This window comes from Panthera leo, chromosome A2 (genome assembly GCF_018350215.1).
Source record: "Panthera leo isolate Ple1 chromosome A2, P.leo_Ple1_pat1.1, whole genome shotgun sequence".
NCBI lineage: Eukaryota > Metazoa > Chordata > Mammalia > Carnivora > Felidae > Panthera > Panthera leo.
This window is the reverse complement of record NC_056680.1, coordinates 96,398,750-96,470,838: the sequence shown is the minus strand read 5'-3', so window position 1 is coordinate 96,470,838 and position 72,089 is coordinate 96,398,750.

The following is a 72,089-nucleotide window of genomic DNA, read 5'->3' as shown; positions in this document are numbered from 1 at the left end:
CAGAATCCGAAGGAGGCTCCAGGCTCTGAGCTGTCACCACAGAGCCCAAGGTAGGGCTCGAACTCACAAACCACGAGATCATGACCTGAGCTGAAGTCGGATATTTAATCGACTGAGCCACCTGGCACTCCTGTTTATAGTAGTTTTATTTGTAATAGCCAAAAGAGGAGACAACTTAAATGTCCATCTACAGATGAATAAACAAACTATAGTATATCCATATGATAGAAAAGTACTCATATGATAGAAAAGTTACTCATATACCCATATGATAGAAAAGGGAAGGAAATATTGATGCAACTAATAACACAGATAAATCCCAAAAGTAGTGATGCTGAGTGAAAGAAGTGAGGTAAAAAAGAGTATATACACTGTATTATTTCATTTACCTAAAATTTGAGAAAATGCAAACTCACTGATAGTGACAGAAAGTTAAGATTACTGGTTACCTGGGAAGGGGTGTAGGATGTAGGGTGAGGAAGGTAGTAGTACAAAGAGGCACAAGAAAACTTTTGGGGTGATAAAGATGTTCACTATATTGATTGTGATGTTAGATTCATAGCAGTACACAAACATCAAAACTTCTTAAGTTGTAAACTTCAAGTGCAGTTTATTATATATAAAAATATTAAAGAACAAGGTGCCATTTACAAGAGCAATGTGGAGTATGATTACCAAGGGATAAACTTAGCAAGAAATATCAAGGACAATTATAAAGAAACTTTAAGACTCTACTGAAGATATGAAAAGAAGATTTAACTACAAAGGGACTCATCTTGCATTTTCATTATTGGATAAAAAGATCCATTATTATAACATTGTCAGTTTCTCTAACTCAGTCTATGCTTTTTAGTACAATGACAATATGAATCCCAATGAAACTTTGTTTTTTAACTATGACAAGTTTATTCCAATGTTCATATAGACAAAATATGTGAGAATAATCAGAAATTAAAAGAGAAAGTTCCAAGTTACTCTGATCTACTACATTTTAAAACATGTAATAAAGCCAGAGTAATTAAAAGTGTCAATCTGATGCATAAATTGTTAAATAGATCAATGAAGTAGACAAGCATCAGGAAATAGGACCAGGTGTATATGAGAAATAAGCATATGGTAAAAGTAGCATTAAAATGGGTAGGAAAAAAAGATGGATTATTAAATAAACAGTTTGGGGATAATTGAAAAAGAAAAAAATCAAGCTAGAACATTACTACAGTCCTTAAAAAGACAAATTCCATATTGAGAAAGATGAAACGTTAAAATTGTTGGGGGCACCTGGGTGACTCAGTTGGTTAAGCATCCAACTCTTGATCTCAGCTCAGGTCATGATCTCACAGTTCTTGAGTTTGAGCCCCACATCAGGCTCTGTGCTGATGGCATGGAGCCTGCTTGGGATTCTGTCTCTCTTCCTCTCTCTTGGCCCCTCCCCTATGCATGTGCTCTCTCTCTATGAAAATAAATAAACAACATTTTAAAAAAATGTTAAAATTATTAAAGAACCAGAAGAAAAAAAAAGTGATACTTTTATAATCTTGAAAGGTAAAGATTTTTCTTAGCCTAGAATAAAAGCCAGAAAGGTATGTAACTAAAGATTTAAGATGCTGAATACAGAAAACAAATAGAAAATTTTTACATTCCAAAAAACAGCATAAACAAGATTGATCAAAATAAAATTCCTGCAATTAAGGTGACAGGAAAAAAAGAGTATTTGTAGTATACAAAGCACTCTTTTTTTTTTTTTTTTTTTTTGAGAGAGACAGCACGAGTAAGCATACGTCAGGAAGGGGCAGGAGGAGAGGGAGAGAGAGAATCTTAAGCAGGCTCCATGCCCAGGCAGAGCTCTGATGCAGGGTATGATCTCATGACTGTGAGATCATGACCTGGGCTGAACTCAAGAGTGGGACACTTCACTGACTGAGCCACCTCACAGATCACTCTTAAAATTGAAAAGAGAACATATGACTCCTGAAAAGAAATACAGGCAAAAATATATATAAACAGGCCCTTCACCAAAGAATGAATATAAATGGTCAGTGGATATGTCTATATATGTCTATATATATATATATATATATATATATATATATATATATAGCCTTATTAGTAATCTTGTGAACACAAGCAAATACAATAATAAGATATTTCCACCTTTCTGACTAGCAAATATTAAAGGACTGATCAAACTCAGATTGTCAAGAGAAAGGAAATTGACTTTCTCATGTATTGTTGGAGGGAATATGTAAACTGATAATTTTTTTCAGAACATAAATTAGAAACATATGTCAAAACTTGAAATACGCAATTACACTTCTAAGCAATTATCCTAAGTGGATAAATATACACGAGCTCAGAATTTATGAACAACGAAGTTCGCTGTTGCTATATTTCTTCTTTTTAAAAAAAATAGGTTTCTTCACATAAAAATTTTAAACATGCAAGAGTAAGGAGAGAATGGTATAATGAACCAGTAACTAAATCACTTAGTTTCAACAATTACCAACATTTTTCTCATCTTGTTTCATTTGCTACCCCTGTACTATTATTTATATGCACTTTTATGTGGGTGTGAAGACTGAGAATATTAAAGTAAGCCCAAAGCAATATAATAAACTCCACAAATACTTTGGTATCTATGCTTAACAAATAAGGACTTTGTCATAAAACATACCTGGGTTAAGCTACTAACATCACCTAATACCCAGTGCTTGTTTAAGTTTGCTGAATTTTCTCAAAAATATCTGTTTAGGGTTGGTTTGTTTGAATTAAGATCTTAAGTTCCACATATTATATTTGGTTCACTATATCTTTCAGTTTCTTTTTTTAAATATATAACAGTGTTTCCTCTCTTTTTTTTAAATGCCATTTATTTATTGAAGAAACTCAGTCATTCGTACTGTAGAATTTCCCTCAAACAGAATTCAGCTGATTGGTTTCTGATATGCAGTTTATCTTGTTCTTCATTTCCTTATATTTATTGTAAAATGATAGATATATAGGCTTAATTAAAAATTTTTGACAAGAACGTTGCATAAGGGATGCCATGTACTTCCTGGTAAAATGCCTTGGTTGTTCTGTTTATGCGATATTAAGATCCAGATGGATCCAGATGATGTCAACATGATGCATCCATTATAAACTTCTCCAACAACTTCTCACTAATTGTTTTAGATCTATATATATAGATTCATTATTTCATTAGGGATTGCAAAACTGTGACATTCTAATTGTCATTCCCTTTGCATTTATTAACTGGAATTCTTTAAAGAACTCTCCCTTTTCAGACTAATTGATTACACTGAAATAGATTTTATACAGCAAAGTCTGGCTTGATGCTGTGCCTTTGTTATTTTTTAGAATAATGAGTTGGTTTCCAAGAAACCTCTAATGGTGACCATTGTGTGTGTGGTACTTATATCATTATGAACTTGTGGATTTTCATATTAATGTATTTCAGTCTATTGCAGGAACTCAATAGACTCTTTTGATGCACTCAAATAGACTCTTCTGTCCTTTTGAAGCAACTCCAGTCTTTTGAAAAGAAATTTCTTGCTTTGGGGGCACATCTAAATGTCCTAGGCTTGCTTTATACATTTCTAGCCCTTAACCTAGATTCACCCATTTTCCCAAGGAGCTTTGATATTTTGGGGGAGTATGGGTGGAAAATAGTATTTAAAGATCATAATCTGGCCACTGGGGATACTCAATCCTCAATTATGAGTGTTGTAAGGTTTTTCCTTGGACACACCTAGGAGTTAGGCATTTTTAGAAAAGATAAAGAGTACTGATATTTTCTTTTTTTAAAATATTTTAAATGTTGATTTTTTTTGAGTGAGAGCAGAGTGGGGGGGGGGGGCAAAAGAGAGGGAGACAGAGGATCCAAAGTGGGCTCTGTCCTGACAGCAGTAAGCCTGATGTGGGGCTTGAACTCACAAACCATGAGATCATGACTTGAGCCAAAGTTGGACACTTAACTGACTGAGCCACCCAGGCACCCCAAGAATACTGATATTTTCAATTTAAGTTAAACTTATGGGATATTACTTAACTTCCTTATTTCAGACTTGTGTTTCTTTTTCACTGATAGTCATGGTTCTTAATGATATTAATATACTTATTTGTTCAGTCCTATAATATGCCTATAATAGCTTCAAAATAACAAAAACATTATTACAACTAATTGGGTGCAGTTTCAGATCACTTTTGCAATTCATTTTGTCCTTAGGCTATAATGATTAAGAATTTACAGTAAAAAAAAAGGATTTATTGTCAAAATACTATGTTTTGGAGTCACTTGAAATAATTATCTATATGGTTATATAAACAAATTAGCAAAGAATTAGATGTATTCATTCTTTCTGATTTTTAATGTGTTAATTATTTAATATAAAATATATACATGGTTTGAAAGGCAAACTATAAAACCAGGCACATTTTAAGAAGTCTAGCTTCAATTCTGTCTTCTATATCCTGTTTTTTCCATACACTTACAGATAATCACTTTTGTTAGGTTTTAGTTTGTTGTTTTAATTGCTTTCTTTTGAAATGTAAACAATATGTGCGTAGATGTAGCCTTCCACTTTTTATACATAAACCAACATATAAATGCTTGGAGAAGAGGCACTGAATTAGGAGTTGGAAGAACTGTGCCCTGGTTTTGCCTGAACTAACAACTGTATATAAGATTTCGGAACAGTTAATTAATCATCCTGTGGTTTAGTTTCCTCATCAGTAAAATGAGAGAAATCGCCTAGATTACTTCATAATATTAGCAATCTGTACTTTGTGATATTAATACCTCTTTCTTGGCATATACAAATAGAGATATGTAAAGTTGACTGCACACACAAAAATACAACTTCACCTCTTGGTATAATTAACAATGTATGTGCTAATCTAAATACAGGGCCACAGTGGGAAAAATCTGACCCTAAATTGAAGTATTTGTGTGCTTAAATGAGATTTTAATCATGCAAATGGTTGCATTACTACTACATAGTCTTACTCATGCAAAAATGGCAAATCTTATAGTCCAGTTAATCATAATTGGCCTGTCCTCTCTCCCCTTCTTCCAGATGACTATTTTATACTTTTTTCTTTACCTTAACTTCATATCTCATTCCTCATCCTCATCTCAATGGACAATCTTGTTTTACATTACCCTCCCCCAAATTTGAAGCAAATTTCCAAAAACTCCCACCATCCCATCTACCTATTCATCTGCATCTATGCTTATTAACTTTATCTTCTGTCCAGATGCTATAGAGGGAACTGTCCCTATCTGTAGCTGTGGCTAGCCTCTACCGTCTATCCTCTTTCGCCAATTCACTGATCATGCTTTTCCTGAGGGACCATCAACTTTTCACTCTCTATTGGCTTATTCCTACCAGATTACAAATAAATGATTACTTATTTTTACTTACTTTACTTATTTTACTCTCTACAATCACCTTTCCTCTCTACATACTACCCCGTATTGTGCTCCCTTTTATAGAAGAACTCTTTGGAAAAGGAATCTATGCTTACTACCTACAATTTCTTTCCTTCCATACTTCCTTGAACATACTCGATTCTAATCTTTGCTCTCTATACAATTTCTTTTTGCATAAGCCGGAGGCAATCCTGTCATCTCTACCTTCAAAATGTTCTAAGATGCCCAGCAGTTCTTACCTTCCCAAATGCCATTAGCTTGGCTTAAGCCACTATTATTTCACACCTCTATGATGTTAATAGATTCCAAATTGGTCTTCCTGCTTCTGACTTTGGTTTACTGCTCTTGATTCTCAACATGGCAGCAAGATGTATATAGTTAAAACTATCCAGATTATCTCTCTCCTTTCTCTGATTAGTGCTAATGGTTTTCCATTTCAAAATAAAAACCAAAATAGCTACTATGAGCTACAAGGCCTTTCATGACTACTTTTCTAACTTCATATCCCACTGCCTTCTCTATTATTTCTCCAATTCATCCTCTTTCCCTTCAGGCCTTTGCACTTGCTGTTCCCTCTGCCTGAAATGCTATTTCTCCAATATCTGCATTGTTTACTTACTCACTTCCTTCACATCTTTACTTTCCTAGATACTCTATCTAAACCTTCAAATGTTGCCATTGTGTTAGTCAGCTCAGGCTGTCATAACAAGATACCATAGACTGGGTAACTTAAAAACCAGGAATTTATTCCTCACAGTACTGGAGATTGGAAGTTCAACATCAAGGTGCCATCAGTGTGAGGCTCTTCTTCCTGGCTTGTAGAAAACTTCCTTCTCGCTGAGTACTCACATGGCTCTTCCTTGGTATGTGCATGTGGAGAGAGAGTGAGCCCTCCTGTGTCTTCCTCTTTTTATAATGACACTAATGTCATCATGAAGGTACCATCCTTATGATCTCATCTAAACTTAATTACCTCCCAAAGACCCTACCTACTGTCACACTGGAGGTGAGGGATTCAACATTTGAATTTTGGGAGGACACAAATATTCATTTTACAATAGCTATCTCTACTTACATTCCATATTCCCCATCTTTATTTTTTCCTATACACTTGTCACTTTCTAAAATAGAATATATTTTACTTACTTTGTAGATTGTTTGTATTCCCCATTAGAATTATACCTCCATGAAAGCAAGGGCTTTCCGCCTTTTATTTATTGATTCTCTAGTACCTCAAAAAATGTCTGGGGGCGCCTGGGTGGCTCAGTCAGTTAAGCATCTGACTTTGGCTCAGGTCATGATCTCACAGTTCATGAGTTCGAGCCCTGTGATGGGCTCTGTGTTGACAGCTCAGAGACTGGAGCTGCTTCGGATTCTGTGTCTCCCTCTCTCTCTGCCCCTCCCCCACTCACACTCTGTCTCTCGCTCTCAAAAATAAATAAACATAAAAAAAGTTTTAGAAAAGAATGTCTGGCACATAGTAGATGCTCAGAAAATATGTGTTGAAAAAATAAGTGTCCAGAATGCCTCAGAAATTCAAGTAAGCCATAAATATAAAATACATGTAGCCCTTGTGAGAAAGAATCTGCTCAACTCTGAAATAAGCAATGTACTATGGGAAATCTTTGTATTATGTTCACATCCATCATTGTGAACATTTTAACAGTCACTCAGTGAATTTATGAATTAAATCATTCTTTGGAAAATATCTAATTGATAAAACTCCAATGAATAAATTAGGCTATCTGAAAAAGGAGTAGCAAAGTAATTGAAATTCCAATGCTGATATGGGCATCTGTTTATTATAAAACAAAGGCTTTTTTTTCTTTACTTTAGAATAAACAACTGTGACAAATTGGCTCAATATTTCCTTTAGTTATGCTCATAATATATTTTAAGCAACATAATAGGCTTACATTACCCATCTTGTTTTCAATACCCATATGGCAACCATTATGTAAATGTTCCTTAAAAACAAATGATGCTGTTTAGTATACAATGTATGTTGTTTGCTACTAACACCATGATTATGTGAAAGAAAAGAATCATTGAATTATCCTAAAGAAAGGATTAAATTCTAGGAGAACTATAAATAGGAAATAGCTGATACTATTAAACTAATGTCAGAAGCACTTTACTCCAATTTATCAAGATGGCGTAACTTAGAAGAGGTTTTAAGATGATAATAGGTTTTAAGATTAAACACATTTTCTAAATTTTTCAAGAAATACAGTTTCTGAAAAACACTGAAAATTAGCTGTACAAAACTGAAATCATATGGTGGGAAATTATGACTGAGGTAACTCAGTATGTTACTTTGTTTCTCAAAATCCCAAATGAATGTAATGAGGAGAGGAGCCCTTGTGATTATGAATGACTATTTTAGATATTTCAGAAATGCAACAACAAGGTGGAATTTAGTTAAGAATTGTACATTTCTCAGTGTTCTCAAAATTATGTTTTCTTTTATGGATTTCAAACTATAAGAATTTTGGATACTATTTGTAGCCCTATTGAATGGAAAGAGCTTTTTAAGAGACTGGAAGTACACAGCATCAAGTCAAGCAGTTAGGGACCGCATTATAGATATACCTGCATTTCAGGTAGACTCCTCTAAGGGACCCTTCAAATACTTTTTGAGTTAAAGGTGTTCTGCCATATTCAGTTATAGACACGTAGAACCTTAGCATGTAGTTTAATTCTTTTGTTATACATGTAAAATTGTAGATCCTACAGGAATAAGGAGTTTTCCCAGGGTCACATGAGCCAGGTTATGTGAGATCAGGACTGAAACCCATCATGTCAACCAGTTAGCCTCCTTGCTGTTAGGAAGAAATTCCAAATCTTTTTTGTTACTGAATGATATTGGCCAGGTAACACACACACACACACACACACACACACACACACACACACAGATTCACACATACATGTATGTGTAATTTTATTTATGCAGCTTAATTTCATTCATAATGGGGATTAGAACCAAGTTCGTAAGTACTTTAATGATATGTTCAATCACGTGAACATTTGGTTAGCATGCAATCTTGGTCTGTTTCGTAAGGCACCGAATTTTCTTAGCATCCAGAGCCTGGGAAGATAGTGAAACATGTTTTTTAAGGCTGATGAAAATGGCACAGGAGTCTTTTAATTTACTTTCTTTTTTGGTAGCTGGCATTTAGAAAAGATCAGAAGCAAATAGTGACTCTGGCTGGAAGCACACGTACTTAAAATTGCCCCATAAAGCTAGAAAACAAGAAATAAGCTATGGAAAAATAGCATATTTGCTGCCTCATTACCTTCCTGCGTACGAGCAGGAGATCGGGTATGAGGAGCATGAGAGGGTATTGCCATCAAATGACACAAGTTTTAAAAAAAACAGGAAAAAAATTAACAAAATAAGAAGTAAAGATGGTATTGCTGAAAAGTATATTGTTTATCACAAGTTTCAGGTTTTCTGCCTTTTAATGTAATAATCTTTCCAAATTTTCGAGACTATGTATAAGCATAGTCTTACGCTTATCTTATGCTTAATCACAGTCTATGATTAACACTTCCTACAGAATATATTTTGCTTTTTTTAATTTTTGAAGGCACTTCATTAAAAATTTGGAAGTCCAAAATAAATTGTAGTGCTTCATCAATATTTAATTGGATTTGGGGGACCCTTGTCTTATTTCACATGCACTATTGAGACATCAATTCAGGAACTCCAGAAAGACAAGCTTCCCTAGGTGGTGCATCTACCTTGTGTATGTTAGTACATTTTTTTTGCTTATCAGAGATGTGTGCTTGTGGTCTGTGTAAAACCACAGGAATAAAACACAGGAATATGGGTTGAGTAATGAAAGATCTTGATGATATCTAGAGGTTGGTGGGCACTGATAATGGGATCTGTAACCCCAATGAACACCAGGCATCGCAGTGAGGGTCCTGAGGATGGATTAGAAAGGTTAGTGTCAGTACTATGGGAATGTCCTTCTGTACAGAAAAGGAGCCTAAGAAACCTGAAACTTTCTCCTATCTGTTTTTCCCCAAACTTAGGACATCATAAAAATTCAGGCAACTTACTAGATTCAGATACGAATAACAGCTCTATGGACAAAATGACAGCTTGTGGGGAAAGAAAAAAAAAGAACATTAAAAAAATGCTTACTCTTTCAAAAAGAAAGTTGAATTTAGAGGATGAAACAACAAATAGATACTTTTATTTAAAATGTTTCTTGTTTGTTCACTTATATTTAGGAAAAGATAAAACAAAATAATTGGAGTTGTAACGAGACCACAAGTTTCAAAAGAAATGCATTTTGAAACCTGGGATGGTCTATCAAGAATGGTGGAGCAAACCACAAGGACTTTTAAAATATCAGAATGAAATACTAGTGAAGACTGTTGAGCTTGTCCAGGAATTCTTTCTGGGCTATTGTGGATATGCTAGATTGGCTGTTAAACATCCGTTTCAACCTCCTTCTAAGAGACAGAAGCTGGACAAAAATTCCAGATGCGTTTGAAGTAAGGATTCCATATGTGACTTTGCATCCTGCCAATCAGATGCTCTCAAATGACACTTGCATTCAGAACTGATTTAACCTATGAGCGAAGAGGTCTAGTGTGTGAGACACTCATTTTGTGGGTGCATATTTAGCAAGAGATGCATGACTCTGGAGCCATTAGTGGCAGCGGTAGGCTCTTGGACCCAGATCACAGCAAAGGCAAGAGTGATTCTGTAATTGGGAGTTGGCTCTTGAATTCCCTCCCAAAGGTCATAATTTTCTTGGCAGGCCAGCTCTCCTGTGTGGTTCTAGGAGTTATTCTTGGAGGCTCAGCCTAGAGCCAGCTTCTGCAACTCCTGTAACAATTTTATAAATACTTCATTCCCTCTATTAATTATTTTCTAATTTACTATATTAATTTTTTTGCTTCAAACAGCTAAGGTATTTTTTATTACCTCAGCTGAACTTTTACACAATAGTAGAATACATCCTTATCCTATACTTCCAGCATAGTGCTGCCAGAAGGGCTTAGGAAAAGAAAGAACTAAATAAACTGAAATTCTAAGCCCTCCCCAAATAGAATTGCTCTCTTCCTATCATGTTCCCTCTAGAATCAGAACAACCATTACCTCTTTGGTCTTTGACAACATACTTGACCTCTCTGTGCCTGAGAATAATAATAGTGTCTACCTCCCAGAGTTATGAGAATTAAATTATGAAAGTGTATAAACCACTTAGCACAATTCCTGGTACATAAGTTATCAGTAAATGAGATCTGTTAGCATTATTACCTCTGTATAACTTCTGTCATTTGTAATGATCTGTACGTGAGAAATGGTTTGCATACCTTTGAGGGAAAGAACTAGGCTTCATTCATTCATCTTTCTGTCTCAAGATCCTATCACAAAGCTTGACACTTCGTAGATATTTAATGCTTCCTGATTGACTGTTTCTAGTCTATGAGTTCACAAAGATTCTAAGTTCTCAAAGTATTTTATTCTCTTATTTTCTTCTGGGAAATTATGCCTAGCTCTTTATGGAGGGTTGACAGGAAGAGATAGAAGAGAATAAAAATTTTTTAAAAAGCTCTGTATATTATCCATTTCAGATCCAGCATTTCATGTATGACGAAAGTAAGACCCAACATTACTATTATGTGCTCAAGTTCACAAACCTACAAACCTGCAACCAGTTCTCAGTCGTCCCCTATTAGGCTTTTCTATGACATCACATTAAGTAGGATATGATCATTAAGTAGGATATATCCAGCCTTGAGAGTCTATGATTTTAAAAGGTGAATTTTCAAAAACTGCAGCATTTTGGATGTATCCTTCAAACTGTATTGAAAACTTCCACACTTTTCTTAATATGATTGTATCTTATTTTGATTACTGAAGAGTATACATTTAAGTATCAATAACTGCACTATGAAACAACACAGTGACATCTCAGAGTAATTAGAAGTATGCAGGGACTTATCCCCTGAAACTAGATAGTTCTCAGTCTTTAGAGGACTTATGCTTTCTTTTATGGCTTTGTGTTCAGTTTCTTTTCTCAATATGAGGCATTTGACTGTCTTTTCTTATTGCCATCAATAATCTGGTCTCCAGAAACTCTCACCAATTTTCTAATTTCCTTCTTCTAATCTTCGAGGGTTCAGAAAATCAGAAACTGTTATAGCACAAAGAGTAAATTGACTACTAGTGAGAGCTTATGGGGTTTTCCTAGAGATAGATAGGGATTTTAGTGGGTGGACCACTTGGTATTGGTTTTGACCCTTCGTGGCTTATTTTCCGCCTTATTCTTCTGATTTCATTGGCGTTTTGATAGTTGACATGACTAGAAAAATAGCCTTAGATGTGTTAGACTGAGTATCAATTCAGAACACTGAAGCAGCAACTACCTGCAAGGTCAGATTCCAATAAATTAATTCTCTATGTAATGTACAATGCTATAGTCACTTTGAAAAACATTCCAGCAATTCCTCAAAAAATTAAACAAAAATTCACATGATTCAGCAATTCCACTCCTAGTTATATATCCAGGAGAAATAAAAACATGTCCACAGAAAATAGTGTACAAGAATGTTCACAGCAGTCATTATTTTTAGTAGTCAAAAGGTGGAAACAAACCAAATGTCCATCAACTAACAAATGAGTAAACAAAATGTAGCACATCCATACAATGGAATTTTATTTGGCCATAAAAAGAAATGAAATATCAATCAATACATGCTACAACATGGATGAACTTTGAAAATATTATGATGAAAGAAGACAGTCACAAAAGACCAAATATTGTATTATTCCTTTCTATACAGTGTCCAAAACAGGAAAATTTATAGAGACTGATAGAAGGTTCTGGTTGGCAAGGACTCAGGACTGGGGTTGGGGATGTTGTGAGGCAATTGTGAGAGCGACAGCTATAGAAAATGCAAGTTTCTCTTTGGATGATGAAAATGTTCTAAAATTGACTGTGGTGATGGTTGCACAATTCTAAATATGCTAAAACCATTGAATCGTCTGCTTTAAATGAGTGAATTGTATGGTATGTGAATTATTGGTGAATTATGGTATGTGAATTAAGCTGTTACCAAAAAAGTCTCCATGTAGCAAAATGATGATCAGTCTCCAGATGAAATTCCATCAACTTCAAACAGTATTTTATTCAAAAAACTTAGACTTAGTTTTTTTTTAAGTTTATTGTAAAAAGATCCTGTATGTAATAGTATTTTGATGAAACAAATGCTTTTCTCAAATTGCCTATTATCAGTAGGGAATTTGGCAAAATATCATCACTCCAAATTTACACTGATAAAGAGTAAACTTTCACATGAGCGCCTTGGTCTCACCTCATTTTTTTTTTTTTTTTTTTTTTTTTTTTTTGTCTCATTGCAAAAGACGTCACTGTCTGAAATCTTGCTTACAGGGTAACGCAAACAGGATCTCTTAAATTAAAGGCAGGAAGGTTCAACAGCAGAAAGATGATTAATCAGCACAGAAGAATTTCTAACATCCTGGTTAACTATAGTGGAGTCAATTGGCTTTCTTTTCTTTTTCATTGTTACTATAGAGATTAGGGAACTACAGCCACATGTGGTTTGGACAGGAAGCCTCCTACATTTCACCAGAAACAAAAGGGCAGAGTGCAGCAGCACTGAGTGGGGGGCAGGTCTGGACAACAGAAACTGGAGTCACGTTCTTGGTCCAGTCAAGGGTTGCTAGCTGATGCTGGTGACTCATATGTGTCTCTCAGGCCTACTTTCCCTGTTCGTTACAAATTTTCAAATTAGGTCCTGGGAAAAGATATATCAGCTTATTGACCTGAGATGTTTTGCTGAAACTCTTCACAACAGGATTCTCACCTTCCTGTGTTATTATTAAAACTTTTAAAAAACAAGACAACAAAATGACATTCCATTATCAGGTAAGTTTAAATAGGGGAGAATAGGGGAAAAGATCGTTAATGATTCAATCTGAACTGTCTAGAAGCAAACAGTTATGTTAAAAATAAATGTATTTTAGCTGTAATCATTTAGACTGTTTGAAAAAAATTATGCCAGGAACTGGTAAGAAAATCTCAAAATAATTACCTATGCATCCTATTTTTATGTAAGATTGGATATTTTTCTCCATATGACAAACTTATGGCTGAGGGAAAAGCTATCACAAGAAACTGTATCTGTTTGCACATGCATGTGTGTGTATCCATGTGTCTACATGTGTTCATAACTTGGACACACAGTACTTGTAACAATTCAGTCATTGCAACAAGGCAGGAAATGAAATTATCAACATTATCTAGTAGTCTAAATGTCTCTTGGATGACAGGATATTCAGAATTTTAAAAATGAAGATAATTTTTAGGGTAAGCAGTATAGTTTGCTAACAAGCCTAATATTCATTTTGCAAAGGTTATTTTACGTGATTATTTAAATGCTTTACATCATAGGGTGCCTGGGTGGCTCAGTCAGCTAAGTGTCCGACTCTTGACTTCGGCTCAGGTCATGATCTCATGGTCTGGGAGTTCAAGGTGCACATGGGGCTCTGCGCTGACAGTATAAAGGCTGCTTGGGATTCTCTCTCTCCCTCTCTGTATATCCCTCCTCTGCTTGCACACTCTCTCTCAAAATAAAAATAAATGAATAAACATTAAAAAATAAATGCTTTACACTGTAATGAACACCATTTTCTAGCCTTCAACCTTGTAACACTGGGTGTGAAGCTATTAGACAGAAGCATTCTGAGACACTCCTTCCATGGAAGTGTCTAATGGCATTGCACCCATGTCCCATACAGTGGAGAGAATCGATTTTCAGTTTTAATCCTAAGCATAAAGTGAGCAATTTTTGACAAAATGGATTTAAAACACCCCTCTCACTGGTACAGCGCAATCCAATAGGAACCAAGCAGCCTTAACCCTACATCCCTATCCCAATTCCTCTCCTCACCTCCAGCCTAGAGTGCTAATCCTACAGGAAAACTGCTTGTACCAAAGGTTCCACATATCTATTTTGTGAATATGGGTAGAACATTTGGGATGTAGAGCAAGAGAGTTGCATCATCACACTAACCATTCTTGGGTTAGGAAACAAAAGCTGAGCACATGGTACAGGTTGTCATAAGGACCCAGATCAGCTCTGATGATGACCTGTGATTCCCAAAGAGAAGTCCATTCCATTAGGTACACACTAGGAGAGGTGGCCACAGTCAGTGGTAAGCTGGTTCAGAACAATTGACTATCCTTTCTGGCTCACTACATATGAAGTTCCTGTTTGAGGACTGATTCTATCTTAGCAAGGGGATTTGGGCAATATAGTAGCAAATTCTTATTCTGTCTTCAAAAGTCCTAAATCTGTGAGAACAGATACTGTGTGGAACTTTTATGTCATTAGAAGCTGCAGCATAGGGGCGCCTGGGTGGCTTGGTCGGTTAAGCGTCTGACTTCGGCTCAGGTCATGATCTCACGGTCCGTGGGTTCAAGCTCCGCGTCGGGCTCTGTGCTGACAGCTCAGAGCCTGGAGCCTGTTTCAGATTCTGTGTCTCCCTCTCTCTCTGCTCCTCCCCTGTTCATCCTCTGTCTCTCTCTGTCTCAAAAATAAATAAACGTTAAAAAAAATTTAAAAAAAAAAAAAAGAAGCTGCAGCATAGTGTGCTATTATGCATATAATGTAAATGCTAATGGCTGGGGAGGGAGGCTAAAAATGATCCAACTATACTATCAAAAGTCTGATATTTCTGAGGAAAATATGCATTTGTCATGCTAAATCCCATATTACTTCACAATATCTAGACTAATTGTATCAAGAAAGCCCTACTTATTTAGGTAAATTCAAAAACAGTTGGAACAGTTGATTAATCCCCAAGTAGCATAAATAAATCAATTTATGGGCCAACTGGAAATGAGGTTAGGGCAGGAACTATGCACACATTAAAAATGAACTAATATAAACTGAAGTGCTTTGAAACAGCATACTTGCTAAAGGTAAGATATTATTATAATAATTGAGGAATATTATGGGTTTTAACATCATTACTAACTCTGCATGATTTAATTTTAGTTGCTTGCCAGTAAGAATTATGATAAATACCTATTTTCACAATATGCAGCCTTTCCTAAAAATTATCCAAATTTCCTTTGCCATGGGACTTTTCTAAAGTGTACAGAGAAAACTTTTTTTTTAATCCACTTGAATACAATAAAGATGTGCTAATCAATAAGACCAGGGTCAACATCGTCGCCAATTAATAACTTTTATAATTCAGTGCTTATGAATCAGTAATTTAAATCCTGCTATCTCCTTTTCAGAACTAAATTTCTGGAAAACTGTGGCGAAGCAAAAATCTTTTTTCTTTCTTTCTTTCTTTCTTTCCTTCCTTCTTTCTTTCTTCTTTTTTTTTTTTTTTTTTTTTTGTTTAGATCTGATACCAGTAACATCCTTTGACTCATGAGGCGTCCAGATTGTGATACGACAATGTTCCAAGGTGCACTGCATTTATCTCACTGGATCCTCATGCAGACCTGAGAGGCAGGCAGCAACTCCAGTTTACATATGAGAAAGATGATCCCTCCAAATTATCTACCCTGGTTTCAACTAGGTAATTCACAACTCTGCACATCTCCAAGTGAATCACCTCTTTTCTTCTCTGGACTTCCATGTGCTGTAAGTATACTCTCAGCTGGAATACTACCTTATAGAATCCTATATGGGAGAGGAGAGGAGGGAAAGGGGAGGGGAAAGGAAAATTGATGAGATGCTCTGTTTTCAAGCTTCTGTTTCAAGAATGCTCCCTTATGTACTGCCTGATTTTGTCTTTGGCCTTCCAGGAATGGTGGACCTTACTCTTCATGTATGATTCCTAAAACACTGTGGTAGGCCTCCAAAGATATTTGTCGTACTTCTCAGAACCTGTAAATATTTTAGCGTATATAGCAAAGGGGAATTAAGGTTGTAGATAGAATACAGTTTGCTAATCAGCTGGCCTTAAATAGTAAGATTATCCTGGATTATCCAGGTAGGTCAAATGTGATCAAAATTTTCTTGAAAATGGAGGACCGAAGCAGAACAGTCAGAGTCAGAGAGAGATTTAAAGATGCAGCCCTGCTGTCTTTGAAGCTGGAGGAAGGGGCCATTAGCCAAGGAATGGGGGCAGTCTTTAGAGGCTGGAAAAGGCAAGGAAACAGAATCTTTCCCAGAGCCGCCAAAAACAAACTCTTCCTTGCCAAATCGTAATTTTAGCCCAATGAGAGTTGTGTTGGACTTCTAAGAACTTCAAGATAGTAAGTCTGGACTGTTTTAAACTACACACTTGTGTAATAACTTACAGTAGCAATTAGAAAACTAATATGTAAAGCCAAACCAGTGTTCTTCTGGGTACTGTGGGGCAGTTAGAACATCTGTCAACTTGTCCCCACCCCTGCCCACTTGTGCATTTTCTTACAGATGGGTCACTTAGTCGGACCAAGGGAATGTGACGGCCCCTGGGGATATGCTGTGTTTTTCTAGTATAATGCTGAACTGCTCTGACAATGAAAGACCTATTCATCTTGGAAAGCCAGAAGGCACATTTATGTGAGGGTGCTTAGGAGACCCACATCACACCAGTTGAACTCCTATCAACCATGTTTATAAGTAATACTGGGGAAGAAAGACATGAAAGTTATGGTAATTTTTTCATCCTCAAGAATAATACTTGTCAGGTGGATATAGGTAGTACCTGGCAGGTAAATGAAGGTAATAATATAGTGTGGCAAATTTTAAGCTCTGCTTGAACCATGGTAGCATAACTATTGGAGCTTGGAGCCTCACAATATGGGCACAGTATGGGCCTTGGAGCCTCACAGTCCTGAGATAAAGGCCCGGCTCTGCCTGTTAGCTGGGTGACCTTAGGCATCCATATAGCCTTGGGAGAATCAAAGCAGAGAGCTGAAACCCAAAGGCTTCCAGTTACCACCTCACCCTTGAGTAGGGGATACTTTTACTATAAGAACTTGAGTTACCTTAACATTTATAATGTACCCACTTCTTATATTGATCTTTTCTCTTAATGTTAAGTAGTTCCACCCTTAAATACAAGAATACAAGGGTTTTGTCTATAATGGGAACAAAGAAAAGATGAAGAGTGTGGGTAGAAGGGATTTAAGTGGGAAGAGCTGAGAAGAATGTGACCAGTTCTATATCCAGTTATATTAGAGGGCCTAGATACCCAAGGGATAGAATGGCTGTTGGCCTCAGCTAAAGGAGAGAAAAGCAGGCTGAGCTTCTAGGCTTGTGGCAGTGAACCAAAGTCTAGATGCATGTGAGAAAGAGCTTTTGACCTTTTGGACATCGAATAGAGAAGTTACTCCTTGCAACTCATATTCTCCCTATGGGCCTATCTTATTTCATTCATCCATCCTTAACAATTTCCTGAACAACTGATCAGTTGCATACTATTGTTATTGAAAACCTGTAAAAACGAGTAAAAAAATAAAAAGATTAGACTAAAGCCTCTTCTGTAAGGGCTCCTGACTGAAGCTGATTGGGAGGGGTGGGTAGTGGGACCATAAGGAAGTTATTATAGAAAGGAGACAGAAGAGCTGAGGACCCTTGACTCCTATGGCAGAGCTTTTGCTGAAAACTGAAATGACTTAGTGACAGCAAAGCACATGAAAATTACTTTCCTGTAATTAAAGTTAGAAATGATTTTGTGAAGGCTTGAGTCCGATTCTTTGCATCATCTTTGGGAAGCTAGAAGCTTCATATTCAAGACACTAGGATCAATTTATACCATTTTACTGAAAAAGACCTTTAAAAAAGTGTCCCATGCTTTGAATCCTGGTAATGCTAGCCTTAGTTCGGCTTGACAGTTTGGAAATTCACCTGCCTGTTTCAGTCCAGTGGGCAGCATGGATCAGCTCTCAGTGCTTAGGGGGTCTCCCCCTTTGTGGAGGGAGGGCAAGAAACTGGTCAATAAGAGATCATCTATGGACTCATCCCCTTCCTCAACAAGATAAAGGGATTCTCAGTGATGAAGGGCTAATCCCATGGGGGCAGGCAATACTTGTGGTCACATGGGCAAGACCAAAGCAGCAGACAGGAAATGACAGACATTAATGCAGTTTAATAATTTTTTTACTTACCCTTCAACGGTTTCTTTTCCCATTCTCATAATGACCACTTCACCTATTTATGACTTCTCTTATACCCCAAAACCACCCACCACCCTCACTGTTATCAGGAAACCTAATCTCCCATTGCATGGGAAAGAGAGGGTTCTCATTATTTTCCTTAATTTTCCATTAAATGTACAGCCATCTCGAACCCTCTTTTCTGTCCTTCTTTGGGCTAATATCTCTCCCTCTTTATTGGGTCCTTCTCCTCTGCTATGTACATGCTCAAAATTCTCATGTCCTACAACCAAACATTTTTTCCAAAAGTCTGCCTCCTCCTGAGGCCACCAACTTCACACTCCTCTCTCCTTCATCAGTATAGTTCTTAGATGGAAAGTATCTTTTTGCTTTCTATTCTCTCACCCCATTTTCATTGCTTTTACTCCACAGAAATTCAGCTTCTGTCCCTTCCTTTCTAATGATGCTGTTCCCACAATGGTCACCTCCATCGACTTCCTAATTGCCAGACTGGTTTTCTCACCTCAATTTTCATTGTATTTGATTTTGAAATAATTATTGTCACCAATTTGTCCCTAGCATTGTTTTAAGCACTGTCACATATTCCATTTAGTCCTCAACATAATTCTGTGTATCAGGTGTTATATTCCACATTTTATACAGAAGGAAGCAGCTTTGCTTGACACCTGTAACAATTTCCTCCATCTGGACTATCATCCTCTCTTAGTTTCTATAAAACTATTCTTTCCTGATTCTCCACCTGGGGTTTGGGGACTGCTTTTGCTCTCATTTCCTGGCTCCTTTATCTTTGTCCATTCTTTTTCTTTCCCTACTCGGGTACACAGTTTTTCTAAGTGATCTAAACCAACCCTGCATCCATATCTTTCTGCCATCTCTGTATTCCTGATCCATATTTTCAATGTGTAATTAACATCTCCACATTCATACCAAAGCAATGTTTTGGTATGTTTTCAGTAAACATCTGTAGAATCTATATCACATTTCCAGTATTGGTTACTGCCCTAGGGACATTCAGATGAGTAAAACACAGCCTTGTCCTTGAGGTCCAGGAGATGGACTTATAAATAATTAGAGTATAAAATGTAGGTATTCTAATAGAAGTATCAGAAGTAGATCAAGAAGTAAGAGAAGGGAGCCTGTAGCTGCCTGATGGCTCAAAGACAGTTTCCCAGAAGAGATGAACACTTTTCATATGACTTCGAAAGAGAATTCTAGGTTGACAAGGGGGAAAAAAGACATTTAGTGCAAAAGGCCCAGTTTATACAAATGCACAGAGGTTCCACATAGAATGGCATACCCAAGAAAGTCTATGCTTTGCTAGTTTGAATGCTTAGGGATGGGTATTCTGTACTGGGGTTAACAGTGCTACCATTTATTAAATTATTTACCTAGAAAATATCTGGCTTTTCCCTCTCTCAATAAACACTTTTACAATCAGTACTGTTGATTCCATTTTCCATAGGACTTTTGATCCTGTCATAATCTCCCTTTCTTCCTGTGGTCACTAGTTAAGGTTCTTACCATAAATCATCATGGATGATTTATTGCTTAAGATTTAAGAAAGAACTCAGCCTGCACTGTTATAAGCCCTTTACCCTGTTCAAAAAAAAATATGTTTACAAATCTAGATGCCCTATTATACTTAGGTAAAATTGTACTGGTTCAAAAACATCACAATAACTTTTCTCAATATTAAAACAGTTTAAAAGAAAGCCCCGCCATTTTTTTTTAATTCATGGAAGCTGTTCTTGTCCTCATACTTATCAATATGGAGGGATCAGTGTCAGACAGCAGGCAGGAATGAGTCTATAGAGTGCAAGAAGACTTAAAGGATCAATGAGGATGTCTCTGAGAAGCATTTTAGGGGAAGGACATGTCAATGTGTCACTAAAAAGATTTGAAATATAGTGATTACCAAAGAAGCTATGGAAGAAGCCAGGAGGTGAGATCTGTTTTATTAGGAGAGATGCGGAGAAAAGGAAATAGTGGGTGATATATTCATAGAGTCAGGATCCTGGCTGTACCACATCCTGACTTGAGATGGCTTTAACTTTTAATCCTCACCTTAACAAATGGCTTTTGTGCAATATATATCTGTACCTATAATTCACTTTCAAATAGATTTGTAGATTTTATTTTATTCTAACTTTACAGATAGGAACTATTATTGTTTATTTCACAAATGGAAGGAACCGTGGCAGTGTCTAATAGGCTCGTTCAAGATGAAAGGAGCTAGTTAGTAATCAATAGATCTGGAATTAGGTCTGTCATTTTAGAGCTATTACTATTATATAAGCCTGACTCCTAGCAATTATGAGGAGAACTGAAATTATGTGCCAAATATAGGTTTCTTGAAGGCTGATCCTGAAAAATTTTGGAAATCAATGTGAAATTGAATAAACATGCTAAGATACATTTTCAAAAAGATGTCTGAACATTGTTAGTCCTAACCTTTGATTATATAGTTTTGTCTTCTATGAATCTATTTGTTCAGGCACATTCCCAATTTCATATAGCCAGCTTGTTATCTTCATATCTGTGTAAATATATTTGTATCTATTACAATGGATTTACTGATTTGGGATTGGTATGTTTAGTTATCATATAAATACTACAGGTCTTGAAAGACTATTGTATTGCTTACTTCCTGCCAATATATCTCTTTTTCCTCTTGTAAGCATTTAAAAAAAATAACACTTTTTTTTTTGAAGAATCAGTTTGAGTGAGTATTAAAAGGAGGATATGTGTATTTCTCACAATATGGGGTCCTTTTCATGGGCTGGAGTAACAGAGCCCTGGCTAAGGGCTCAAATGCCCTGCTAGAACTTTGAGACAATTTCAAAATATGTACCATACATTAAAGAAATAAGAAGTAAGAAATTAAAATCAATAATTCTTCAAATTCATCTGGTATAATTTACTAGGACTTATGAGATTTCATAAACGTACTGGGTGCGGTCTCCCATGGATGTTTTTTCAAGACTGGAAGCAATGTGGTAAAACCTGAGTCATGAGATGGTCTCAACCTCTCTTTCACCTATGGCAGAGGTCCATGAGTGCCCCCTCACTGTGAGAACATTCTTCCAAAAGCCAGGTCATTCTTTAGTCTTTAGGAGAAGAAGTGCTATCCACAGTCAAAGATGGGCCTTTTGAGTCTTCCCTTTCAGCTCACTAAAATGCTCCCTTTGTGGTGGCAGATGAAACTACTGAGATAGCCAACAGACACACAAGAATTCTTTAGACAGAGCTTCTGTACTTTCACAGGCTTAGTTATCTCTTTTAGCAATGTGTAATTTCACATAATACATGTGTGTTATCCAGAGATTTTTTACGAATTGTATTGTGGAAAAGGGTGTTATTTTTACTGTGGCTTGTCAGTTTGACCTGTTTGAGAGTCATGCATTTAGAGGCATTGCAACTCATCTCTCTCTTCTTGGGATTCTCAGAAAGCTCTGCCTTAACTTCATCCATTTCTTGGAACAACTTGGAAACTGAGGAAAGGGAGATGTGCTAAATATTGAGGTGGTGCTTACCTCTCTCTGCCTTTTCTTTCTCCTACTGTATAGCTGTACTTTCAGAAAAAAATTAATATTCATACCTCAAAAACTTACTTAAAATATTTTATTTTTAATTCCAAGTCAAAGATTTTTATTAGTATTTAATCTTGCCTAGGCTGTTATTCATCCTAATTTTTTGAGGAAATAAAGGTCCTTTTCCTAAAATGATGGTACTTGACCATGGTACATAAAATTGTATTTAGTGATAAAATAATCCTAAATTGACTTCAACTAGTTTGTAAATTCATCCCTAATCCCTGAGAAGAATGTCAAACCAGGAAACACTAACAGTTCTTAAAAGGATTCAGAGATTTAAAAAAATATATTATGATTGAAATATCCCTGGAGTTTGGCCCCACTAATATAACACACACACACACACACACACACACACACACACTTTGGCTAATTCCCTAAGTATTCATTCTATGAAAATACATAATATGGTGAACAGGATTCTTAGAACAGGATTCTTCCATAATATTTTAGATACAGTAGGTATTTCTGGCCAGTATGGTGGGGATGGGGCACTGGATAAAAATTAAGTAACATTTTAGAAAAGTAAATTAATTAATTTTCAGAGAACACAGATAAACCTGAGAATAATTCAGTTAAACCTTTGGGTTTGGAAATACAGAAGTTTTTTTTAACCATCTTTGAATTAACCAACTTAACTGCAACTCTCCATTCCTTTTGTAAATCATACGAGTTGGTGTCCACAGCATATGAGGTGCTCACAGACACTAGGCCACTCTCTGGCACCCCGCACAGATCTGCTCCTTCACAGTGAGTTGTACACTCACTAAGAGTAAGCTGTGATTGTTACCAACCTGTGCCATTAGTGCCAAATGTGACACTGAAATTATGACACTTAATTAGTATAAACAAACCAGTGAAACACAAGTTTGAAGACTTCTGGTTCCTGTGGAATATAAGTTGCATACTTTGGAAATATTCTATGAAAGTGAATTGTTTATATAGTTCTTGCCATATTAAGTGTGGATAAGAACACTGTCAAAGATGGGGTGTGTATAGGGGAAGTTTTCTTTAAGGTTGCTTCACTAGTATCTTTAAGTCTTTTGCTCCACATTAAAGAAAATGAAACTAAAATTTGAGGATGATACATTACTGGTTTGGGAAAGAAATATGATGTGAAACTCATCTGATCCATGCTTCATAAAAAGACCTTAGCTCTGCTGAAAAGATGGGCAAATGAACATATAATTGTATTTTTAAAGTTAAAATGTTTGAGATGTATGTATGTATTACTTGTATGCCTACTCATTTCAAACTGGCTTTCCGATTAAATGAACAACTACTGGTTGCAATCATGTTAGATAAGTACCTACCATACCTAGGTTCAAATCAGTATTCCATAAATAAGCAACTTTGGCATTTATAAAACTTCTTCCTGGTATTTGTAAGGTCAACTAAGGTGGTTGGGGGAAAATATTAACTATCTCAGGGGACAGAAAGCTAACAAAATTGCTGTCACCACAACATAAAGAAAATAATTATTTTTAGAATTTACTAAACAGGGGCATAAGATGACTTCAATCAAAATGATTGTGGTAAATGCTAAGACTTCTTTCAAAAAATGTAAAAGAAGAAACATAATGAAACATAAATCTCTGAAATGCAAGATACATGCTTACAGAAAAAAAGACAGGAAGGATCAGAGAGACAGAAAGATAGAACATGAAGGAGAGGTAATGGAGGGAGTGAAGGAGACAGAGAGGAGACTGAGAGGGAGAGGGAGGGAGTAGAGGAAAAGAGAGAATGAGAACAAGAAAATATAAGAAAAAGAAAGAGGGTAATAAAATGCACATTCAGAATATCGGGGCGCTGAGCATCTGATCTTGATTTTGGCTCAGGTCATGATCACGCAGTTTGTGAAATAAAGCCCCATAACTGGGCTCTGTGCTGATAGCGCAGAGCCTGCTTGGGATTCTCTCTCTTCCTCTCTCTCTCTGCCCTCCTCCTGCTATTGCTCTCTCTCTGTGTCTCTCAAAACAAATTAACAAACATATTTTTAAAAAGATCCTATTTGTTCCTCAATTTTTCTGTTTTTGTTTGTTATGTTAGAAATTCAATGGGGTGCCTGGGTGGCTCAGTCAGCTAAGTATCCAACAATGGCTCAGGTCATGATCTCATGGTTCGAGCCCTGCATCCGACTCTGCTGACAGCTCAGAGTCTGGAGCCTACTTCAGATTCTGTGTCTCCCTCTCTCTCTCTGCCCCTCCCCCACTCACAGTCTGTCTGTCTGTCTGTCTGTCTCTCTCTCTCTCTCTCTCTCACTCAAAAATAAATTAACTTTAACGAAAAAAATTAAGAAATTCATTCATTTATTCAAGAGGGCACAGGAGTTATTGACCTTTTCAGTAAAATCACCATTAACATTTTTAATGGAGCTTTGAGCACCCAAATTATAAATCACCTAACAACATAAGGAAATTTACAATTTTATGAGCCATTCCTTATTGTCTCATCAATCTCGAAAAACAAAAGAGTCTATCTTTTTCATAGGTTAGGTTCTCTGGTAAACAGTCGCTGAGGTAGAGATTAGCATGCTGACAATTCATTAGAGAATGTTATCAGGGTCAGCCATTATGGAAGGAAGAGAAGGAAGAAGGACAGGGTAGAGGGAGTAGTTGGAGGTCTTCTGGAGATGATGCCTTGAGAGGAGCTGAACCCTCTGGCATATTGACCAGGCCCCATGACAGAAAGCCTTTTCCTTCCTGTTTTCTGTTGGAGTTCTCCATTGGCTAAATCCAATGAGAAGCCAGAAGGCAATGGGTCCCAAACAGGTCAACCTCCCACGATAGGGAGCAGGGGGAAGTTAGTCTAAAATGGGCAAATGGAAGAGATCTAATATAAGTAATAAATCCTAAAAGTCAATATTAATTTGTATTCATTTAAAAAGTCTTCTCTTAACTGTAGCTTTTCCAAGCAGTTATTTCTGACTTACTTGAGAAGTAATTGTTTTGTGATACCCAGCAGGTACTCTTCACTTTTATTTTTAAAGATTATTATTGGCAAAAGTCTGGAAAACACGTGAAACTCGTGAGGCTCGTAATAAACTTGGGTTCAGATTGCATCACTTTTTCTCTTTTCCTGGTGCTTATTTATCATCATAGGTACTGCTTCATTGACAAGAGAAATTATGCCTGGTATGGTAAAAAATGAAAGTATCAGTAAGGCTGCAAAGCCATAGGAACTTTCTACATGCTAATGGGTACTGGCACAAAAATTTTGGAAACCAGTTTGATCCTACCTAAAAAACGTGAACCTATACCCACTGACCCAGCAATTCTACTTACATTAATCCTAGGTTAATTCATATCCATGCAATTAATAAGGTGGCATTGTTTGTAATAACTAGAAAATGAACACATCCTCAAAGTTCATCAAAAGCAGATCTTTAGTGAAAAAGCAACAATAATAAATTGGTCATATATTCATACTAAAGAATCGCAACAAAAATTAAGGAACTTCAATTGAGCACATCAACATTGGGTGATGCTCTCAAATGTCTTTTTACATGAAAGAAACAAGTCAACAAAGTATACATATATTATTCATTTACATAAAATTCAGAAGTAGACAAAACCAAGCCACATGTCATTTAGGGATGCATCTATATATGGTAAAATTACCAAGAAACAAGGGAGTGGTTAACATAAAGCTCAGGATTCTGGTTATACGTGGTTATATACGTGGGTATATATTGCCAAGCTGCTGAAACATGAATGGCCGTTTCAATTTGGATTGGCACAAAGGATCAATGTGTAAACTGACTTCCAGAGAAAGAGCCACACTGATATCCTACCAGTAGCTCAAGTACATAAATTGGCTCAAGTATAAATATCTTTTTGTTTTTTAAATATCACAACAAAAATTTTTATTATGTAAATTTTCAAACACACAAAACAAGTGAGAGAACATATAATGAATCTCCATGCACTCCTACCCATCTTCAACAATTAGAAACATTTATCAAAATGTTTTCTTCTTATAATGAAATTTAGATTTCAATAAACAATACTGACTTTCTTGAGTGCTACTTTCTGTGTAGAAGTAGGATGAACATACTCTGAAATTTAATGGATTTGAAATATGTTTCAGTTCATTGCTTACATCACTTCTGTGATTTGGAGCATTTTTAGTTATTTTTATGTAGTAGAATAAATTGCATTTTTAATAGTATCTCATATGGTTGCCTGAGGTAACACATTCTCACACTGAATTATAATTCAGTAAGAAAATATATTATTTTTTTTCCTAAAGTCAAACACCAGTGTTCTGAATGGAATTAAGATTTAAGGCCTGGAATTTAAAATTATTATTTGGCTATATTCGACAGTTTCTAATGAGCAGTGGTAAAGATATGATTATAACTATTAACAGGAAAAAATTTAATTTTCCTCTATTTGTAGACATTTTCACTTTTGTTACATTAAGTTTATACCTTTGGGTTATTTAATATCAGATATTACATTCCACATAATAATATCAACAAACCTTTTATTCCTCTAAGTCTAAATACCTGTAACTAGTTTTAAGTACAAGGAAAGGGAAGGGAAAGAAATGTTCCACTCTCCCACTGTAGAGAGCTATCCTGCAGAAGAATGAAGCAGACCAAACACGAATCTTAAAATTTTTAATCTCAATGGTGGATTGGCCATAGTAATTATTGAACTGAGCCTATATTTTATATGGTAATATTCAGACATTCCCTAAATTTCATTCAGGGGCAGAGGACAAAGGAGCCCTCACAGTATACTTTTAAAAGTTCAATGTGAATGAAAATAAAGCTGCTTTTTGATTTCCATACAATATATTCTGCTTTGTATATATAGTGGTTGCTCATATAAATGATCAAAGAAGGCTGGGGCTCAGTTTTTTGAAGGCAGAAATCACCAACACTAAGTAGTCCTACTCATAAGCTTTATCAAGTACCAAAGGGACATGAGAAGAGCATCAACATGGATACATCTGAGTGATGATGGCCTCACCATCCTCCTTTCATTCCTCATGAGGCTGTACCCGGGGTGGTAGTGATTCAGGTGAATGCCCTGCTCAAGGAAAAGGTATATTCTTAGTTTGAGGGGACCAAAATAGAGGGCTACACTGGAATTTAAGCCTCACTCCTGAAAGGGTCACACTAATTCCCATGTGATTATGATTCCATGTAAAACAATAATTCTGTTACTGGTGCTCAAGCTGTCCACATTACAAGTCTTGAACTTTTGCTAACATTCTAATGCAAAGTTGTCCTTTCTGTGCATATGCTGGGCGTTGCACACATTAGATAAAGAAATTCTACCTGCTCTCACAAATAAACTCCAACTGTGAAATAGTTCAAATACGATAGAAGTTTAGTTTTTACATAACTTCCAAAATCGGTCTTCCTAATTGGTAAATAGCTCTTGTTCATGTGGTGATTCAGGGCTTTGGGTTTATCCCATTTTGTGGCTTCTAAGGCCATTATGCTTGTTTCATCAGGCTGGCAAATGGGGAAAGGGCTTGGAGGGAAAAAGGGTTTTATGAGCCAGGCCTGAAATTGGCATTCATCACTTGTTTCCAGATTCTATCAAGTAGAATTAAGTCACGTGGGTACCTGCAGCCTTTGTGACTAGCACAGAGAAAAAGGAAATTGGTTCTGTGGACAGCTGGCCATCTTCAACCTCAATTATACACTTCCTTCTCGGTGCCTATTGGGTCCAGGTGTTTTTCCATTTGCGTCTACTTCAGGGCTTTTCATGAAGAAACGTGGCCATGGCCTGCCACACAACAAAGTTAAGATATTCATTCAACTTTATGTAATTATTTCCCCATGGCTTTTGATGTCAAGGACTAATAATATCTAATTCTTCTCAAAGAAACTGTTATATTTAAGGAAGAAATAGAAAGGGCACTAATTTTGGAGAACTAATGTAGCAGCTTAATATTTGCTCATTAGAGTCTATCATTGCCAACAGATTTTGTTCTTTGAAATAATTTTCATAATTACTTGACTAAATTCCTCCATGAAAATAAATGGTGACAATTAACTCAAATTTTGCTTTAGGATGTAGATAATTAGTGAGTCTGTGTTTTCCAAATGTCTCTGTCATGGGGGCAGAGACGAGAATTCTAAATTCTTTCCTTGCAAAAGGGCAGTCCTGAACTATACACAGAGCCTGATGTTCGGAATTATGAAACCTGAATGGCACCTGGACACTCAATTTCCATGTGATTTTAGAACAGTCACTTAATTATTCTGTATAACACGATCCCACTTACAAAATATCTTATTGCTATGTTCTGAGGATCACATCAGGATGGTATCAGTACAAATATTTTTGAAGACTTAGAGTTGCCATATGAGTTATAGGTGATATTTCTTTGATTTTTTTTTAGTTATTATTAAAGATTGATATAAGGAACAGAAAATGATGCCCTGGCTAAACAGAGACCATTCACTCAGCCTCTACCAGACCTTATTTTTTATGAGGATTGTTTACTCCTGGCCATCTTCTGAATGCTATTTGGCAATGCTTTGAAATTCCCTCTGTGCTGAAAGTGTTAGAGATGGTCTAGGACTCTCCTCCTGGAAATCTGGGCTTGTTTTACCATCACAGTCAGAGGAATTAGCTCTCCTGAGTGAATAACCTAAGGCTTCCCTGTGAAGGTGCACAGAAACCCAGGCTCCATTTTGTGCTTTGAGAGTTGCCAACAGGAATGGGAGCATTTTGACTTACACCTGGAGATACAGGCACATTCAAAAATAAGAATCATTTATCTGGAGTTATTAATAAGAAGTAAAACTACTTCATACCTTATTGAGGAGAGCTCTATCTATCTCTGGGGAGGAGAATTTAATGATTTTCTTTCTGAGAAGCACTTTTCTATTGATCCTTTACATAAACAAATATATATATATATTTTGCCTTAGGGAAAAATCATATCAGAGAAATGAAATGCCTTCATGGACTAATATTTGAAAAATGAATTAAAAATGTTAGAGTATAACAACTTCTTTTTATGGTTCATAAAATCCCCAAGTATCCTTAAAAGTACCCATAGTTAATACCTTTAAAAAATCCCTGAGTTTATATTGTTAGATTAGTTCGGTGAAATTTAAGTAACTCTACTAACAAGACTTAGAAAAATTTTTGCTTTTTTTTATTAAAAACAATTTAATTTTCTCAAGGAATTAATAACTGGCTTGGCTCAGGAATGTTGGAACTGTTCACAGCATTATAAGCAGAAACTGTGAAAGGAACTGCAGAGCCAAAAAAATAATGCAATAAGAGGAATATTTTGTGTCGATTTTGCCGTTGGCTTTTTCCTTTTTAATACTTGCGTTACTATCAATTCTCAATTGGGAGAAAGCACTTGTTCCAGCTACTAGAACTCTTTCAGAAACTGGTTCTTGAACACCTACTGTTCACCTGCAGGAACCATTCTAACCCGAAGTTTGAAAATCTTACGATGCTCTCAGGGCATCATCAATCCTTGAAGGTATTTAGTATTGGGAAAAGAAAAGGATGCTTCTATGTAAAAGAAAAAATGATGGTGCCAAAACTATTGCCCCAAATTTGTCCTCAAAAAAACAAGAGAGAGAGACGGGGGGGGGGGGGGGGAAGGAAGGAAGGAAGGGTTCAGAATTTTTTAAAAACTGCCCTGAGAATTATGTCCTTTATCCACTGATATTTTTGAAACCACAAAATTATTAACCATTGACATCATTGTCTAAATAGCTTTCATAAAAGTTAATAGTTTAGAAATAATAGCTGACAGTTAAATGTCACAATGTGAATTACAGAACCAGCGTAGACTTTTGAATCTTCTCTTTCTCGAGCTAGCTGAATTTTTCCCATTGAAAGGAAAAGAAAAAAGATACACTTTTTTCTTACAGGTACATTTTGTCCCCTTAAGGCAAAATGTCTCATAAATTGAGATTCATTGAAATGTATACCTAGATTTTGGTGTCTTCATGAACTATAAAAGCCTAAGATTATTGCCTCAAAAAGGAAAAAGAAATTAGTTAATTCTGACCTTTTAATCTGTGACTTCAGTTTTATATGATTTCTAATTTCATTATGGAGGATTATATTGAAAATCATCCCAATATCCATTATACATTTCAATATCTATAAATTATGCTATTTCTAACTTCAGATCAGTTGCTAATGTGTTTATCTTCTCCTTCTTGACCTCTAATCAGTTGCCTTAGGAGACTTATCAGCAATACTAACAATGAGTCAAGGTCATGTATTATCAGTCTTTGTCCCTGCAATCCAGCTCAGAGTGAGACAAGTAATCTTTAGGAGACCTGAACAAACTGCCTTCCTCTCAGTAACTCCTGCTTTCCTTCTCATGTTGGCTGTCCCCTGAAGCTCAGTCGCATGGATTCAGCCTTATTGTATGGGAGATTGATCGAGTTGTAGCACCTACCACTCATTCATTATTCAGGAGGTTATCTATTGGCCACAGTGCTTTCCCATTTTTCTCACAATTCCATGTACTGTACTTCCCATCAAAACTGGGCTCTTGGTCAGGCAGGAGACCTTTCCTGTATGTAAGAGGATACTTTTAAAATCAAGGCTATGCAAGCCGAAATCTTCACACCGAGCAGTGCTCTGTGAAATTGCATGAGAGCATCTTCCAGTGTTGATCATTGGGCTCTACTATTATATTCTAAGACCTGCATATTTTCTAGTATTTGTATTGTCTCATATAATGGGCAGGGCTGCAATTGATATTTAGATATAGCTTTCAGGTATCACCCACTATATATTTGCAGTGACTAGTTTTCATAGGGTTGGGGACTATTTCAGTAGGAAAAACATAAATCATTTCCATAACTGGGTCCCAAAGAGGAAATTTTTGTAAGAAGAGTCTGAAACAATGAGCAGTACGCAGTGACAAGGTCTGAAACTGGAGAGGGAACATAATCAAAGCACCTGGACCAAACCCTTCCTCTAGTGTAATAACCCCCAGAGAGAAAACATTTTATGATTTTAAGTGAGAACAGCACCTTAAGGCCCAACACTTAACACAGCAGAAAGGAAAGCCTTTTCCTTTCCTGTCCTGAAGCAGCCTGAAGAACTGTCCTATCACTCCTACTTTGGGGATCATCTGTAGCCATCATCAGAAGAGTTCACAGTAGCTATGATCAGAGGCAAGAGGCACTCTGTTCTTATTCATGGGTATATTTAAACACTCCATGGGGACTTCTAATAATTATTGCCTGTAAAGAGTGGATTATACCAACATGATTCATCCATTAGCTTACTCCCCACCCTGTTTCTACACATTCCCATTTCCGATGATCTCGTCCTCCACTCAGCCTTAGTCACCCACCCTAGTGATCAAGACCTTTTTGTCTTCTTGTTCTTGTCATTAGCAATAACTGCTTTCTTGTAATGGGCAATGAACTCTCTGGCTTTTATTTAGGATTAATCCTTTCACAAATACCATTTTCACCTGCTCTAGAACTCTGCTCTTCCAATGATTACCCTTCTCTTCTTCATTAACTTTTCTTCCCAATTCAACATACACAAATGTTGTAACATCTCCAATAAAAAAAAAAAAAAATACAATTCTACCCCTTAACAGGAGATCCTCTTGAGCTGCTACCACATTTCTCTGCTCCTCTTTATGGCTATCTAACACACTCTTATCCCAGTCCAGTCCCCATCAACCCACTAAAACTGTTCTTTTCAATTCACCAATGACTTACATGTGACCAAACACTTAGGTCCATTCTCAGTCTTCATTTAACTTGGCCTCTCACTGTCATTTGGCATTATTCCTCTCTGCCACCTTCTTGGAATGCCTCTGAACTATTGTTGCAAGGCATTGTTCTTTTTTCTTATTTGCTGCTTCTTATCAGTCTCCTTGTTTCATTTTACTCTTCTTCCTGACATCTAATGCTAGAGAACTGTCTTTTATTTTCAATTGTATTTTTTCTATACTTATTGCCAGAGGGATCTCAGTCTTTTCCAATGACTTTAGATATCATTTATATGCTTCCCCCCCCCAAAAAATCTATATCTCCCACCTAACCTTTTCCATGAGTTTGATTAGAGTATTTGTCTATTGGATCGGTATACACAAAGGCCTAATAGACACCTTAAACTTAGCAAGTGCAAACTGCACTCTGGATTTCCTCTTCTCTCTTCCCTAAACTTACTTTTTCCTTGAAGTTCCCCAAGTCATTATATGTCACTAAACAGAACGACTACTCATGGGTCAAAGTTCTGTTACAAAGATCAGCAGGGACTGAGGGATGTAACATGGTTGCACCCTCCAGTTTTATTTATTCATATTTGAGGCACCAGCTTCTTAATTACCCTCCAGCCATATGTTATGCTCCTAACTAATGGGCACATCTGTGGAAGAAAACAAACACTTTTCCACGATGCGATAACACTAAATCCTCCTTGTTTTATAAGCAATCAATTGTATGTCATGGAACTAATTTCCACCGATCACTATTTTGTTTTTGTGTAGCCTGTGTTCTCCTAAAGACTAGGTGATAAGTTGCAGCCCAGATAATTAAGAAACAAGTAATTTAAATACTGAGTTATACCAAGGAATTATAAATGGCTCCAGGGGCATGTTCTGAACAGTTTTGGTTTTGGTTTTTTGTTTATTTCTCTTTTTTAATATTTCCTCTTTAGTTCTCCCTCAACCCATCATTTACTGAAGTTTCATTTTTCTATTTTAACTTTTCCATTTAATATAGATTTCATAGTCAGAACCCAGGAAGTCTTCCTCTAGAGGTTATTCTCAGAACAAATCCGTTTGTCATTGTAGTTAACAATGCTAAGTATATGCTTATTTATCAGCCATCCTGTTATTTACAGGATTTGAGAGATGTTCATCTAAAAGTCTGTGAGTTTCTGTTAAGTTTCTCAGGATCCACATAAGAGTGAAACCATATGGTATCTGTCTTTCTCTGTATGGCTTATTTCACTTAGCATAACAAACTGAGGGTTGATGGGGGTGAGAGGGAGGGGAGGGTGGGTGATGGGTATTAAGGAGGGCACCTTCTGGGATGAGCACTGGGTTTTGTATGGAAACCAATTTGACAATAAACTTCATATATTGAAAAAAAATAAAAATAAAAAATAAATAAATAAATAAAAGTCTGTGAGGACCATATTGGTCATGAGGACTTTTTGCGGGTATATTTTTTTTGTTTTGTTTTGTCTACTTGCTCTGCCACTAGCTTTTAACATGTTAAATTGAGTTTTGGTCTGTTAATCTGCTGCATCAAAGTAATAACAGGCCCTTAACAGCAATAAACAGAAAATTAAGAGCTTGAAAAGCATCTGGAAAATATATAACACTCTAGATACACAGAGTTTAACCTTCTTATGAAACTGGAGAAAAATAGTACCTTAGAAACTTTCCCTGTTTATTTCATTTTGATTTTTACTCTGTGAAACTGAAGAACTAATCATACTTCATATGTAAGCCAAATGAAAACCCTCACATATTTATGGATATTGAAGCCTGGCTAATTTTCTTTTTTTTTTAATATGAAATTTATTGTCAAATTTGTTTCCATACAACACCCAGTGCTCATCCCTACAGGTGCCCTCCTAAATGCCCATCACCCACTTTCCCCTCCCTCCCACCCCCCATCAACCCTCAGTTTATTCTCAGTTTTTAAGAGTCTCTTATGGTTTGGCTCCCTCCCTCTCTTTTTTTTTTCCCTTCCCCTCCTCCATGGTCTTCTGTTAAGTTTCTCAGGATCCACATAAGAGTGAAAACGTATGGTATCCATCTTTCTCTGTATGACTTATTTCACTTAGCATAATACTCTCCAGTTCCATCCACGTTGCTACAAAAGGCCATATTTCATTCTTCCTCATTGCCAAGTAGTATTCCATTGTATATATAAACCACAATTTCCTTATCCATTCATCACTTTGCTATGTTTATTAAGCAACATGTTAAATTTAACTTAACCAACTTTATACTGCAGGTCTCTGTAGAATGAAGAATTTCAAAATGTAAAAAAAGTGGTTTCCTTCTTCAAGAAAAAAGGATTCACATAAGTAATTAGAACATGTTATATTTCTACAAGAAAACTTAGTTCGGGCCTAAATATTTCTCCAGCTGGACTCTATGTGTTATTAGGGATCTTCTAATTCCCTATGATATATCTTTTTCTTTTTTTTGAAGTTTATTTATTTTGAGAGAGAGAGAAGTGAGTGTGCATGCACGAGCAGGGGAGGGGCAGAGAGAGAGGGAGAGAGAGAGAATCCTAAGCAGATTCTGCCCAAGGCAGGATTCCAACTTATGTACCCTTGAAATCATGACCTGAACCAAAAACAAGAATTGGACACTTAACCAACTGAGCCACCTAGGCGCCCCTATATTTTAAGTTTTATTTTGTAATTTTTAAATTATTTGTAATATTAATAGAGGACTACTTCAGAGCATTGGGATGACTTTCCTGTAATTGAAAACTGCTGTAGACTGAAAATACGTCTGTGTTTGAGTTTTTGATCGAGCTGGTGCTCTAAACAGATAGTTTTTTTTTTTTTAATTTTAATTCATTGATAAGCTTGCCTGGTTGCTGTTAACTTCTTAAAGTAACAGTGGATAGCAATAGCCCAAAATCTGATGAATATTCAGATTGAATTATTCTCCTGTGTTAAATACAAAATTTTTCGTATAAAGTGATAATTCACAACTGAAAGATATATCCTATCTCTTTTGCATTGTTGGTGGTGGGAATGCAAACTGGTGCAGCCACTCTGGAAAAGAGTATGGAGGTTCCTCAAAAAACTAAAAATAGAACTACCCTACGACCCACAATTGCACTACTAGGCATTTATCCATGGGATACAGGTGTGCTGTTTCCAAGGGACACATGCATCCCCATGTTTACAGCAGCACTATCAACAATAGCCAAAGTATGGAAAGAGCCCAAATGCCCATCGATGGATGAATGGATAAAGAAGATGTGGTATATACATACAATGGAGTATTAGTCAGCAATCAAAAAGAATGAAATCTTGCCATTTGCAACTACGTGGATGGAACTGGGGGGTATTATGCTAAGTGAAATTAGTAAGTCAGAGAAAGACAAATGACTTCACTCACATGAGGACTTTAAGAGACAAAACAGATGAATATAAGGGAAGGGAAACAAAAATAATATAAAAACAGGGAGGGGGACAAAACATAAGAGACTCTTCAATATGGAGAACAAACTGAGGGTTCCTGGAGGGGTTGTGGGAGGGGGGATTGGCTAAATGGGTAAGGGGCACTAAGGAATCTACTCCTGAAATCATTGTTGCACTATATGCTAACTAATTTGGAAGTAAATTTTAAAAAATTAAAAAAAGAAAGATATATCCTAATTTGACTTTAGCTTTTAAATATATTCTAAAATATCACTTTAATTTGACACCACAAAAATGATTAAGACAGAACATTTTTTTTAACATTGTGGGCTAATAATATAGCCACAGCCAATCACACTAATAAGTGTTAATAATGGGTTTGTACGAAATGTTGGGTGCAGGTGATGTCATGGCACATTGTATATATGAATTTTCAGTTATTACAATCATTATTAAAAGTAAGAACCATTTGCATCAAACATTGTTTTAAGCACTTTCCATGAATTAATTTCTTGAATATTATGTTATAGGCCAAATATTCGCCCTCCAAGGATGTCCACATCCTAAATTCCAGACCATGTGAATATGTTACATATATGGCAAAAGGGACTTTGCAGAGGTAAGTAAGGTTATGGACCTTAAATAGGGAAATTATCTTAAATTATCAGAATGGACTCAATTTTATCATAATGAGCCCTGAAAAGCAGAGAACTTTCTCTGGCTCAAGATCAGAGAGATGCAGCAGAAGCAAGAAAGATTCAAAGTATGAGAGAGACTCAACCCACTATTGCTGGAGAGGTGAGAAGAAATGGGATAGCCTTCAGGATCAAAGACTGAACCCTGGCTCATAGTCAACAAGTAAATGAAGACCTCAGTCCCATTACTGCAAAGAACTGAAGTTGGCCAACAACCTAAATGAGCTCAGACACAGATTCATCCCCAGAACCTCCAGAAAGGAATACAGTATTGCTGATTTCACCCTTATGAGACTCTAAGCAAAGGATTCATTGAGTCATGCTCCACCCAGAATTCTGACCTACAGAACCATGAGATATAATAAATGGGTATTCTTTAAAGAATAATGTGTTATGTGATAATGTGATATGGCAGCAACAGAAAACAAATTTTTTTAAATATGAAATTTATTGTGAAACTGATTTCCATACAACACCCAGTGCTCATCCCAACAGGTGCCTTCCTCAGTACCCATCACCCACCCTCCCCTCCCTCCCACCCCCCATTAACCATCAGATTGTTCTCAGATTTTAAGAGTCTCTTATGGTTTGGCTCCCTCCCTAACTTTTTCTTTCTTTTTTTTTTTTTTTTTTTTTTTTAGAAAACAAATTTTCATAGCAGCTTGCAAACTGTTACTATTATTACCTCCATTTTACATGTGAGGAAACTGAGGCACAAAGAACTCAAGTAATATACCCAAGGACACCAGCAGTAAAGCTGGGATTTGGTAGAAGAAATGAGCCATCACTTGGCACAGTGTATTAAGGTTTGTTGCAACCAAAAGATTAATCTTTGTAGTAATCAGAAATATATAATTTTATTGAAAGAAGACGTAATGTGTGAATTGTGTCATTTGCATATAACCCATACTAGTTCATTAATAGCAGTATACCAGTAATTACTAGTAAGTTTACTAATAAATATTAGTACATTTTTCCTCAAAAAATATTCTCAACTTCATTATTTATTTTAGAAATGCACAATTAAGTTGCTTGGCCTATCAGACCAATGAATTAACAACTGAAGAATGAGAGATCCTTACTGAATCAAAGGCATAATACTGAAGATAATAATTGAAATAATGGTTTAAAATTTTCAAAACCAACATTAAGCTCATATACAAAGCATAAAACATTGAATATAAATTATGTTAAAATTGTCTCTCTACCTTCAAAAATGACTTGTGAGAATTATATGCAAATATGAGAACTATAAAGGTAGACCTGGCCACAAGAACAAAACTGAGCACATGTTTCTTATAAAGTATCCTTATAAAATTCAAAACTATGTAAACTATGTATCAACAGAGGAGACCACAGAAATGATGGCATTAAGACGTTGCAGAGGGGCACCTGGGTGGCTCAGTCGGTTAAGCATCTGACTCTTGATCTCAGCTTAGGTCTTGAGCTCATGGTTCATGGGATTGAGCCCCACTTCTCTCTCCCTCTCTCTCTCCCCTCTCACTATAAATAAATTTTAAAAAATGTTGTAGAGATTTAAATGAATTTAACTATAACATGTTAAAATTTAAATGTCAATATTACCTAAATGGATACATAACATTATTAAACAACTAATAAATTAAATGTATGGAAATATGAAGAAAGTATTATTTTCTTACAAAAATATTTTCTTTTTCTTTTTAAGTTTATTTATTTATTTTGAGAGAGAGGGAGAGTGCGAGAGTGGGGCAGGAGCAGAGAGAGAAGGAGAGAGAGAGAATCCCAAACAGGCTCTGCACTGTCAACACAGAGCCTGATGCAGGCTCAATCCCACCAACCTGTAAAATCATGACCTGAGCTGAAATCAAGAGTCAGACACTTAACTGACTGAGCCACCCAGGTCCCCCTTATAAAAATATTTTCAATTGACAAAAAAGTACAGGCATGTTAAAAATATTAGTTGTATTTTATCAATGGAAACATGAAACAAACATTGAAAAGATTTTCTTTTTATCATTTACTGTCAACTAACACTGTTAGACAGGGGTGCCTGGGTGGCTCAGTCCATTGAGTGTCTGACTTCAGCTCAGGTCATGATCTCACAGTTTGTGGGTTCAAGCCCCACATCGGGCTCTGCACTGACAGCTTAGAGCCTGGAGCCTGCTTCAGATTCTGTGTCTCCCTCTCTCTCTCTGTCCTTCCTCTTGTGTGCTCTCCCTTGCTCAAAAGTAAATCAATAAACATTTAAAAAAAATTTAATGTAGACAATTTTTATATTTCTCATAATGCTACATGTTCAACACGACTAGAACAGAAATGGTGTATGTCCTATCTCTGAAAAATATACAGGATTTGTTATGAAGAGAACTATTTTGTCATATGGTATTGTTGCAGGATACATAGAATAAAATAGCCTTAGAAGTTAGAAATAAATTGGAATATTATTGCTAGATTAACATTTTATAATAATTATTTCATAATAAACATTTTATAATATATAATTATAAACTGTATATTAAAATTGAAAATAATTATAATAATCATTTGTTACAGCTCATTTACTCAAGTTTAGCATTTTCTATATTTTGCATTTCAAAGGACAATGATTACAAGCAGTTTTATTGCATTCTGAAAACTTTCGGCTAGTTCATGGAATGGTTCGGAAACAGTTTTTAAAATACCTGATAAGGTATAAGTATTCTTAAGTAATACTTATGATACATTTCAGCTTTGTTAGCAAGTGTTCAGGTGACTTTATTTTTAAAAAATTTTTTTTTAATGTTTATTTATTTTTGAGACAGAGAGAGACAGAGCATGAATGGGGGAGGGGCAGAGAGAGAGGGAGACACAGAATCTGAAGCAGGCTCCAGGCTCTGAGCCATCAGCCCAGAGCCTGACGCGGGGCTCGAACTCACGAACCGTGAGATCGTGACCTGAGCCGAAGTCGGACGCTCAACCGACTGAGCCACCCAGGCGCCCCTAGGTGACTTTAAATGTGCAGTATTTATAGAATATTGAGCCAATAAAACAGTCGTTTTTTCAATAATTTTTAAAATATACTTCAAGTACACTAACAAATATTGAGTTAGATTTAATTTAATTTTATTTTACTTTATTATTTTTTGGTGAAGAGCACTAGAAGGTAGGAAAGACCATGTATATCATGTGGGCAGATTTTTTAATTTTTTTACTTTTTAAATTTTCTACTTTTTTATTACAGTTGTTATAGTAAAATAAATTGCTGACTTTGATAGAGTGAGACATTTAAGTTAAATAGAAAAGAGGAAGCCTCATTTACCTCTAAATATTCATAAGTTCAGACATATTGTTGCTAAATTAAAATGGCATGGAGACCTATAATATTATCATAGTTAATTTTCACACATGACCTAATGTTAAAATCAGGCAGACAAAAAGCAAAAACAATACAGTTCACAATGCTAAAATTAGTCTCAAATTCTCCAGGCTAAATGACAGGTATGTTGCAAATGTATGCATATGTTTCATATGTCCTATATATAAATCTATACATACCCTCCACCACCCCAGTAGCAACTTTTTTTTTTAATGTTTTATTTATTTTTGAGAGAGAGACAGAGAGACAGAGTGCAAGCTGGGGAGGGGCAGAGAGAGAGGGAGATGCTGAATCTGAAGCAGGCTCCAGGCTCTGAGCTATCAGCACAGAGCCCAACACAACGCTCGAACCCACAAACCATGATATCACGACCTGAGCTGAAGTTGGACACTTAACTGACTGAGCCACCCAGGTGCCCTAGTAACAACTTAATAGTCTCACACATTTTAAACTACATGGTCTCTGAAAGATACAAACCTTGTATGTATAATTTTTTACATTGGTCTACTGTTGATAGATAACAATTGATAACTGTTTCTGTATGTGCTAAAAGTAAGAATAAGCTGTCTTCTGACCTTGTATTCAAGTGGTATGGTGTAATGGAGACTTGTCTAGAAATCTACAAGTATCATGGACTTGGCAAATTCCATATATTGTAAAAAACCAGTTGGGGCATGGCAGTATTTGTCCAATTGTTCCAAATAGGGTTGTATAGTTCCAAGTGAATTTTTTTTTTAAAGGATGATTCTATCCTTAGATATTCTGATCTCTTTTAAGACCACTTCTTAAAGTGCTACTCTTTTTCTGTAAAGAATATAGCTTCTGTTAGGTATCACCACTCCTTTGATTTCTCTCTTAGGCCTTTAACTCCTAGTCCTTCAAGAAAACACAAGGTGATAACATCAGAGTTTTTTTTCTTTCTTTCTTTCTTTCTTTCTTTCTTTCTTTCTTTCTTTCTTTCTTTTTTTTTTTTTTTTAAAGAAAAACATGGTTTAAGTCATGTATCATAACAATCACTTGTGTCAAACTTCCTGCAATATGGGTTGTTAGTTGCTGGAAGTGGTGATAAAGAGAGGTTGTAGACTTCTTCCTTATATGTCTGAAAATCAAGTGCTCCGAATGTCGAGAATTGGAAATCCAGACAGCTAATCTTGGTGTTGCTGTCCTTTCAAATTGCATTTTCATGATTTTCCCGCTTCTAACAAATCCTAGTATCTTGAGTAATTCTCTGCAATAAACCATCAGAGTCTGACAAAACAATTGTGAATGAAATAGAATGGTTTTATGAACAATAAAAGTGCTAGAGGTAGATGTTAAACTTATGCTTACAAAGGAAGAAAAGAAAGCCTTACTGAAATTAAATCATTTCAGTATATTGGAACTATATTATTTTTGTGATCATCATTTTAAAGTTTTCAAAATTTATCTTAGGAATAAAAATGTCTATTGTACCTGACAATAGATTTTTTTTCTATAAAATCTATACCTGAAATAATCTGTTCAGTTAAATACCTTTATGTTTTACTTGAGCCATCCAAATTATGTTAGTGAAAATTAAATTACTCTAAAATGCAAATTTATTCAGCATTTAATAAGCACATTCTGCTGTCTTTCATATTAAATGATGATATATTGAATGATGAATAAGGATTTTTTTTTCTGTTGAGAAATTACCATTTTTTCTTAAAATACAATTTTAAAGGTTTTTGCCTGGCTGTCACAAATCCTCTTTCTAGTTTTTAAGATGAGAGCCCTTTTAATGCTTTACACATCATGTTTTGTCAAGAAAGATTCTTGTATTTTATGAATTTCTCAGTAATCTTTTAAATAAGTCTCCCTCATCCATATAAATGTTGTCTTGTTTACATGAGATATTAAGACAATTCTCAAAATTTCGAACAGCACTGAATCAGTTATTCTTTGAAAAATATATTAATAAAAATCTAGAATTTATGGTCCTCTGAAAGAGAAAAAAAAGAGTAGACTGGAAATAGCAACAATCTGTTCTCTTCTCTTAGCTATTTACAAATATTTGATGACTTCAACTCATCTTGAGGTGTGTTAGCAATTAGAGAAATTCTAGAATCTCTTAAAGCAGATATTGCATAATCACTTATTGTTTCATAGTATCCCCAATCCAAATGGTGACCACCAGAGAGTTCACAAATACTGAGTCAACTATGAAGTAGACCCGTATAAGGAACCAACAGGACTCCTAGAAGGAAAGTCATTTCAAGAGAAGAAATTGGACATAAAAAGATTGACAAAGCCTTAGTCACTGAAGGGAAGGTCAGGCCTGCATTCACGGTGTCTGTGTCCCCGCTCATATCCTGTAATGATAATTATATCATTAGGCTAATGTATGAAGTAGTAATTCTACCATTATAAAATTCTACCATTATAGAGTTTTAACACAGAACAGGGAGTCTTTCCTGTTTTTGAACTAAATGTAGAGTTTTGTCAACTTCAGGGCTCCAGTACCCCAACTTGGGGCTGAGCACAATCTGAAGAGATTGGAATGAGAGAATTTTCACTCTTCAAGTCCTTAGGGAACCCCAGTGGTGCCTGCAGGAGACTATTGTACTTCCGGGATGTGGAAAACTCCCATAGAAGTAAATGTAGTGGTGCTCAACTTTGGGAAGGCAGAGCAAAAGAGGAAAGAAATAGGAGCCCCACATGGCAGCTGACCCCATGGTGTCTGCATTTATGGGAGCTCACATGAGGCGCTCCCAATAATACATGAAGACAAAAAGCTCAGGTCATGATCTCACTGTCTCCTGAGTTCGAGCCCCACATCAGGCTCTATGCTGACAGCTCAGAGCCTGGAGCCTGCTTCCCGATTCTGTGTCTCCCTCTCTCTCTGCCCTTCCGCCACTCATGCTCTCTCTCTCTCTCTCATTCTCTCCCTCAAAAAATAAACATTAAAAAATATACATTTTTTTAAAAAGACTTGAATATTTTAAAGACAAAATTAAAAGGATGCAATTTTCAGTCATCTGACCGGGGAACAAAACTATCCCATTTTGTAGAATTTAAATGTTAATTTTCCTATAGTAAAGTAAAAAAGTTTTAAAAATCAATGTACATATTGTGAAAATTTTCTTGTTTTTTCATTTTATACCTAGGATGCTGTTCCAAAAAGTCAGGAATATACATTTACTTCTTAGCCAGGATAATTTCCTGATTATAATGTTCTGAATATAAAGATTTTACTTTGTGGTTCTTTTGCACTGAGACAAAGTTTAATGAATTCTGATGTTTAAAAAATATCCTAAAAAAGATGAATATGATGTCAATAATGAAGAAAAATGATGCCTTATTGAAAAATATAAATACTACATGTTTTTGCAGCTGCCATACCAGCTTTTTCAGCCCTACAGGAATAATCCCTGATGAAATAAATTAATTGATGTGCATTTTTGTTTAAAGCCTAATTAGTTTTTGTATGTGTGGGAAAGCTCATGTTGAAGAAATATATATTTGATTGTATCGCTTTCTTGCTTAAGATCCCTGGGTGACTCCCTACTACCACCTGTTGTAAGCAGACTTGGAAAGTACGTTGCTAAGCAGGAGTTTTGTTAAGGAATGATTTTAGGATCAATGCTAATGGAAAGGAAGGAAAAATAGAATTAAGCACAGGGATAAGTGAAACTGAAGAGCTGTCTCAGTGGGACCTCAGCTGAGGAGTTCTGAGGTTGGGATAATTCTTCTGAGTTGTCCTGAGTTGGGGTCAAGGAAATAGGCTTTATCTACTCATATTAATCAATCATTGAATGTGGGCCACTGTGGGAAGGAGGCATGACCTTTGACAAGATGGCTTTCTCTACCTGAGGCAATCCCCCAGGGGGCCAACAATGGATTACTAGGGCTTTCTCTTGGCAGCCGGGGACGTTACTTTATTTGTTTTCCAAGGGGGATCTGGGCTGCACACTACAGTGTCTACACACCACTCAATAAGATGAGCTCTTAACTCATTCACATAGCTCACAATCCCAGGCCAGATCCAACCTACCTTTCCAGATTTCTTCTATACTAATTATGCTACCTCTGATCCCCTGCTCCTCTATGCCTTTGTGCTGCTGAAAACAATAGCCTGGATACACCCATTTCCCTCACTTGAAGATCGGTATCCTCCCTTAGTCAGAGTTAACGCTTCTTCTGTGCTTATAACATTAGCATTTACATCACTTATTATTATCTACTTACTTATGAACTCCTCCAACAAAGATAGCTGCTCTTCATTTATATTGTACAACCAATACTTAACATAGAGCCAACTATGCAAAGGTCCTATAAACACTGAGTGACCAAATGAGTAATGAATGAGCAATAATTCACAAAACCAGAGAGGAGGCAGATGTCATTTATTCTTTTCATGGAAACTGATTATCTTATTAAGCATGCCCAATTTATTAAGGGCAGAAATCCGATCTAATAGAACAACATTTACTCCTCCTGATATGTGTCAAAAACTGTTTGGATTTATGGAAAAAACAAATAAATGAGAGATATATTCCCTGTTTTTAAGGTCTCCATGATCTATTCGAAGAGACAGAAAACAACAAATGTGGAAATTAAATGGTACAACATAAAATAGCATTTAATATAAAAACACATGAGAAATCGTGGACAGACCACCTATTATAATTGGGTATGTTACAAAAAGTTATTTATGAGTTTTTTTGTCCAGAATTCTGGACATATCTTCCCATGAAACAATATTTGACATATTCATCAATTTCCCTGGACAGCCTATATAATCCTGTTTATTAAATTTAAAATAAGCCTTAGTACTAACAGTAATATATAATGTCCTAGCACTTATTATAGCATTTTTATTTGTATGTCAAATTCAATTAATATATTAATATGTTCATACAGTCAGTAAATATTTTGATGAGCATTCACTACATGCCAGGCACTGGGATATCGCTATGAACAACTCAGATACATTCCTTATCCTCATGGAATACACAGTCTTCTGAGCAAAGGAGACACTGAGCAGGGCTCCTAATCAAGGGAGACAGTGTTATGAAGGGGGACTGCAACATGCTATGGTAGCACTCAATAAGGGGCTAGGGTTTTTTATATAAGGCAGACTTAGGTTGAGGGTTTAAGGGCCAGTTAGATGTAAATTAGAGCCTGGAGGGAAGGAGGAAGGACTGGTTCTAAGCAGAGGGAAGATCACGTGTAAAGGTCAAGACATGGGAGGAAATATGCCTATAGAGCCCATCTGAGTAGCAAAAAACCCTGCCACATGGACTAGAGTCCTGAAAGTAAAAGGAAGCTACATGTTGAAGAGAAACACAAAGGTTACATCACGGCAAGCTTTGTAATGAGATTGGTCTTTGTCTTAAATGTCATGGAGAGTTAAAGGCAAGCAGTAATACTCTCAGATTTCCCTTTGTAGAAGATTATTCTGGAAGCAGTTCAGGGGAGGGGCTGTAAGGGTCAAAGGTGACACCAGGGAGATAGGAGGCTAATACTGTCAATGAAACTGCACAGTAGCCTGGCCGAAGGTACTGGCAATGGAGATGGACTGGAAGAGGATGGCAGCAAATTGTAGAATGAATGACGATTTAAGATTGATGAACTATGAGAAGTGAAGGAGAAAGAGGAGCTGGGGATGCCCAGGACCCTCTAAGTTGCAGTAAGGTATGCTTGCAGCATATGTGTCTTCACCTGATCCAGGCAGTATGAAAAGGGCTTGATTCTGTTCCTGTTTAGGCACTGGCTACAGGGCAGGAAAGGAGTCCCTGGGCAGTGGCCACCGCAGAGGCAAGGGTAGAAAGTGAGCCGCTGTAAGCAAAGCAGGCTGAAGGAATAGACTGAGTCTGGGAGGGTCTGTCCTCAGAAAGAAGAATTCTTGGTCATGCCAGAATAGAAAGCAAAGAGAGGAAAGGGAAAGAAAGGGAAGAAAAACAAGCCCCTCACATCTGGAACTGATTTTCACAGGTAGAACTTAATGTTCTTATAAGCTGCTCTCACATTCAGAGCCAGGTCATTTTATTCTCCTGTTGAACATAAACAATCTGTAACCTCAGAGGAAGTCACCCTGAGGCAATGATAAAATGAAACAGAGCAAGACCACTTCATAGTTTTGTCTAAGGACAGACAAATAAATAAATAAAACATGTGGTTATTGTGTTATCCACAAAACACCCAAACAGAAATGCCCTCTTTTTCTAATAGCATCCAGTATAGGGCAAACTCTCTTTCCTTATGCCTTCTCTCAAATCACTCTATCCAAGTCCAAATCCTGTAACAGATTCTTTCTAATTCCCTCTTATTGAGATGCCCCACGGTTTCCCATGTTGTATGTTCTTCCCCACTGCAATAGAGTTATAAATCTAACTTGTACAAAGTGGTTCCTGGTGGTCTTTGGCTGAAGGCATTGACAGTTGTAAGTTAGGTATTCATAAATTGTGAACTCCTTGCCTAAATGTGATGCACTGCCATTTTAATACTATGGAATGGGACACCATGGGCACATAATAAATATCTGCTAGAGAAACAAGCAAGCATTTACAGAAATGAAGAAAAGACCAATGCAAAAATCCACCTGCTTACAATCCTTTCTGACCAGTCTCTTGGTCTCAAATTTTGATCTAATCCTATGCTGAAAAAGAAAACAGGAAAAAAATTAAAACAAAAGCAAAAGCGCAACCCCCAGAGGATTTATCAATAATGCTATCTCAGTCACGACAGTCTTTATTTATTTTTTCCTTTGCTTTGATTTTGCTCAGGGAACTTTTAGCTTTACTCATCTTTAATTACCTTAATTTCATGCTTAACTCTGGCACAGGAGAGATCTGTTTGTAATTTCAGATGAGAGAAAATGAAATTCCCCTCAGCAAAGTCAAATTTTAAAATTCAAGAGGAAGAACAATGTGCCAGCTCACAAAAAGTACCAACTTTACATTTCAAGGTAATTCAGTGGTAATACAGTATTAAAGAGCTCAAATTCTGTTTTGAAAACAAAACAAAGCAAAAACAAAATCCAACAGAGAGAGAGAGAGAAAGAGAGAGAGGGAGATCCATTTCTCTCCCATTTTTATTGTGGTAAGAACATTTGACATGAAATCTACCCTCTCAACAAATTTTAAAGTGTGCCATATGGTATTATTAAGCACTATAAAAGCACAACGTCTATGACTTAATCACAACTGAAACCCTGTTGAACAGCAACAGGCTCTTCTCTCCATTTCCCCCACCCACCAGCCTCTGGCAACAACCATTCTATTCTATGCTTCTACCAGTCTATTTTAGGTACCTCATATATATGGGATCACGCAATATTTGTCCTTCTATGACTTGTTTATTTCATTTAGCATAATGTCCTCTAGTTCATCCATGTTGTCCAAGCGGCAGGATTTCCTTCTTTTTAAAGGCTAAATAATATTCCATTGTATGTATACACCACATTTCTTTATCTACTTACTCATTTGTTCACAGACATTCGGGTTGTTTCCTCATCTTGGCTACTGTGAATAATGCTACAATGAACATGGGAATGCAGATATCTCTTTGAGATCCTGATTTCAATTCTTTTGGAGACCCAGAAGTGGGATTGCTGGGTCCTATGGTAGTTCTAATTTTAGTTTTTCATGGAACCTCCACACTGTTTTTCAGAGTAGCTACACCAATTTACCTTCCCACCAACAGTACACATGGGTTCTGCTTTTTCTCATATCCTCATCAACACTTACCTTTTTCTTTTCCTTTTTTTTTTTTTTAATGATAGCCATCTAACAGAAATGAGGTGATATCTCATTGTGGTTTTGATTTTCATTTTCCTGTGATTAGTGATGTTGGGCATCTTTTCAAATACCTGTTAGCCATTTGTATATCTTTTTTGGAGAAATGTCTATTCAAGTCTTTTGCCCATTTTTAAATCAGGTCACTGATGGATTGATTGATTGACTGCTATTGAATTAAAGGAGTTCCTTATGTATTTAGGATACTGACCCTTAATAGCTATAAGCTTTGCAAATGTGTTCTTTCATTCCATAGGTTGCCTTTACATTTTGTTAATTTTTCCCTTTGCTATGCAGAAACTTTTTATTATCTCTATAAAGTTGGTTATTCAGAAGATATTAATATTTTTCTTTAGTTTCTTATATTTTTCAAATGTTAAGAAAAGAACAAGAATCATTTTGTAATTTGGGGCACCTGGGTGGCTCAGTTGTTTAAGCACCAGACCCTCAATTTCAGTTCAGGTCATGATCTCATGGTTTGTGAGTTCAAGCCCCACATCGGGCTCTGTGCTGACAGCATGGAGCCTGCTTGAGATTCTCTCTCCCTCTCTATCTCTTCCCCCCCTTACTCATGCTCTCTCTCTCCCTCAAAAATAAATAAAATAAACTTTTAAAAAAAGAATCATTTTGTAATTAAAAAGAAAATAATAATTCATAGCAACTAAAACAAATCAACTCATGAAGTGAAGTAGGATGGAAAATGTGGTAATTGTGTGAACCTTGATAAAGGTTAGTTGAGGGAAAGGGAGAAATTTGGACCTACATATATGTTTGTGTATATAAATCACGCTCACCAAGACATTCCCTTTCCAATTTATTTGCTGGTAATTAAGCCAATGGTTCAAAGACCAAGAAACCACCTCCTGAAGCTTTTGATAAATTTCAGTTTGCCAACTTAATTTTCCTTGTTTGAGAAAGGAAGTAATGAGAAAATGGAAATATGCAAAAAGTGCAACTCTTGTGCATTATGGATGATAACATTTAGCAGTTTCTATGAGAGGCAAATACAGAGATCATATTTTGCATTTTTAATACACTTCCTATATTTGTTGAAAAAAAAACTAGTATAAACAGATGCAGCTCCCTAATGAGGATGCTACAACTGATATTTCTCTTTACTGTGAAAAATCCAAAATTTTATGAAGAACACAGAAAACATAGCTGAGGGCAGACACACATTTTTGTTTAGAACAATAGCTAAGTTTCTCTTTCATTACTGAAATATGAATCAGATTAGGACTGTGATATTGATGAATAACATAACAAATAAAACCATGACTAGACTGCATGGAATAGAGGATGTCACTCTAGGGTTGCAGGCTTTGTAAATCAAAACTGGAGAGAATGTTGGGCACAGTGATGTTCATTTTATAAGATTCTACACCAAAACAGTGACATCCTATTTGGGACATGTCTGCAAGCTACTCTTGTGCTTTCCTATATATTTTGTCTGTTATTTTTCCACCATATTTTCTAGCTATACAACAACTTAACCTCAGATTTTCAAAACTCCTTTTTATCTTCTTTAAATATTTATGTAGCATTCAGCACTTTTTGGAAAGCTATGAGTCTGTATCAAACAAATCCAGGGTTGTAAGCTAAAAATTCTGGAAACCACTGTCCAGGGGGATCAATTCAGAAAGTAATATGTCTTTATATAAATTGGAAAAGCAACACGACTAACTCGTTATTATAAGCCAAAGTGATGTTGATGTCAGACCACAGAAAATCTTAAGGGTGAAGAGGATTACAGAGGCACAGATGCAGTGAATCATCCATATTCAAATGAAAGCTTTTAACTTGTGTGTAACTAATAATTTTTGAGAAGGTGGAAAGAGGTTTGGGAATTTTTTTTGTAGCTTCTGCCCATTCACTGTTCTCTGCAACCATCTGCCAGTAAGTAGTGATTAATTCTGCTTGACATGGGTATCACAACTCTTTCAGAATTATAAAATGATAGACATCAAAGTGAAAAGATAAAATAATCAGAAGAATTAATAAACAATCCAATTCCAAAACTGAAATAAAGTTGAAGATGTTGGAAAAGTTCTAATCTGATACAAACAATCAACAGCTAGGCTTTCACTTATTTCCCTAAACCAAAAAAAGGGGTTATCTTTGTTGTGGGTATTCCTGTAGGACCCTGTAAAGACTGCGTATGGGAAACCAGTGAACCTCTCTCTCTAGGAGATGTGCACATTGACTGAAACACTTGGAAGTTGAGGGACCTTCTGGTAGAGGCCAGTGGTTATGGTGGTGGTGGGGAGAGGATTTATATATAGAAGAATCCACCCTAAGAGAAGATGTCTGGTATAAGAAGCCAGACCCAGAAGCAGTATCTGAGGTTCTAAAGGGAGAGTTGTGCCAGGTTCTATGAGGTTATTTGTATTTGAGTAGATCACACCTTGGCATGCTGGCTGTATGTGTGTTCTGGAGGTGAGGCTGAGTATATGTAAAATCGACAAAGTGTTAACACCTCAGTATGGAGACTAGCACCCAGGAAAACTGCATGTTTTTCATCTGTTATGCTGAGTGTAGGAATATGAATCTATTTCTCAGAAGGTAATGAGGCAGGCAATCGTGGAGTGGATACAGGTGTCTTTCCAATTCCAAGATTTATCTATACGGAGGAGGCAATCTTTGACAAAGGACTATATGAAGATAGGATTTAGAATCATTATATCCACACTATGAAGACACTATAAAATGAGAATTAGTTTACCAACTCATTTAGTTATGCATGATAAAAATGAACAACACAAAAATGGTTTCTGATATTTATTTCATCTCTTCCAAAAGATTACATATAACACGTAGGTACAAATTTCGAACAAATAATAAAACACCCTATGTAACCACCACCTCCCTTACGAAATGGAATCTACCAAAGATACTGTTTTCTTGCTTTACTTTTATTTTATAGTGTAAGTATGGTATCAAACTGGATATGTTATAGAGTATATGCCTAAGAGTTATTGCTGCATCAAAGAGTTGTGAAACATGAATAAGGAATGCAAAGTTGTTTCCAAGGAGGGTGAGCTGATTTCCACTCTCTCTGGTACTCTTAAGGGTATTCTTGTGGCCCCACGTGTCTTCCAATAGTGGCTATTGTGAGATATTTTTCTGTTTTCCTTGTTTATTGGAGGCGAAATGGTATTTTACTGTGTCTTTATTTTGCTTCTCCTTGATTATTAATATAATTTAGCATCTTTTAATTTGCTTATGAACCATTAATGGTTCCTCTTCCGTGAACTGCTTTTGTCTTTTCTCTTGGTTTGACTTTTTCATGGTTGATTTCTAGAAGTCTTTCCCATGTTCTGATCCTAGTCTTTGACAGTTATACATTTTGCAAATAAGTTTCTCCCAGTTGGAGGCTTGTGTTTTTATTCTCCTTATGGGGTCTTTGATGATAATCAATTCCAGATACAAATTTTGACATATTTTTAAGTCTTTTCTTTTATGTTTTATGCTTTTTAAAAGGTCTTAATGAAATCTTTCTGTGAAGCATGGGCATAAAGATATTCTCCTGTACTGTCTTATAAACATTTTAGGATTTTGCTTTCCCATGTAGGTCCATCTGGAATTGAATTTTGTGTATGGTGTGAGTCATGGTCCTAGTTCATTTTTTTTTTCCATCTGTAAAACCAATTAAACAGTCCATCTTCCCTCCACTGATCTATCAAGACAAATATCAAGCTTCACATGCATGTTGTTCTGTTTCTGGACTCTCCTGTTTCATTTCATGTGCCACCAATGGCACTCTCTAAATCATTAGGTCTTTGTATGTATTTCCTCATAGCACTAATCCCGTCCTTCTTGAGAGTCAGTTTCCCCCCAGTATTTTTAACTCCACATTGGATGTCATTATTATTATTATTATTATTATTATTATTATTATTATTTTAAATAGTCAATGGTGTTTTCTCTGCAGGTTTACCATTCTCTCTTGAATTTGAGACTTTGCTTCAGGGATCATTTTCCTTCTTCCTGAAGTATAATTTTAGAATTTATTTTAATGAAGGCTTGTAAATTTAGTTTTTGTTGCTGCTACTAAAGTTTGAAAGCATCTTTATTTTGTCCTGATCCCAAATAAAAACAATTATTTTTCTGGGTATTCAATCCCAGGATAACAATTATTTTCTCTCAAGACTTCAAAGATTTTTTTTATTTCTCCAGTTTTATGATTATCCATACAATGTCAGTTTAATTGTCATTCTTGTAAGTAGTTTGGAACCATTTAAAACACATATTTACCTTGGGCATTTTGGTGATATAATTACTCTGGTTTCCAGCTCCAAATTTGTATGGGGACTGTCTCTAGTTAAATGGTTGGGCACTGTCCATGGAGAGATTTTTATCTGTCTATCCATTATCTACCTGTCTATCAATCTATCTATCTATATTTACCTACCTACCTACCTACCTACCTATCCATCATCTACTACACCTGAAGCCTAAAATGAGGTAAATATGGTTAGTTTTTCCCTTAGCTTTACCATTTTTTTGCTTACTGATTTCCAATAAGAGTGCCACTTTTTTACGATTTTGGTCTCCAATAGAGACTATGCCTTTGACTCTGTCTCCTGCATGCAGACTTTCAAAATCCTAGCTTCTCAACCACAAAGGAATTTTCAGATATCTCTACAATAAACACTTGCTCCAGTTCTTATTTATCTTTTTGAATTCATGACTCCATACAGCTGTGGTCTCTAGTGATTTTCCCTAAATTTCCCCAAAGCTCAGTCATGCTTTTAAAAAGATGCTGTTTACATTTTATCAAGCATTTCAGGTATTCTATACAGGGAATGTTACTTCAGATAACCAAATCAAATGTGTTGTAGGAAGCAGAAAATTCAGGTATTTTCAAACTCGTCTTTAATATCCTTAAGTACCCCTTTAATTCAATTTCCTCAAACTCTTCTCCATTAAGCAGATGGTTAAGTTTCTGTGTTAGTTACAGGCTCACAGGCACCTTGATTCTGCTAACATCTCAACTCAATACCAGTTCAGTATCCCATTGGCTAGTCTTCCTAATCTTCTCAACTGCTTACATTGTTTGCTGTTTGTTCATTGACCTCTGCATCCTTCTACTGTTTTTCCCCCTCTTGGATTTCTTTGTCTAACATCTTCTACTAACTTTCAGTATAACTGTTGATCAGATGAAGATCAAGCTATTGCCCTACAACAGCCTTGGCTCAGCAGAAAAAAATGTATTATTTAAGTTAATTTACTTCTTTTGAGACAGAGAGAGAGAGAGCAAGCATAGCAGGGGAGAAGGGCAGAGAGAGGGACAGAGAATCCCAATAACATGGAGCTTGATTCCACAAACTGTGAGATCATGACCTGAGCCGAAGTCAAGAGTCGGAAGTTTAACTGACTGAGCCACCCAGGCACCACAGCAGAGGAAAAGTGTATTAAAAATGTAAACGTAGCATGTCTTTCTGAAGTCTATATAAAGTATAAATATTTGGAGTAATATAGGAAATGGGCCTATATCACTTTTGTTCTGTACCTTTTAAAATGGCACCACTTTTAGAGAATGTTTCCCCTGACTTTCTGTCAAGCCTCAAATTCTGCCACCACCTAGGACTGGTTCACAAAAACGTAATAGTACAGAAGACAGACAGAACATGAAGCTTCCATGAAGAGTGGAAATGCACTGGTAAGGCGTAGCTGAGGATATATCTGAATACACATGCATGGGCAGAGCTATATGAAATATGAGCTGAACAACCACAGTATAAGCTCTACGAAGCAGAGATTTTTGGCGGTCTTATTTCTAGTTCCTAGCATATAGTAGGTGCTTGATAAATATTTGTTGAAGAAATAAATGATAACAGTATTCAATTTGAACTTAGGAGGTTGACTTGTTTTCATACTTTGCTCTGATAATATAATACTACGTAAAAATAACATCACAACATAACATCAAAGTAAAAATTAATCAGTTCAGTTAGATTCGCTTTTAAAGTTTAGTTTGTACAAGGAACATTGGGAATAATAATGTATTATAACCTTGTTTTTCTGCATTATCCATGCCTCAAGTGAGTGAAGTCATTGAGGCTGTGCTACCCGAAACAGACATTAATATTCATGTGGTAGCAGCTACCATAAGAGCAGACATGGTGCCCCAGGGAAATAATTCACTTCCTTCGGATCAGCCTTGCATCCCGGATCCTCATCGGTGAAGAAATGCCCCAGAATATCTCACTTGTCAATCACCACTCAAAACGCCTCACTCCCTCTTATTTCCAAGTTTTCTATTATTTTTTCCAGGGTTGCCATCACTCTGACCTGTGAGTAAGGCAGGTGCTAATGAATGTATTATTATGTTTTTAATCAGCTGAAAATGCTGTCACAAAGTGTACATGTAACTCCCTTTATATAGTAAGTGTTTTTAGAAAGTGGACTATAATGATAGGTTAGTAAGTATATGTTGGCTGGATAATAATCTATGTTGTAAGTGTGTTAGATGGGGCTGCTTTGTAGAAGAAATCCCATAGTGAGTTTTGGCAAATTTTAAAATCCACCTATAGAAGTATTTAGAACAGAGAGAATGATCACAATCTGCTCTTAAGTCTGGACTTTCATGTTTTGGAATTACTTAAAGCAGGGATATGTCTATAAAATAAATTTAAGGTTTTCTGTTGGTTTGTTTTTTAAGAATAGCATTCTTTTGTGTGTCACTTAAACAAGTGTTTAATCTTGTTAAACAATATCCTCTGGGAATGCAAGCTGGTGCAGCCACTCTGGAAAACAGTATGGAGGTTCCTCAAAAAACTAAAAATAGAACTACCCTACGACCCAGCAATTGCACTACTAGGTATCTATCCACAAGATACAGGTGTGCTGTTTCCAAGGGACACATGCACCCCCATGTTTATAGCAGCACTATCAACAATAGCCAAAGTATGGAAAGAGCCCAAATGTCCATCGATGGATGAACGGATAAAGAAGATGTGGTATATATATACAATGGAGTATTACTCAGCAATCAAAAAGAATGAAATCTTGCCATTTGCAACTACGTGGATGGAACTGGAGGGTATTATGCTAAGTAAAATTAGTCAGAGAAAGACAGATATCATATGACTTCACTCATATGAGGAATTTAAGAGACAAAACAGATGAACATAAGGGAAGGGAAACAAAAATAATATAAAAACAGGGAGGGGGACAAAACATAAGAGACTCATAAATATGGAGAACAAACTGAGGATTACTGGAGGGGTTGTGGGAAGGGGGATTGGCTAAACGAGTAAGGGGCACTAAGGAATCCACTCCTGAAATCATTGTTGCACTATATGCTAACTAATTTGGATGTAAATTATTAAAAAAAAAAAAAAAATTAAGAGAAAAGAAAAAAAACAACAACAATATTGTCAAAAGAAACCCAGGTGAGTCCTGGATTCCTAACCTGGTTCAGGTGGTTTCTAGGACAGGATCCTCAATTCTAATGCTTCTAGGAGTCAGATGGATAAAATACATGAGTAAAGCAGACTACCTGTAATAGGATTTGGAGTATTTCAGACTGGTAAAACAAACACTGTAGGCTCTAGCTCAAGATTTCTTGTCAACTCTTGCCTTATGGAAAAGTTGGTGACTACTTCCAGATCTTGCTTTTCAAGAAAAACAAAAACCAGAATTTAATATGAATTTTCCTACATGTAAAGCATTAACAAACAAAATCACAACATGGCAAAGATATGACCAGGTCAATTCACAAAGGAAGAGACCCATAAGGTCAATAAACTTTTGAAAAGGTGAATTAAAAACTAAACAAAACAAAAAACCATTAAAACAACGAGATGTCATTAGGTCCTATCAGATTTAAGGATTGCCAAGGAGTCCAGCAAAGGGATCTTACATTCACTGCTAGTAGCAGTATAAATTGACACAATCACTTTGAAGAGGATTTAGTGATATTAATAGGATGAAAACGCACATACTATATGACCAGCAATTCCACCTCTGGATTAATATGCTAGAGAAAACCACATACATTGGTATATTAAAGACAGTTTGTGAGGGGTGCCTGGGTGGTTCAGCTGGCTAAGCCTCTGACTTTGGCTGAGGTCATGATCTCACAGTTCGTGAGTTTGAGCCCCATGTTGGGCTCTGTGCTGACAGCCTGGAGCCTGGAGCCCACTTCCAGTTCTGTGTCTCCCTCTCTCTCTGCCCTCACACACACACTCTCTCTCTCTCTCTCTCTCTCAAAAATAAACATTTTAAAAAATTAAAGAAAAAGACAGTATGTGAATATTTGCAGTACCATTGTTGAACATAGCAAAAACTGCAAATAGCCCTAAATGCCCTACATAAAATGTTTAGAAGAATATGCTGCAATACCTTCTTACAATGGAATGTGGTGCAGCATTTTTTAAAACGACCTAAAACTACATGTAACAATATTTTTAAAATATGCTCCTAAGCAAACACAAATCAAGAGTTATAGAAGGCAATGTACAAGTTGTGCAAAAAAGCTTAAAATCTTGGAAAATATATTATATTTTATTTATATATAAATATTTATATGTAAATAATATATATATACAAATATTAAATAATATATATAGTATGTATTGAAGGGAAGGAAAAATTCTACTTCTATTCTCAAGGTCTTCCACCTGGACTAAGATTTAAATTTACATGAGACACATTAACAAGAGGAAAGAAATCAAAGTTTTGTTATGTACACAAAGAGGTTCAATAATAAAATTAAGACTTAGAGAAGTGACCAAGGCAGGTAGTATTTATGCTCTATACAAAGAGACAAAAAAATCTGTGAGGAATTGACAAGACAAAAGGAACTTAACATTGGGAGCTTCAACTAGTAAGGAATGCTAAACAGAATCTTGGCTGGGGTAGTAAATTAGTAAAAAGTAACCAAGTTTACGGGGCACCTAGGTGTCTCAGTCAGTTAAGTGTCTGTCTGACTTCGGTTCAGGTCATTATCTCACGGTTTGTGAGTTTGAGCCCCACATTGGGCTCTGCGCTGACAGCTCAGAGCCTGGAGCCTGCTTGGATTCTGTGACTCCCTCTCTCTCTGACCTTCCTCCACTCACACTCTGTCTCTCAAAAAGTAAATAAACGTTAAAAAAATGTAAAAAGTAACCAGGTTTGTTTATACAGCCTTTCAGTTCTAAATTTTCTATCTCTGGTGATCAGGATGGCTCTTTACCTTCTGGTACAGGGAGGGTACCTTTCACAAAGGAAATCTATTTCCTGCCTTTTAGGGAAACAGAGGAAGACCTTAGTGTTCTTCTTACACAGGTTGTCTCTTAGGTAACCTTTATTTAAAATAATCAATAGGCAAGGGAAACAACATCAAAAATGAACTATTAGGACTTCATCAAGATAAAAAGCTTCTGTGAAGGAAACAATCAACAAAACTAAAAGGCAGCCTATGGAATGGGAGAAGGTATTTGCAAATGACATTATCAGATAAAAGGTTAGTATCACAAATCTATAAAGAACTTATCAAACTCAGTACCTCAAAAACAATCCAGTAAAGAAATGAGCAGAAGACCTGAATAGACATTTTTCCAAAGAAGACATCCAGATGGCTAACAGACACATGAAAAAGTGCTCAACATCACTCATCATCAGGGAAATACAAATCAAAACCATAGTGAGATACCACCTCATACCTGTCTGAATGGCTAAAATTAACAACACAGGAAACAACAGATGTTGGCGAGGATGTGGAGAAAGGGGAACCCTCTTATACTGCTGGTAGGAATACGAACTGGTGCAGCCACTCCAGAAAACAGTATGAAGTTTCCTCAAAAAGTTAAAAATAGAACTAACTATCCCACGACCCAGCAATTGCTCCAGTATGTATTTATCTAAAGGATACAAAAATAGTGATTCTAAGGGGCACATGCACCCCGATGTTTACAGCAACATTATCAACAATAGCCAGATTATGGAAAAAGCCCAAACGTCCATGTACTGATGAGTGGATTAAGAAGATATGGGACATATACACGATGGAATATTACTCAGTCATCAAAAAGAATGAAATCTTGCCATTTGCAACAATGTGGATTGAGCTAGAGAGTATTAGGCTAAGTGAAATAAGTCCTAGAAAAACAAATACAATATGAATTCACTTATATAGAGAATTTAAGAAACAAACCAGATGAATATACAGGAAGGGGAAAACGGGGAAGCATACCATAAGACACTCTTAACTATAGAGAACAAACTGAGGGTTGCTGGAAGGGAGGTGGGTGGAGGATTGGGTTAAATGGGTGATGGGTATTAAGGTGGGTACTTGTTGTCCTGAGTGCTGGATGTTACACAGAAGTGAAGAATCTCTAAATTCTATAACTGAAACCAATTTTACCATATATGTTATTATGTTATTATATGTTAACTAACTAGATTTGAAACAAAATCTGAAAAAATTTGAAACAAAATTAATAAAATAAAATAAAATAAAATAAATCAATATGCCAAAATGGTACATTTTGGGGCCACCTGCCTGCTCTTGGCTCCTAGAGAATACACACATGTATAATACAAAAAATTATTTACATATGAAAATATACATGATAATTAAAAGCATTAACTTCAAAGGAGTGGTGGTGACTTCTGAAGGGATAGATAATGGAAGGGAAGCAGAAGGGTACATAGAGGTGTCTACCTTAGCTATGGTGTTGCAGTGCATTAAAAAAAGTAAAGATTCAAAAGCATAAAGTTTTATAATTTTCACTGTATATTCTATTTCAAATAAATCTAATGAAATATTTCACTAAAAATACTTATACAGTGAGCCACCCTGCTCAAATACAAGACAGCATATCTCAACTCCTACAATTACCCTGACTACACCTTTTTAATCACTTTTGCTGATTTTTCTTCAACTCTTGGATCTGTCAGCATTTCCATTCTCCAGAGTTTTCCCCTGGGATATCATCCTCTCTTTGTCTACAGTGGTTTCCTATATACTTCTGGTTCTTCTGCTGGACTTAAAAGCCATCCAAATGCTGATGACTCTTAGATTTATATTTCTGGCCAGAAATTATCCCCCTAAGCTCCAGACTCAATTGTTCAACTGTATACTTACCATCTCTACTTGTATGTGTGTGAGACATCTCAAATATAACACATCCATTACCCAACTCCTGGCTCTCACCCTCAAGCCTGCTTTCTGTAGCCTTTTCCATCTCAGTAAAAAGCAACGCCATCCTTCTGGTTGCTCAGGCCACAAACCATGGAGTCCACTTAGAATTCTCTTTTTCTCGTCCCTCATATCCAATCAGTCAGCAAGTTATATGTATGATTCAACCTCCAAAATACATTCAGAATCTGGCCATTTCCACTGTTACAGTCTGGTCCAAGCCAATGTCGACTTTTGATTAGCTTGCTGCAATAGTAGCTCTGATTTACTTCTACTATTGGACCTCTTCAATCTATTCTCAACACAGAAACCTTTTAAAAATTTAAAATCGACGGGTTCCTGGCTAGCTCAGTCAGGTCTTGATTCCAGGTCAGGTCATGATCTCACGTTTCATGAAATGAGCCTGAATTGGGCTCTGTGTTGACAGTGCAGAGTTTGCTTGGGATTCTTTCTCTCTCTCTCCTTCTCTCTCTGCCTCTCCCTGCTCATGCTCTCTCTCTCTCTCTTTCTCTCAAAATAAATAAACTTTAAAAAATTAAAATCAATTAAAATGTAGGTTAAGCAGGTTACAACTTAGATGTTGGCGAGGATGCAGAGAAAGAGGATCTCTTTTGCACTGCTGGTGGGAATGCAAACTGGTGCAGCCACTCTGGAAAACAGTATGGAGGCTCCTCAAAAAATTAATAATTGAACTACCCTACAACCCAGGAATTGCACTACTAGGTATTTATCCAAGGGATACAGGTGTGCTGTTTCGAAGGGGCACATGCACCCCCATGTTTATAGCAGCACTATCAACAATAGCCAAAGTATGGAAAGAGCCCAAATGTCCATCAATGGATGAATGGATAAAGAAAATGTGGTATATATATACAATGGAGTATTACTCAGCAATCAAAAAGAATGAAATCTTGCCATTTGCAACTACGTGGATGGAACTAGAGGGTATTATGCTAAGCAAAATTAGTCAAAGACAGATATCATATGACTTCACTCATATGAGGACTTTAAGAGACAAAACAGATGAACATAAGGGAAGAGAAACAAAAATAATATAAAAACAGGGAGGGGGACAAAACAGAAGAGACTCTTAAATATAGAGAACAAACAGAGGGTTGCTGGAGGGGTTGTGGCTGGGGGATTGGCTAAATGGGTAAGGGGCATTAAGGAATCTACTCCTGAAATCATTGTTGCACTATATGCTAACTAACTTGGATGTAAATTAAAAAATGAAGTAATCAATTAAAAAAACAAGTATGTTACAACTTGACTTCAATTCTTCCAATGGTTTCTCATGTTAAGGAGAGTAAAAGCTGAAGCCTTTCAATGGTCAACAAGGCCCTAGAGGGCAGGGTTCCTCTCTATACCTTTGCATTCATTTCCTACTTCTTCCTCTCTCTCTGTTAGGGCCACTGACCTCACTGTCATTCCTACCCAAACACAAGGCTGGTTCCAGGACCTAGAAGCTTCTACATTCCCTATCCCCTCTATTTTACTTTATATATCTCCACAGTTCACATTGTCATCTGATGTACTATCTACTTTTCTGTCTTCTTTCTATTGTATGTCTCCTATCCTATAATTTAAATTCCATGAAGACAAGAAACTTTGTATTTTGTTTATTGCTATAATCCTCAACACCTACAATAAAGTGTAGCACATAGTAAGTACTGAATATTTATTGAATAACTTAATAAGTGCTGATAAAATAGTCATAGGAAGAGTGAATGATTGATACAAATAAAAAAATTTAAAATAATCTAGATAGTGGGGAGTCTGGGTGGCTCAGTTGGTTAAGTTTCCAACTTCAGCTCAGGTCATTATCTCACAGTTTCTGGGTTTGAGCCCCACATCAGGTTCTGTGCTGACAGATTGGAGCCTGAAGCCTGCTTCAGATTCTGTGTCTCCCTCTTTCTGTCTCTGCCTCTCCCCCACTTGCACTCTCTCTCTCTCAAAACTAAATAAATATTTTAAAAAATAATCCAGATAGATTGGAATTATGCAGATTGAATTTTCATGGATATTGTAAAGACCTGGATTTCGATGAAAAAGATTGATTGTATAGGATAGGGAAGCATATAAAGCAAACCAGCATATTTTAATTGGTCAAATATCTGTTAACTTGGATGACACATACATTCAGAGTAAGGGTATAAGATAAAGCTAATTTATGATACCTATACACAGGCCATATTTTCATTTTGGGTAGAGAATAATAAATTCAAACCTGAATATCTTCTAATCTCACCATGGGTCTAATTTATACTGAAATGAAGTACCAATTTAATTGTCTTTATAAAAATAACTGTCCTTAGTTTCCTAAGAGAATCTGATCATTTTTTGGTAACTATCCCCCATGTCTCTCCTTTAGAAGTATTAGCAGTATGCTTCCATTTTATTGATATTTTTAATTGCAAATATAATAGATCTAGAGAAAAGTGCATAAATACAGAGTTAACAAATTGTCGGTGGTAAGCCCTGGTAAATAGCCCTAATATCATTTTCCTTTCCTGTGTCTACTCCCAGTCTTCCAGGCCCTTAAGTCTTTTTTCCCTTATATTCGTGTGTGTTACCTTTCTTCATCAGGATTTCCTCAAAATTAGTCCCTTCTAAGGAAAGAGATACATGCTCTTCTAAGGAAGGATCAAAGTTTCTCTTTCTTTCCCTCAAAGCCTCTCTCCAGGGCCTTGGAAACTGAAAGAGCTCAAAAAATGTGTTTTGAATACAGGGACAAATGGAGTTATATTAATAGATAGTAAGGACACAGGGATGCATGACCCCCTCTACACCCCCAAAATAATGAAGTGGAATCATTGTATGATGATCAACCTTCCCTTTCCATTTTTTAATGCTTAATTTAAGAATGGAGCATTTGATAATAAAATGTTAGATTTTACGAAGATATAATCATTAAAATGAACAAGTTAATGAGGCAGAGAAAGAATGAGACAAGAACAAGGCTTTCACAGCATCTTTGCATCAACAGCCAGGCCATGATGGGAAATGTTCCTGCACCTCGAGAGACCAGGAATGCAATCAAGTGCCAACCTTAAATGGCTGTAGTCTAATGTGGTAATTAAAAGAACAACATAGGCTACTTCTTTTTCCTTCTTCCCTTTCTGAGCTACCCATTTTGATTTGTAATATCACTCGTCTCTGTAGAAAGGGGAAACAAGCAGCCAGTCCTCAGCCATGCCACGAGAACAATATCCTCATCTCTACTAAGCACAACAGCTTTCTAAGGCTAACATTGTATTACTGCTTTTGGTGAAGAGAGGGGGCAAGCAATCCAAAAGTGCTCATTGCCTTTCTGCACAAAGTTAATATTGGGATTTGATGGATTTTACCCCAGAGAAGAAGGAATACAAAAAAAAAAAAAAAAAAATGGGGGTATATGTCCAGTCTTAAATTCATCACATCTGTAAAGTATTCTCTTCTGAGGACTTCATGCCCAAGGAAGCAATGTCTATGCACATTGTATGAGTGAATACTGTTGGAAATCATAAAAAATAGTGGTTCCTTTGTTGAAGATCTCAGATTATTAGGAGATGGGAGAAAATATAGCTATATCCTGAATTCTACTAAGCAGAGAGACCTAGTCACCAAATGAAAAAGATTTATAGTTACTTTTAATGCCTGGGCTTCTGAATGAAGTTTTAAGAAAAATCAGAAGATAATATAATGTATAAAATGTAGGACAGGCAGCAACTATTTGAAATCAAATCAACAAAAATATAAGGATTTGTTGTTATGCAATAAAACTCCTAATAATTGTTTTGTGAATCAGAATTTCATCATGAAATTCATAAGATCAAGACAAACCTTCCATTCTCATTTGATTTTGGATTATTTGTCCTTCTCTTCACCTGGTTCCTTTTACTTTCTAAAGTCCTCTACCAAAAAAAATACTAAATGTTATTAATCTCTCAAATTTATTATTCATTTCTAAGTGAAAATGAAACAGAAACCAAGAGGACAACAAATTGAGAATACAAAAAAGACACCATTCAAAATAGAGGATATTGATTAATAAGAAAGATAAATTTAGATCTGATTGCAAATTAGAGAGCAATCCAAATGTTCACTGATGTGAGATGCAAGATATCATTTATTATTTATCCCATGAGAAGCACGGAGTGTCAGATATTGTGCTACGAGCTGAAGATACTAGCTCATCTTCAAGCACATCAGATTGCATGTCAGAACTCAGAATTGGGATAAGCCATGGTGGTGTATTAATATTAGATATTTCCATGTAACAAACTACCCCAAAATTTAGTGGCTTAAAACAACTATTATTCCCTCCTTCCCCAAGAGTTATCAGGATAGCTGGGTGGTTCTGCTAATCAGTGGTACTCAATTATGTCAGCTTTGAGTCAGCGAAGTGATTTTGCTGATTTGGGGTAGACCCTCTTTGGAACCTTGGGTGGGACAACTGAGTTCACTTGGCTATGCTCCATGTGGTGTCTCTCATTTTGCAGTAGGCTAGCCTGTTCTTGTTCTTATCATGAAGGCAGAGGAGCAACAGAAAAGGCCAAAGTGTCCACGACCTCTTGGGACTAGGCTCAGAGCTGGCATTCTACACATTTGCTTCTTTCACATTTTATTGGCAGTCAGGTCAAGTCAAAGGGTAGAGATATAAACTCCACATCTAAAGGGAGGAACTGTAAAACCACATTGAAAAGAATGCGCACAGAAGAAAGAGTGAAAAATTGGGGGCACACAATGGTTTTATTTAGGGACAGGAAGAAATATAAAAGAAGCAGAATTTGGCTTCAACCCAAATCAACCAAGACAATACAGTTTGCCAAGTGAGAAAGGTACAGGATACAGAGCACATAGAAATCTTGCCCACAATTCAGGGAACAGTGTCTTCAGTATCATAAGGAGAAGCCTTAACTCAGGTATCACCAGTCTAGATAATCAGCAGCCAGTGATAAAGCACTTTAGAAGGTAGGTGGTAGTGCTAAGTCCTAGTGCTAAGGTCTACATTTAGAGTTACCTATGATCAGCATGGAGCTGGGCCTTGATAGAGAGTGGAGGTGGCAGTTCTAAATAAACTGTTTTGTTTTTTTGTTTTGTTTTTTTTTTTTGCAGTGAAGTTTGGCTTACTTGGAGGATCATGGATACCTAGAGTTGATCTCTTCTAGAAAACTCAATAATTTCAAAACCATATTTTTACTGGACTCTAATCAGTTATTTCCCTTCTGACAAAATCCCCCTGGTTTCCTTCACTACATATACAATGATTTGTTGTTGTGTTCTCAGTATAGGTGCATCTGGCTGAGAGCAAATATTCAATAGAAAAAAGAAATGAGAGCCAGACTTAGCCATTCTCCTCTGATTACATTATGACTCAGGAGGACACCCACCAGTAGTTTTATTCATTATTGGATATTAAAATCAAAGGCCTTTAATATGCAGCAACATAGTTGTCCAAATTGAAGCCCATCTGTGCATCCTTGTACAAGTTTTCATAGCATAATACACAGGCAATTTTAATAAACCTATTACTTTTTTTTTCTTCCCTAAAGGACTGACTAAAACTTCAGCATTACCTTGATGCCTCCTGGAGCATCACTAGCTCTTTTCTCAATTTAGATATTTTAAAACTAGGTTGGGTTGATCATGGAGGATGTAGTCATCAATTGTAGGGGCCACCCGTTGCTCTAATGTAGCCCAGAGTGTCTGTCCCCAGAACACGGTTCCTTTTTCTCTCTCTTGCTCGCCTCAACTATAAGCTCCATCAGGCTTCATATTTTTCTGATCAAAACCTCAGTAAAATTCTAGTAACTGTGGTCTCAGAAATGCTGCCTTTTGAATTAATCTCTCCTCTTATAATAAATATTAGTGAAAGGAAATTCAGAAATGGGAAACATAATCTGAGTGGACTTCCAACGTGTGGTTCAGATTCTTAAAGGAAATTCAGAGGCAGCAAAACTCTACTGCTATACCTGTACTTTGATCGCTTTTAATTGTTAAGATTTAGAGAGCTGTTAAATTCCTTTGTCTACCAACTTACCAAATTTCTTTCAGTATCATCACCCATATCAAACACAAGAATATTCTCCCTGACATTCTTTCATGGTTGAGGGGAGGAAGCAAGAGGTCATAATAGAAAATGTGTTCCAAAAGGTCAGGTTGGAGACTGAGAAGTCATTAAAACTTGTCTCGGCCTTGTTTTTTTTGTATTCAAATGAAGTTTAAAATTGTATCTTTTCTAAAGAATATTTTATGATTTGTTTATGATTTTTTTAACGTTTATTCATTTTTGAGAGACAGTGAGTGGGGGAAGTACAGAGAGAGAGGGAGACACAGAATCCAAAGCAGGCTCCAGGCTCCGAGCTGTCAGCACAGGGTCTGACACAAAGCTTGAACTCACAGGCCACGAGATCATGACCTGAGCCCAAGTCAGATGTTTAATCAACTGAGCCACCCAGACACCCCAAACTGTGTCTATTTCAGACAATTGTTAATGAGAATTAAATGAGATAGGACATGTCCCATTTTCACATTAAGCATTCACTATAGGTGAGGAATTATTATTAATACTATTAGAATAGAGAAACAACTCAATCTTCAACTCTGTGTTAAAAACAAACAGGATGGGGGGGGGGCGCCTGGGTGGCTCAGTCGGTTAAGCGTCCGACTTCAGCTTGGATCATGATCTCATGGTTTGTGGGTTTGAGCCCCACATCGGGCTCTGTGCTGGCAGCTCAGAGTCTGGAGCCTGCTTCGGATTCTGTCTCTCTCTCTCTCTCTCTCTCTCTCTCTCTCTTCCCCCCCATCCCGCGCGCGCACGCTCTCTCTCTCTCTCAAAAAGAAACATTAAAAAAAATTTAAAAACAAAACAAAAACAAACAGGATGTGACACTAGCTAGAAGCAGCACTTACTATAGCTCTTAACCTTAGTCAAATACTGTTACAAGCACTTTCTATACATTAACTCACTTAATACAACAATGCTACAAGGGAAATAGTATTATTATTCCCATCCTATAAGGAAACTGTGGTACAACAGATTATACAACCAAGCTGAGGTCACACGACTGGAAAGTTGCAGGGTAAGGACTGTAACCCAGGCAGTCTGGTTATGGAGTTCATACTTTCACCTATGATATTATGTGGCTTCTGGAGAGAAACTGTCAGGAAGGGACAATGCTGTAGTTAAACATTTCTCCAGTGGTTACATAGGCTCTAATTAAGCGTACGACTTGTTGACTGAGTTGGGTATTTCAAAATATTTTCCCTTCCTCCTTTAGAATATAAAATCCTCAGGGGCAGAGACAATGCATATTGTTTTTCTTATTTTTGTAGTACAATGTTCTGTATGCTGCAAGTCCTCAGCAGGTCTTATTGTCTGGTTCCCTCTGTCTTTCATTTCCCCACAGAGCTTGTAGGAAATGTAAGTGGGTCCTGGGAGCTGAGAGTTAAAAAGACCCTGAAGTTTGGCCTCCCCCGCTCCCTTGCAAAATTCTCATTAATATTTCTCAGGCAGCTAAGCACTTGTCTATGTATAAGAATCCCAGCATTCTGGAGAACAGCACTTATTTCTGGAAACTTCTGAAATGATGGTGTTTACAGCTGCCAGCCTCCTGCTTGGTAGCAAGTCCCAGCACTGCTGAGAGCTCCATTTGCCACAGTCAGTGGGTTCCCTGAACCAAGGCTCAGATACCTCTGAAAGTTGATGGCTAAAAATCAACAGGGAAGCCAAAGCAGGGAACTCTGAGGGAAGAGAGTACTGAACAGTCTTTTTCCATCACTATAATACTGTCCATTTGAAAATGTTTACAAATGTTTTAAAAGTATACTTTGTAGGCAAGCAAAATGCTATCCTTATAGACGATTGGGAACACTGCAGGAAGCTGCAAAGGAGCATTAGTTTAATAGTTAAAGGGTTCAACATGAAAATGAATACCTTGTCATTTATTATCCCAATGGCTCTACATGAAATAAAACTGATGTTATAAAATTAATTTCATATATAAAGTTATATCTTTCTTAGTTTATATTTTTCATAACACACAACATGTATAAAGTGCAATAAAATCTTGATCACTTAGGCTAGCTCTCTGGTATTTAAAGTCTGTCTGGGCTGTCCTGCTTAGCAGTCAGGGGAATTTGAGTTCAAATCCAAGTGCCACTTTTTATTAGGTATGTGACACTGCACAACTTATTTAGCTCTCTCTTAATTTCAGCTTTTTTATGTCTCTGTAAAAATAAGGACAGTGATATCTCTACTTCTTAGAGTTATTTTGAGGATTAACTCAGAAATGACATACAATCATCTAACACCAAGAAATTACTCAATTAATGAATATTACTATATTGACTGATATTTAGATTCTGGTCATTCACTGGAATATAAATCCCATGAGAATAGAGACTTTCTTTCATTCGCTGAAATAGCAGTATTTAGAACACCTTAGTAGTTCAAAAAATAATGGGAACAAATTATGGGAAAGAGAGAGCACAATCCCAGTGGCAAGAACTCCATACGTGAACAAATCCTATAATAGTAGGGGAGAGTGGTGAAAAAGAAAACTGAAAGAGAGTTTTGACTTGAATAGGATAGGCATGGAGTTGGGGGTCTCTCGTGGGTTTCTCATCAAGGGAATGGTATGTTAAAATCCAGGGTTTGAAATAACTTGAGAAAATTTGAGTTTACAGCAGGTTTGTAGTGAGGACTGGATCCTATTCTGTATCAGCTGAAGAGATACAAAGCCTCCATGTAGAGTTATATATTAGTGTCAATTTAGAGCTAGTTTCTAGTTCACATATGTTATTTGTATCTTTTATCTCTTTTTCCTTTTCTCCCTCACTCTTTCTTTCTGGTTTTCCTTTGCCTTTCTTATCTATTCAGTACATATAAATTATCAGCCCTTATCCTCCTGTAGGGATGGTGATCCATTTTGTCTAGTTGACTCCCTTTAGCAAATGGTAATGTCAGAAACCTCTGGATTTGAGGGAAACTGGCTCACTCTCCTGCTATGTGGAGCTTTTAATGCAATGAGTCAGTAGGAAAGGAAAACTTTGTATAATTCTTCTCTCTTCCTCCTAAGTTCTTTGGAAGATCTTCAAACAAGACAGTTTAAAATAGGATATGGACATCTCAACAATGCAAAACTCATCCTCTGAAAGGAATTGCATACATTCTCCAATAATTTTTGAAAGATATTTGTACACATCCATCTGAACTCACTCTTGCAATACAAAGATTGGCACAATTTATTTTTAATCAGAGAAAGAGAGAGAGATTAGCATTAATGTAGAATTTTTATGAACACAAAAGCTTGAATTCCATGGGCTTGTGGCCATATATTATTGAAAGTTAGCAATAATTCTACATATCTGTCCCGTTTATAGAGGGTCTGGAGTATCCCTGATGAACTGAGCCTAAATCCAAGCCTGATCTATTAGTCAATGGAAGTGAACTGAATGTTCAAGTTAACTGGGCTTTCCTGGCTTCATGAAAATCTCTTAAGCCAGTCTTCAGGATACCATTATATCCTTATTCATATTCATTCATATGAATATTCACACTCATTCTTCACTCTAGTCTGGAACCTGAGGGGAAAGAGAGCCAAGAAGACCTGGTCCTTACCCTCTGACTGTAACTCAAGTCTAACACACATTCAGTAATTAGAGAGGATATACATGAGAATTACCAGACTCAAAAGGAGGAAACAATCATACAGAGAGCTTTGTAGGCTAAGCAGTAGGAGAAGTGTCAGGGCTTGATGGTGGCAAGGAGTGAGAAGACAAAGAGAAAGTGGCAGCACAACCACAGTAGCAAGAATTCCATGAAGAAACAAGTCCCACAACAGTAAGGGAGTGTAGTGGAAAATAATACTGAAGGACAGTTTTGACTTGAGTAGAACAAGTATGGGTTTGGGATCTCTTATGGATTTTTCATCAAGGGAATAATATGTTAAAACACTCTTTATTCAACAAATAGGAATTGAGCACCACTTTGGAAAAGTTATTTTGCCTGGTTCTATGAGGGAAAAATGAGTTAGTTAAACTCTTTGATCTAGAAAAGCTTAGAATTTATCAGAGCCTGTTTAAAAAGTCTTGTTTTAGAAAGAAGTATTTGAATGGATATGTATTTTAAATGACCACTTCAGCAAGGTTTGGGAGAAAGTTTTATTATTAAGTTAAATGTAAACCCTCTTAAAAGCCTTCATTAAAAAAATCTTCTCCACTTTTGGTTCAAATCCACTTAAAAGTCAAATGCAGCACTGATTGGCACAAATATATCTGTGATTCAGAAAAATGTCTCCAAAGACTGGCATTTAATTCTGTCCATTCTCAGAGTTCGTGATATGAATTCTGTGGGTATATATAATTTCTGGATTTAGATCCTCTTAACCTGATAGCTCTTTTTTTTTAAGGGAGTTCAAGATGCTCATTCTGATTCTGGCTATGACCTGCCAGGATCTCTTACCCAAAGCAGATACTAACATCTGTTGTTTTCATTTGGGAGGTCTCACATTGCACGAGTCATATTACTTCTCAAGATTGGACAAGTGACTCACTGTGTTTATCTTTCTCCTAGGTTCCGAAGTTATGTTGCTGATACTGAAATGTCAGTTCCTTGACCTTTGGATGCACAGAGGAGCCTCAGAGGATATCCCCAGCATTTGAAAGCAAGTTGTGAGAATTTGGTATTGGAAAGAAATATTATTTGCAGTTTAACAGCCTTTCAGGTTAGTGCAGTACTGTTTTTAAAACAGCACTCTGTGTTCTTGGAGGTTTACCTGAGAAAATGTAGAGTGCAGTGTAGGTTAATGTAATTATTCCTTAGAATTCCTGGATTTTCAAGGATGAGAGGCTTAAAAATAAGTTATTTTCTTTGGAATTACATACTTTTGGACTTTTGGTACACATATTTGGGAAAGTGCCCTTAGAAGGGTTCTTTAATATTACAAAGAAGCCCGTTTTCTCAGGAATGCCTAGGATTCTGGGCAGCATTATTCTAGTAACATCTTGATGAATAGGAAAACATTTTTACATCCCACAAACTTGAACTAATTAAAATGAACATGGGTAAAAGGCAAATGCAATTTTAAACAGTGATTAGCAAAATTTATTTTCCAGGGTGAAAAATGAATATGGTCAAGGAAATGAGGCTTATCAGGTCTTTCCACTTGCCTCACAAATCTTCTATGAATTAATAATCACTGACATTTTTATGAAACAATGTCATTCTCAGTGCAAGTCACTGCTTTCTGCATTATGTCCACCTTTATAAAGGCTCACCTCAAAGTGAGAGGAATTAAAAAAGAGCCTTCACAGTACTCTTCAAACAATTACTAGGGACACAGCAAAGGAAAATGTAGGCCCAACTTATTTTGCCCGAAAGAATTCTGGCAATTGACATAAAAGTAATATGAGTACATTGAAGAGAGAATATAAATGCCACATAATTACAGAGAATCCAGACTAGATGAATTATCAGGGAAGACTCTGAATTGGAGAAAAAGGCTCTGTGACAGTCATTACCTTAAAAAAATTTCTTATTAGGTTAAGGTATCGCAATAAGAGTTTTCTACATACACTAAGGCCCAATAAAAAAAAAAAAAACATGGAAATACAACAATGTAAAACTTATTTGTGCATTAGGATAAAAGCAATTTGAATCAAAAGTATATCTATGGTATATTTCTTTTTCTAAGGAAAAGTTACAAACTTGCATTTGAAGTTTAAAACTTTTCACAATCAAGAGGAACTTTTCTTTGGTTAAAAATTCTTAATTAATTACAATGAATGATATATTCAACATCATCTTCAGACTCTTTATAAATTAGTTTAATTTACATAGAGAGCCTTTTAGGTCTTCAGTGATAAAGCAAACTCTTGAGACTAAAAACATAGGGTTTTCCTCCAATGACTTCACTGTTCCATATATATGTAAGAGAAGTTCCAACTAGTACTCTTGTTTCCAAAGAGAGAAACTTAAATCGTGATCCATTTAAATATATCAAAGCAATTAAAGCAACTTCCTGCTAATATATTAGGGGTGGTAGTAATATATATATATAACATATACACATATATATATTATATATATACATATGTACTTATATATACATATGTATGTATATATATATAACTCCAAGTATATAGATATGGTTATTTTTCTGGGGTAAAGATGTATAAATTCATCAGATACTCAAAGGAATCTGTTGCTCAAAAGGCTTAATTAACAACTATGCAATTAAGAGTAAATGCAATCTCTATCAAAATACTAGTGGCATTTTTTACAGAAATAGAAAAAATAATCCAAAAATTCGTATGGAACCACAAATGACCTTTAGTAGCCAAAGCAATCTTGAGGAAAAAGAAGAAAGCTGGAGGCACTGCACTTCCGGGTTTCAAAATATGTTACAAAGCTACAGTAATCAAAATTGTATGGTACCAGCATAAAAACAGACATATAAACCAATGGAAAAGAACAGAGTGGCCAGAAATAAATTCAGGCATCTACACTCAACTGATCTTTGACAAAAGTGCCAAGAACACACAATAGGGAAAGGACAGTCTCTTTAATAAATGATGTTGGAAAATTGGATATCCATATGCAGAGGAATCAAGTTGGACCTTTATTTCACACCACATATAAAAATAAATTCAACATATATTAAAGACTTAAATGTAAGACCTGAAGCCATTAAACTATGAAAAGAAAACATAAGGAAGAGCATCTGTCATTGGTCTTGGCAATGATTTTTAAGATGTGGCCCCCAAAGCAAGGGCAACAAAACCAAAGCAGACAAGTGGGATTGTATCAAACTAAAAAGCTTTTGCATAGCAATGGAAACAATCAACTAGTGAAAAGGCAACCCACAGAATGATAAAAACTACTGGCAAACCATATATCTGATAAGAGGTTAATATCCAAAATATATAACTCAAACATCTCAATAGCAAAAAACAAAACAAAAAACCCAACTTGATTAAAAAATGGGCTAAGGACATGAATAGACATTTCTCAAACAAAGACATACAAGTGGCCAATAGCTATATGAAAAGGTGCTCAACATCACTAGTCACCAAGGAAATTCATATCAAAACCACAGTAGATATTATCTCACACCTGTTAGAATCACTACTACCAAAAAGACAAAAGATAACGTGGAGAAAAGGAGACCTCTGTACGCTACTGGTGGGAATGTAAATTAGTACAGCCTTACAGAAAACAGTATGGAGCTTGCTCAGAAAGTTACAAAGAGCACTACCATACAATCCGGCAATCCCACTCTTGAGTATATATCTAAAATAAATGAAATCAGAATCTTGAAGAGATATCTTATGCCCATATTCATTGAAGCATTACTGACAATAGCCAAGATGTGGAAACAACCCAAGTGTTCACTGACAGATGAATGGAGAAAATGTGATAGACACATGCACACACACATGCATGCACAGGAATATTATTCAGCCTTAAAAAATTAAATCCTATCATATGCAACAACATGGACGAATATTGAGAACATTATGCTAAGTGAAAAAAATAGACACAGAAAGACAAATACTCCATGATCTCACTTATGTGTGGAATCTAAAAAAGTCAAACTTGTATAAAAATTTCACTATTTGCAGATGACATACTATATATAGAAAACCCTAGACTCCACCAAAAAACTACTAGAACTGATAAATGAACTCAGTAAGGTCATAGGATACAAAATCAATATGCACAAATCTGTTGCATTTCTATACACTAATAATGAAGCAGCAGAAAATTAAGAAGACAATTCCATTTACAATTTCACCAAAAATAATAAAAACACCTAGAAATAAACTTAACCGAGGTGAAAGATCTGTACTCTGACAACTATAAAACACTGATGAAAGAAACTGAAGACCATACAAACAAATGGAAAGATAGTCCATGCCCATGGATTGGAAGAACACA